This window comes from Argiope bruennichi, chromosome 11 (assembly GCF_947563725.1).
Source record: "Argiope bruennichi chromosome 11, qqArgBrue1.1, whole genome shotgun sequence".
NCBI lineage: Eukaryota > Metazoa > Arthropoda > Arachnida > Araneae > Araneidae > Argiope > Argiope bruennichi.
The window spans coordinates 41,002,313-41,069,262 of NC_079161.1; the positions used below are offsets into that span (position 1 = coordinate 41,002,313).

Below are 66,950 nucleotides of genomic sequence, written 5' to 3' on the forward strand. Positions count from 1 at the left end.
AAAAAATTTATCAAGATTTAATAACACTAATAGAGATAAGTTGTATCAATATAAATTTAAATATAAATTATACAAACCTTAATAACAACTAAATTCGTAAAATTTAAAGTTATTATGTGGTTCCTATCCAAAATTATACCAACCATACAATTATTTACCAAAACTCCATACTAGATAGTCACAAATCAGGGTTATTGCATTTAACAAGAAATCATCAACTTACAAAAGTGAAACTTCAATTTTCATAAGTTCATCATAACCTTAAAAAAACCTATGTGTCAAATATCTAAGATGCTAATTTTCAATACAAAATTAATGCTATAGCGACTGCAAACTGTTAAATTACTTGTTTCCAATGATAATTCCAATTTATCAATAAAATGCCAGCATATTTAATGTTAAAATATTAGAGGAGGGATTATGACTATTTCAAAAGTCTTGATAAATAATGCACAATAAATATCCCAAATAATTTCGTATAATTCAGAATATTAAAAATGATGCCAACACAAACACAGATAATTTAAAAAATTCCACCAATGAGATAAAAAGAACATTTAATGTTTAACAAATAACACATTTTGCACTGCAAAAAAAAAAAAAAAAAAAAAGCAGTTAAATTATTTAAATCTAGCCAATCTTATGAAGAAAACCATACTGTCTCATTCTTCAAAACAATCTACTAGTATTTCAACAAAAGCAGAAAATATACTTTAAAAAAAAATCCAGTATGAAAACTAAAGTAAGACTAAAAATTATAGGCTAACAATAAAATAATGTTAACAAAATTCCTCAAAATGAGATGACTTTAATTATTATATTCAGTAAAAAATCTTACCCTAAATCTAGTTTTATTCTAATATTTAGTAATCAGCTCTGTTTTATTCATTTTGAAAAGGATTCACTGATATAAAAGCAAACAAATATTCAAACACTAATATTGAAATACTAAAAGCTTCAGTAAGTACAAACCAGATTCAGCTTTAAAATTTATTCTCCGACTAGTCACCTTTGGCAATTAATTTGGTTTATACAGGGGTGTTTGTGGGACCCCAAAAAATCCCCGGAAACTTTTACGGACTTACTACTGACATTTTGGAGTTTCGAGAAAGGGGGGGGGGAGAAATGAAAAATTACGATTATGAAGTATTGAATGACCTAATTATAAAAGTTCAATGAATTACTTTTTTTGCAAAATTAAGACCTTTGAACCCAGGTCACGTGATCGCACATCTGGTCGAACGAAGTCTCTCCCTTTTTTTTTCTGCCGCGCCTACTTGCCGAAAAGAATCCAGAAGAGAATGTCCGAGAACCGGGGGAATGAGTCATAACTCGCAATAAGGAAAGAACAAAAAAGAAGTTTCCCCCCCTTTTCACGCATTATCACTGCCTTTGGAGAAAGAAAGGAAAAGTTTTCACCACACACACTGACCTTGCGTTTTCTGCTTTCAAAGCAAACAAAATTACCCAGATCAAAATAAATAATTCATTATTATTCCTACTTCCTTTTGAACGACGATCCCCGGAATTTCCGGGTATCGAAGTTCAAAATCCCCGGAATTCCGGGGTTTCCCCGGAGCACAAACACCCCTGTTTATATGTAATATGCAACTAAAATGATATAAGCATCATAGTGTTACTGACATTAGAGCTGCGTTAGTTTGTTAACTTTGCATTTGTTCAGCCGATTGAGTCTATGAACCATTAAGTTTTGTAATATATTAACTTAAATATCACAATAATCTATCTTTCATAAAATTATAACTTTTTTTATATATAAACTATAATATAATAATATATGATATAGATATAAACAGAATCTTTCTTCCACAAACTAAAACAGCAACAGTGATTTAGTGAATGAAAGAACAATAAAAAATTTTTAAATTTTAAATAAGTAAGTAAATCTAAAATTAAAAATTATATAAAAAATATATCAAAAACAATTACCAAAATTCAACAAAAAGCTACACAAACAGATATAAATCAAAAGATCATTTTTTAAAGTAGTGCAAGAAATCAATTTTTGCAATATTTTTCAGAGGCATAGAATAAAAAATGCTGAAATCTTACTTCAACTTTAATTAATTAAATTCTGAGTAAAATTATAGAAAAATCATTCTAAAGTAAACATTCATACCATCAAAAGTATATCTGTACACTTGTTGATCAATCTAAAGAATACACTACAAACTGTATGATCATATTTTTATTATAATAAATTGACAAATATGGTATGCCTAAGTGAATAATTTAATTAATATTCGACCAGTTATCTACTATTTGTCAGAGAATAGTAAGCAAACAAAAATCTGTATTATTTTCTTTAGTTTTAAACAAATTTTGTACCACTAGGACAAATAAGCTTTCTTACAGAATGTCAACTAATATTCACTTTATTAATAGCAGAGATTACGATTACTTCTCATATTATTCACAATAATGGGCATTTTTATTCCTAGCACAGTATAAGAAATGGTTGAGGCATGCATGATTAACAATACCAAAACAAAACCATACCAATACCCAAAAACAAAAGCACGGTCACGTATACACAATTTAGATAATTTTTCTGCAGTATTTAATGATACGAGATTAACGCGGCATTTTTAACACAATAATTAATTGTATTATACATAAGCAGATTACTAGTAAGCATATAAATTGGAAATGTAACGGAAATGTTAAGTTCAGAATCGTAGGTTGGTTATGAAAGATTATTCAACAATTAAAATCTTTATATTAAAGTTATTTTATTCATTATTGATCTTAGTCTAAGAGACGTATAATATTTCACTTTAAATTAACTGATCAACAATAATTACTGCATGTTTTATTTACACAACAATAATTACTGCACGTTTTATTTACACAAACAGTAAAAATATACAAAAAAAAAAAAAAAAAACCATATCAGTGAGTATTTTAAAGATTTCTGGGAATCAAGCAATGAGTATTATATTATGTGACTTCAGATCATTTTTATTTAAACTTCGATGCATACCATCTTTATTTAGACGATTATTCCTAATACTGTAAACTAAAGAAGAAATCGGTACAAGCCGGACGCGATATTCACAGCTTCCAATATTCTTTTATTATAATGATAAAGGGTATTTAGAATATATTTACAGTTATTGTTAAAGAAATGACTTAAAGAAAATTGTACTTACAGACATCACGATGTTTAAATCCTAGAGCAATTCAAAAGACAAGTAAGAACAAATTTCGTTTTTGAAGTAGAACTCAAAATTCAGGAAATTACTAATGCCAATCCGAAAATAACATGAAGTCGTGTTTTAAGAATAGGGGCTTAGTAATAGCACAGAGAGGCAATAGCATTAATAAAAACATGAAAAAAGAATTCATTTTATCTTTGTAAATAGTCTTAAATAAAGAATGTAGAATATTTTTTTGTCAATTTTTAGTAATTTTCTTTCATTTGAAAAATGACTATGATACAAGAATTTATCAAATGTTCGGCATCGGACTTTAATGACTCGATAAAAAAAAAAAAAAGTGCATGCAGAAATTAATATTTGTTCATTCCGAAAAAAATCCATTCTTATTCCATTATGATGACCTAAACGCTTTAAATTCTTGCCACCTGTTTTAGTAAATATTAAATGGCAGCATAATCAGTAATAAATAAAGATGCATAATCCACGATTTTTGAATAACAAATAATTTTGCTATTGTTATTTTTAAATGTTCGTTCTAAATATCTGTTATTTCAATCTTATTATTAATTAAAAATTATTAATTAAAAATTATTAATTATTATTAAATATAAAATTTATTAATTGTCATTAATACTTAATTTACTGTTTTAAGTAACGTATGATTGTATTAATTTATCTATTTCAGCTTACTTTTTAATTTTAATTTTTTTCAAAACTATTAATTTAATTTATTTATTGGAGTAAACCATTTTCTGAAAAATTGAATTTAAAAAAGTCATTTCTTTAAAATGTTCATTTTAGTTCTATATTCTGCCAATAGACGGCGCCTGCAGAGTGAAAGGAATGTATGTCATTAGAGAGTCATGTCACAGGCTATTAGAAATGATCTTCATGGGATAACGCTATGTTAAATGCGAATATCGGAAAGTCAAGCGGAGCGGTTATCATAGCGGCGCGTTGACTTCACAATTAATCCTTACTCCAACAATCGAATTTTTCTAATGCCTTATTAACCAGATCTTGAATTTTACGCTTGCTAGTTGCTGCCACAAACAGATAAAAATCATCAGCGTATGCAATTATTTTAGTATCTTCTCCAAAATTAATTTGCTGTGCTTCATTAGCTACTAGAAGAAAATACAGAGGTCCAAAATTAGAACCCTGAGGATAGGGATGACGAATATTTTCAGAGCGGTTATTACGTAACTAATATCAAAAAGTCACAAATACAAGTGATCAACTTTTCAAAGAGGGGTGTGATTCAAATCCTTGATACGATCTTACTGATGATATTTCGATTACAGGCTTTGGATCACGATAGAAAATAACAATCGATACGATATCACTGAAATTTGCCGGAGCGGTGACTTTACTGGAAAGTAAGAATCGATACGATCTGTCCAATGGAAGCTCTCGAAAGAAATCTGTGATTGGATTGAAAAGTGAACGAACCGGTTATTGGAATTATCGTATCGTATCATTGAATTGCATATCACTGAAATTTATCGGAGCGGTGATTTCACCGGAAAGGGCGAGGCTTCACTGGAAAGTGCGAAGTCACCGTTCCACTTAACGGGAGTGACCAATATTCGTATTTGATGATGCGCTATTCCATACAGATCATTTTTAATCGCTCGTGACATGATTGACTTTGATTACATGTACTCTGTATACTGCTGGCGCCCTCTATTGGTAGAATTTAGGACTAAAGTAAACATTTTAAAGAAATGACATATATTTTTAACTCATCTTTTCCAAAAAATGGTTCACTCTAATAAATAAATAAAATAAATAGTTTTGAGAAAAAAAATAAAATTTAAGAAGTAAGCTGAAACAGATAAATTAATTCAATCACACGTTAATTAAATTAGTAAATTAAGTATTAATTACAATTAATAAATTTTATATTTAATATTAAGTAATAATTTTTAATTAATAATATGATTGAAATAACAGATATTTGGAACGCATATTTAAAAATAACAATAGCAATATTATTTGTTATTCAAATAATCGTGGATTATGCATCTCTACCTGAGTGCATGCAGTTGAATATTCTGTATTAAAAATTTGATCGCCGTAAATTAGAAAGACTTTTTTTTTACCGTTGAGAAAACTTGAAACCACATTGAAAAGGTTTTGGGGGCAATTCATATTTTTCAAATTGTGTAGCACTAATGGCCACCAAACTCGACTAAAAGCACTTTTCACATCTAAAGAAATTATATCTCTATATTTTGAGTTATTTCTTGCCTCCGCAATCCAATTTTTAATGTGAATAATTGCTTCAGTTGTCTTTCCTCAGGAATAAATCCATATTGATTTTGGTGAAGATAATTATTTTTTAATAAATAATAGAATATTCTCTGTGTAATCATTTTGTCAAATATTTTTCCAATAAAATCAAGAAGACAAATAGGCCGAAAAGCTGCTGGATCTGTATCTTTTTTATTTGACTTGTTAAACAACACAACTTGTGCTACTTTCCATTTTGCAGGGAAATATAAATGATGAATGCATCTATTAAAAAAGTCAACAAAAAATTTTGCTATTACACTTAAACGCTTCTTTAATATTTCCTGCTGAAATACCATCCGGGCCTGGAACTTTTTTGTTATCTAAACTGTTGATAGTATGTTCTATTTCGAAAATTGAAAATGAATAATTTAGAGAATTTAGAGGAATTCGACTATTTTTTCGAATATTTTCATGAAAAAGTGTAGAATTACCATCGTCCGAGGGAAAGTGAAATTCAAGTAAAGCATCTACCGCTTCCTTAGGAGATTTGACTAAGTTGAAAGGATTTACTGTCTGGATTTTTAGCCACATCAAAATGAATTCCAAATGGCTCACTTGATGTCACATTTTCACATAAATTAGACCAATCATTTTTTTTTTGTTCAATTTCAAATCATTTTATACTTTGCCTTTGCTTCTTTAACCAGCATTCGAAGATATTTCTTGTCTCTTATATCTGTGGCCTTAAACAATTTTCTTTTTGCTCTTCTCATATCACTTCTTAGAACCTCTAGTTTTCTAGACCACCAATTATGCTTTTTCTTTAGGAGTTTGTTTAACTTATTTAATTTAATGTTTTTTACTGGCAGATATTATAGTTTTTGTTATATTCTCAACATAAAAATCCAGGTTTTGTTTTTCCATATTTTCCATCTTTTGGAAATCTTTGGTAAGCAGAACTCTAAATTTTTGTAAATTTAAGTTTTCTATGTAAATTCTATCGTTTTTGAACATTTTTGGTCATTCCGAATAAAGTGAAAAACTTATACTATTATGGTCGCTGCAAGTTGGTTCTAAATAAATTTTCCGTTGAAAAATATTTTCTGATAATATAGGGTCACTAATGGTGATATCTATCCATGATCTTCCTAACGAACCATCAAAAGTTGGAGGAGAATTTTCATAATTTAAAACAACAAGTCCTTTTGAAAAGAGAAATTCAAGTAATATACGACCCCTATAATCTTCAAAATCACCGCCCCATGCTGTACTTTTTGCATTAAAATCTCCTGCAATCAATACTCTATCATGAGAGTGCTGTAAACAATTTTCCAATTCAATTAAAGTAGTTTCAATCTCTTCTGAAGGAGGACAGTAAACTGAGATAATCATTAAGGTAGATTTCCGAAAAGGAATGGGTATAGCAATGATATTATTGGAAAAGAAAACCTTTATTGCTTGAAGATATTTATTGTAGACTATGATACCTGATTTCAGATTGTCTCGGTCAGAGAAGAAAGTTTTAACATTGGAGGGAAGACCATTTGGTCTATTATTCTTTTGATAAATTTCTTGAATGCATGTAATACTAATTTCTTGATCTTCTGCTCTTTTATTAAGATTTTTAGTGGCAGCAGTTGCAAGATGTACGTTCAGTTGCACAATTTTAAGTTCAGAAAAAAGTGAAATACGCATATTGGATTCTTTTAACTAAGTACTCAATTTCTTTCTTTAAAGCTGGGTATTTATTATCATTTGCAATTTGTCTTACATCTCTATTAAAACCAAATTTACTATTTGCTTCAATTAATACAATTACTAGGTGAATTTTTGCAATAGTAATGTTTTTGTCACACTTGTCCACATTTTGGACAGATCTCCATATTGGAACAATTAGTACTTATATGTACTTATTTGTAACATTTGGTAGGTCTTAATAATTTTCTGAGAAATAGTCGAGACCACTCTAAATTATTTTTTTTCTTTTTCATCAAAAGCTTATATGTTAAAGGCTCTGCTTGAATGACCCAATGACATTTATTGTTGTTTTTGCTATTTAATGTAAAGAGCACCGAAATGTCTTCTTTTTTTATTTCATTTTGCTTGCATAATTTTTCTAAGAGCTGTTCTTCAGAAATTTAAATATTCACATCATAAATAATGCAGCGTGGTTTTTTCATAATGGGTTTCTTAATATCACCTTTAAGTAGACGATTTACCTGAATTCCTTGAAGTATTTTTTCTAAACTATTTGCTGAATCGCATTCGACTGCCACACACCTATTTCTTATTTTTTAAATATTTTTTACTCCCACATTAATTTTCTTGGGACAATATTTTTTAACAACGATGCTTTTGTTTCTTCTGAAGATATCTCTCTTTTTCTTTGGAGTAAATTAATGAAATAAATTTAGGAGGAATCTTTTTAAATATTATTTTAGGCTTGGCTGCTATTTTGGCATATGTATGTGTCTCCTTTCGGATGAAAAGTAGCCATATTTTTGGCATTATTACTATTGTTGTCTTGTAAGGTTTCAAATTTGCCATTTAATTTTGAAATTTTTTTCATTTGACAGAATATAACTTCTACTAATTTATCGAGCTGAGATTTGATTGTATCTTGTTCTGCCTTTTTAATGTTGGATTTAGTCTGAGTAATGATAGGTACAACCGTATCTAAGCATGTTAAAGCTATTTGTTCTTCATCGTTTTGGAGGCATTAATAACTCCAACTGTCTCTTCTATACCTAATATGTCAGATGATTGAGACATATCGGACTTTATATCCTTAAAAAAGGATTTTATACAGTTATATTTTAATGTATTTTTTAAAGAAAACATATAAACAGAACGAAAATCGCCAAGACTTTGTCACGAACGTGTGCGGAAATTCACTTTTTTTACATTAATATTGGTAAGTGAAAAGCATTAGCATCGGCATCTATGGGCGATCAAACAGTTGTGGCGGATTGATATGAGCGAGAATAGAACCTGGGACCTTGTGGTTCTCAGCCCAGTAACATGACCACAATACAAAAGCAATTGCTCGTGCAGCGTAACTGCTAACTGGCTTATAAGCTTTCACCACACAGTTACAATGGAGACCTAAAACTGACCGTTGGAAATAAAAGAAAAAAAATTAGTTTAAATTCAGATGAATTTTCAAATACAATCGTCTTTTACTTTTGACCTTCATTGACGGAACATTTTTTAACTCCAGGTAGAATTCTAAAAAAATAGTAAGAGAGGGAGATGTGCGATTTCTTGACTTCAAATTTTCAAATTTCTTGAGTTCCATTTAGTAGGTCACCGAAAACAGTTGATAAAATTTCAGAATATAACTTTGGAAAAACTCGTTCAATTTTCAAAAAAATTCCATAGAATTGAAAATGACTTTTTTCTCTTTAAGAAGATATATTATTTATAGACTTCCAAAGAATATTTGCATACTTCCGACAAATTTGAAAGAGAGCAGCGTAAAAGTATTGCTAACAGTAAACAGCAGCAGTGAGCATCTAAGCTTTTGTATAAATGATAGTTGAAATTCGAAAAATATTGCTTTAAATATCATTATTTTAAAATGTTCTCCGAACATAGTCGAATACCTTAAACAGCCAAACTAAGTATAAGTATTATTTGGGTTCACATCACATCATAAATGTTTTTGAGTGCATTTTTTTTTTTTTTTAGTAATTTGAATTAAAATATTCATTAATTAGAATTCAGTTTTGGTATTTTTGGATAATAACTTCTGAAAATCTCGTTTAAAACAGATTTACTTTATTTAAAATTTTTAAAAAAAATTCTTTTCAGTTAATGATAGTTCAATGCACGCTCTTTCCTTCAAGAATTTAAATTCAAAAACATACTAATTTATAATCTTATGCTTTAATATAACAGTTTATAAATTTTTAGCTTGTTTGTTACCATGACACTGCCAACTGCTACAGCACTTATCTGTTATAACATGGGAAATCACTTACTGACGTCTAAATGACATGTGTTGACTTTTTGGTGGAATAAGATGTTTCGCGACTATCCATTTTTTACAAATTATTTTGTTAGTCTACATTGTAAAGGAATTTATCAAAACATTAACAAATATAAAGACATTGGAAAATATGCTCCTTGAAAGAAACAGATTCTAGCCAATAATCATTGTTACCTGCTTGGCGAACATTTCAGATACTTTATACACGCAAATTTACACGCAATTTAATTGAAGATATGTTTTGTAAGGATATTAAGCAAGATAATATTTGGAAAATATTTTAAAACACTCTGACACCTTTTCATATTATTCTACATGTTAATAACTATCTATAAAAGTTTAAATTTAGGACCACAGAGGCAGCCATGCATGCTATATTATGTAAAATGGTCTGAATATGATAAGGTGAATTCAATATGTCGCTGTCAAATCTTTGAAAATATTAGATGAAAATGTGTTTTTTAGTTAATATTATAATTCAAATAATTACAAAAAAAAAAAGAAGAAAAAAAAAAACCTAAATTTGAAACGATACAATTTTATGATATTATTTTTTCCAAAAAGTTTATGAGCTAGCTATTATGCCTTTGATTCAAAGCAAAATTCAATACAGAAATGTAGTCCCTATTTTTTTAAACTTTTGAACACAGTAATTATTTTAACAGTTTCTTTTAAAATTGAAATTCCTGTTTAACTTCATTATTTATTTTACCTTTTTAAAAATTTTGTTGTCTTTTTTAAATAAAAAAAATAACTGGCATTCGGAAGCAGAAAACTCTTGAGGGAAAAAAGAAAACTTTTGAAACAATTAAACAAACAAATAAAAAAAACTGGTTTTTTTTTTTTATAGACATTAATAGAAACTTATTCATCCTATCATTCCATGTAGATTGCAGCGTCACCAATGTTTGAAAACAAAGTTAACGAGGATTATGTGTTTCAAAAGAAACATTCTTTTCCCTCTTAATTCAAAAAGTGAAGGAAAATTTATGAGCTATTTCATAATGCTTTTCATTCAAAGCAAAATTCAATACACAAATGTAGTCCGTATTCATTTAAACTTTAGCTTCATAGTAACATAGTAATTATTTGAACAGAGTTTCTTTTAAAATTAAAACTCCTGTTTAACTTCGTTGTTTATTTTACCTTTACAAAATTTTTATTGTCTTTTTTTTTAAATAAAAAATAACTGGCATTAGGAAACAGAAAACTCTCGGAAAAAAAAAACTTTTGAAACAAACAAATTGTTTAACTTTTATAGACTTTAATAGAAACTTATTCATCATATAATTCCACGTAGATTGTAGCGCCACCAATGTTCGAAAACAGAAACAACGAGGATTGTGTGTATCAGAGAAAATATTCTTTCCCCCCTTAATTCAAAGAGTGAAAGAAAAATTATAGTTGAACAATCTTTATTTTCAATAATGTTGTTTTTTTATGTTCTGGTAACTTTGTTATTTTTATGCTTCTGTAAAAATCGTTTGCTCTCACTCTTCTGTTAAAATAAATTTAGCATTCTATATATTTTATGGTGTAGAAAATTGAATAAAAAATCATAAACTGAAGAAACTTACTTTCAATTGCTGTTTCATCACATGAATTTATTATTATTCACGTGGCAAATTTATTATTATTATTATTATTCATGCATTAGAAATTGGAAAAATTTTATTTAATTTTTTTTAAAAGTGGGGAATTATTTTTTTCTACTTTTGTATACTTATTATTATTTTTTATATTCTGGCAATTTATTTTTTTTCTTTATCTATTTTTTTAATAAAAAATCGTTTGCTTTACATTCATCAATTTTTTAAAAATCTCATATCAAAATAAATTTCCCCATTTTTACTATATCACGTGATAACAAGTTGCAAAAGAAATTTTAGAAAGAAAATGAACTATAACTATGTTGTTATCATAAATGATTTTAATTTTATTCGTATGGCGTTCATAATTTTGTTTCTATAGGAAAGTTATGATATTCGGTGAGTAATAATTATGATATTATGATGTGTCTAATAAAAATATGAAAATATTTACTTTAAATGATAGTTATAAATTTTTAAATATGTTTTACTGTTTCCTATTTGAAATCTGTTTCACAATTAAATCTTGTTAGTATGAAATATGTTTTTATATATATATATATATATATATATATATATATATATATATATATATATATATATATATATATATATATATATATATATATATATATATATATATATATATATTCTAAATTTGAGTTTACATGTAAAAATAGCCCCTTGAAAATTACATATAAATTGCAATCGAGGAATTCGAATTCCCTTTGTGCTTAGAAAAATATTGCTGCAACTTGAAAAAATGAATGTCGTTTTGTACATGTATCTCTACTAGACTGACATTTAAAACTAGAAATAGTTTGTTCTATTTTTGAAATGAATTTAATTTATTTTTTGGTTTTATTCACTAAAGTTTATCTCTCTCTCTCTTTTTTCTTTTCATCTTTATTTTTCCGTTTATTAATTTTATTCTTATTCTTTTTTTCTTATTTGAATTCTGATTACAAAATGAAAGCATTAAAATTAGAAAATGATTAAAGAATTACTGTTGAATAAAAGCATAAAATGAATTGCACAAAGAATAATTCCGCATACAGCACGTGATGATTTAGGAAAAATGATTCGAATTCTTCCTGAACCACTTTTTATAAACACATAATATCAAATTTCAGTTGCTTTTTATGCATTTTACTCTTTAATAATAAATAGTTGCCATTAATTAGGTGATAAAATAACGAAAACGAATTCAATCTTATATATGGAATGTATGCAAATATTTATGTAATAAATAAGTTGTATTTTACCATAAATGTAAAAATAAGAGCCTGACTCAGATAATAAAAATCGGATTTTAATCACACTGTGTGATATGTTTATATTAAAATTTTGTGAAACGTAACATTAAAATATTAATTTAGCAGACAAAGTTACTATTTTGTGGATAAAAATTTAAGAATGAAGTTCTCTAACCTTTTGGAAGGTAAAAAGTTCAAGCTTCCTTTTCCCCTCTAATTCCATTTCTTCAGATTGTTGATTAAATTCCTTAAGCATAACGAAAGGGAGAGGACTATAAAACAGTGAAACACTTTCTGCGGATCAGATTACTTTGATATAGAAGTGTTGATTGATTTTTAAAATAACTCTCGTGATTTTTAAGAATATATGCCAGAAATACCTTTTTGGCAATTGCGAATAAACACACAATTTAATTAACTAAAAACCGTAAATTTAATTAATAACACTTAAAGCGCTTTTACTACTTGGTGAAGTAATATGCTATATACATCTATGATCAACCAAATTCGAAGCTTGAATTGCAGCAAAATCAAATGGAAATGAGGACATTGACAATGTTCCATCAGACATTTATTTTTAAACTAGCAGTACCCGCACAGCGTTGCCCGTGGCATAACATCTAAGAGGAAAAATTATCTTCAGACTTAAGTCTAGCCTCCGCCCGATATGACATGAGAATGTCATGCGAGATCAAAAAGATATTTAAAAATCATCAAGAATAACTACAAAACCATTTTTTATAGCACATATTCAAAATATTTTGGACTAAGCTAAACGCATACGCAGTAAGTAAAAATACAATACAGCGGTATGTTGTTCTCCCGTCGGGGCAATTACTTGCTATCTACAGAACAGCATTTTTGAACCTTTGTATGCATGCGCTGCCTACTGGCTGAGTATAAACCCAGAATTAAGTTTCAAGCTAATTTTTCCTCTTGGATGCCTATGTCAAGGGCAACGCTGTGTGAGTACTGCTAGTTACAGATAACATGCATATAAATTCCTTTTTAACACAAAACATTAACATTTTTAAGCATAAAAATACATTTTCTGTCACAAAGTATAATTCCACCTTCCAAAGGATGCTCGTGCCAAATTTTCTACTTATAGATTGTAAGTTTGTATATTGTAAGTAAGTAAGTTTGTATAGATTGTAAGTAAGTTTGCTCTACAAATCTCATTAAGCATACTCAAAAGAAAAACATTCGCATTCATTATCAGTTCAGACCATTGGGACTGTTTTTCTGACAATACATGACATTTAGCATCATTGCGTTTTATTTTCCAGCAGTAAAGTGAAAAACATTTTAATTAAAACTGTTTGTGAATAGGCAAAATGTTTCTTATTACTGGAGTAATCTGTTTGAAAACTTATTTTTACTCACTCATATATAAAGTATAGAGACAGTATTGTAATCATAAAAAAAATTCGAACTAGAGATTTTTTTTTGTTGACAAATATGCACTTTTTAAACTTGCCAAGTTTGGAAAACGCATTTTTGGCATTATGTCTGTCTGTCTGTGACAAATAAAACCGCTTTGAGCTCAGACTCATGAAATTTGGAATTTGGTTTTTACAACAAATTTGTAGATTTCCATCAAGTTTTCAGCGAAATCCATTTAGAGGAAGTCCTTCTATCCAGTTGTCCGAATACAAATTAAAACGATGACTACACAACGAGGAGAGCTAAATAGTTAACATTTGGTACACATTTAACATCTAACATGTAGATAGATACCTGTCAAATTTGAAATGAAATCGGTCAAGAGGTGGACTTTTTATCGGTCTGTATTTTCATAAACATTTAAACATGTAAGTGATTCAGTTAACTCAATGACTTAAATACATGAAATTTAGTATTAGCTTTTGTGATTACAATTGTAGTTCTGTGTTCAATTTTGGTTTCAATCGGTCGAAAAAATATACCTAAAATAAAATTCAATTTTCTGGTATTATTAACCGCATGCCAACTATTAATCGCGAAATAAACCTCCAAGAATCGGATGATAAATTCAGTAAAAATACTAAATTAACACCAAAGATCAATATTTTGTAACTATTGTTCGTCCAGGCTATGCAGCCATTCGCAGCTTTATCCACGGTTCATAGTTTTAAACAAGGTGAAGGGGATGACCCCTTTATTAGAGAGTATACTAGAAAGTTTTGGTGACTACTCCAGCTAATTAACTATGTAGTTGTGTACACATAATTTTAGTAATAATGATCACCATGTCACAAAGAAAAACAACCCTCACATTGAGTGAAAATGTCGAATCTACTAGACATCATCTTGTTTTTTTCGGCTTAGGCAAATTTCTCACATGCTTTTTTATCCATTTCAAGTACTTATAAATATCAGTGTAGAGGTCTCCTCTCTCTGACGTGCAATCAGCCGGACCAACTGATGTCACTCCTATGCCATAGAATGCTCGCTTGTACTTCCTAATAATTGTTGATCCAGAATCCCCCTGGAATAAGAGGATGTAAATGAATTTGTATTTTGAAAGGAAATCCTTAATTCAAATCTTCACATGAATAATTTTATTCGAATTTGTATATCTGAAGTTTTTACAATTAGTGTAAAAAGGAATTTCAACTATGAATATTATAAACCAAACGAGGGAAATTTTGCATTTCTTTTCTGCAATGTCTATGAATTGGATTGCGTTAAATGTTTTAAGTGATCCAGCGTATTAAAAATTGTTTTACATATATAAATAATTTCCTAATTTTATTATTATTTTTTATGTATTTTTGTCTGTAAAGGAAGGACAGTTTGTATGTGATGGACGGAGGTAAACGAACAAATAGAAAATATGTTCTTCTCTCCCTCCCCCTCTGTATCTTCTACTTTCTACACTTTGCAATGATTAAATTCACTATTAAGGATATGGTCACAGAAGTATTTGGAGGTTTCTGTAATGAATATATGACATCAGAAAATACAAATTTTAAAAATCTATGAAAAGTCTTAATAACATGACTTCATGAAAAGCATTTTGTTCTCCTGGTTTTAGTAATTGTAATGCAATCTTTATCAAGAAAATAGCAGTTACAAAATTTCCATAATATTAAAAGTCTTAAAATTATTTGTTTTAATATTTGTATAGTATAAATAGTCTGAAAGAATTTAATAGCTAATAAATCAACTAAGTGAACAATTTTAATCTTTTTAAATTTGTTTATTATAACAGCCTGAAGATATTTTAACAATTAAATAAGATATTTTCAGAGTATGAACCGAATAACAACAATAACAATAGCAACAAAAAATAATTAGCAATGGTTTCTGGGAACCCTGGAGCAGGCCAAAATTGCTGTATTTCTAGCAAAAACTAAGTACTTGCTCATTATTATTTTCTTTTTCTATTATGTTTTGATTAATTTTAGTTTCTCCATGTACATATTTCATGAATTGTGGGAAAAAATTCTTTAAAATTCAAAATAGTATTGGTCTTTACTATATCAAGTTTATTATACCTTGAGTACTGTTTTGTTTCGAACTGATGAAGTAAGAGTTTTGCAATTAAAGCTTAAATAACAGAAACCTAGATAAGGATATGTTTGATCTGCAAGAAAATATTTCGCTATTGATGATAAAAATTACTGAAAGTATCGATATTAATTTAGTCTATTTAGTAGAAAAGATACATTTTTAAAATCACAATGGAATTGCATTAACATTTACACATTAACATTCAACAGTAAAACTTTTTTTTTTCCAAAAAGGAAATTTTTGTTGATAACGCAACTTAAATGTTTTAGATGATTTTAGTTCTTTATCTAGACGGCTGAATTAAATAAACTTTTTTTTACAAAAAATTTAGAAATTACAGACGACTTATTAATTGAAATTATTACGAAGATCTTTTTTATTCTGTAGTTGTTGTTACTTACGGCATTTTGTTTTAGACAAGCCCGCTGATGAAGTCAGCAATTTAAGCCGAGTTTGTGCAGTAGCTTCTGAAGGTAAAGGCCCTTGAGCACCCGAGGGCAGAAGGCTAACTTCTAGCTCATTTGAAGGTGACACTCACACGCTCGCTTGCTTGCACAATCCTTTTTTACAAGGGAGGGGGGCTCTTTCACACACCTCACAGATAGAACACAGGGTAAAGAACAATCACGTCCGAACTGGGACTCGGACTCGAACCCGAGACTCCCAGATCACTGGGAATACCTACTACCCCTAGGCCAGAACGTCGACTATTTATTCTTACTTTTTCATTAAATAGGAAAGAATTTTGACATTTTATTAAAAAGATTGTTTTTAGCGAGCTAATTAGATACTGATATTGTGTTTCATATTATTGCAATAATTATTTTCAATGAAGTTTTCAAATTTGGGTGGCCAATGAACTACAGTAGACTTCTATAATGTTGGTATGCCATTTTCTGTGAAAAAATATTGTAAGAGAACGTTCTTATCAGAAATTGTCATGCAAAAAGTGTCAATGTAATGAAGGAAGGCTCTTAGGATTTGTTTTGTTTTTGATTTCAAAAATGGAACAATATTTATCGCCTTTTTGCTATTTGTTGAAGTAATACATTATCCTTGATTATTGGTAACTGGTAATTATTTTAGAATTATTTAAACTCATAATTATTTAAATTAATTATGATATAGTTCCATATATTTATTTTTTTGTTTTTTTATTTTAAAAACTTTACATTTTTTAAAATTGATACCTACAATTTTTTACAATTTAAATTGCAGTTAAATTTAGATCTGCCAAGATTAATATTATGGTAGTAATCATGTAATGATTTAGTTTCTCAAGATGCTTTATTGGAATCAAACCTTTCCCTTCAAAAACAAAAATATTGTTAAAATCGCAAATGGAGAATATGCAGTTTATGTACATTTAAAAAGTGGCATCTTAATTATTTTTTAAAACTTTTTACACAATTAATTTTGACTTTAATAATATCATTGATGAGAATTAGAAAAGGAAGATTTTTTCCACAGTATTTATTTAATTTTTATTTTATGACTATTGTCTAATTATCCAACAAACACTTTATTATCTGTATTAATATTAACATTTTTTCTTTCTCGTATACATAGTATAGAGAAAGTACAGTAATCGTCAAAAAATTCGAACTCGAGATTTTGACTAATCTCCACTTTTCAGATTTCCTTGAGTTCGATAAACACATTTAAAAAAAATATCCATTCGTCTGTCTATATGTGACAAAGATAACTCAAAAATGCTTTGAGTTGGACAGAATGAAATTTGAGGTACTCAAAATTCTATAAAACGATTGCTTTCAGTGGGGAAATGTTACATCGAGGTAATAATTCATTGAATAGATTTATTTACAATCTCAAGCCAAAAATATATTTTCAAGTCATGTGTGCTTCAAGATGAGGTCATTGTGTATAAATGTAGCGTTTGAAAATTGACGAGTGATTAGAAAACACGCTGCGGAGCAATATTTCTGCTTCAAAGTTTACGCTGGCATTGGCCGTAAGGGGAGGGAGTGATTTGTACTGACCATACTTACTATTTTCATATAGAAAAGTAAGTAATTGAAAAAAGCATTTTCGAATATTCGTAGGAACAGATAATGGCCATAGTCTGCAATATTTAATTACTGAATGACAGTCCATTGTCGTGGTGAAATTTGTAATGGTCATACTTTGTGTTTCCGACCGCATACTCCTACGTAAATATGACTTTTTTTGTATGCTTTATTTTCTTGTAAATTATTATATAGTTGCTCATAATCATTCATAGATGTGCGTTTGAATTGTATATAGGTTTGCGTGATGCTTTTTGAAGTCTCACAATGTAACCCTGAAATCTTTCATCATCCCCCTCAGTTCCTCAGTTTGAGAGCTCTACTTTCTCGAACGGAGCATAGAATTTACCTTGCAAGATGCTTGTTTAGAGTCCGCACCTCTTGCACAGAGCAATTTTGGATTAGTAATGGTCCTTCTCGGAGAGCAATCTACCATCGCCACTTGCCTCACTTTACCTTCCATCAATTTCTCGGTACCTTAAATTTAAAAAAAGAAATGCATTGTTATAACATTACGCCTTTTGTACAATGAAAGCTGATTTTATCAATATCATTGGAAAAGTATACATCTAGGAACATTTTTTCTGCATGTAAACAGTCTGTGACAATATAATATCACAAAATGTCTTCAGAAGGAAAATCTTGTTGAGATCTTTGCAAATTATTATTCGCTATATTTACTGAGCCTTTCAAAATAGATATTATACATTAAAGCTAAACTTTCAAAATTTTTATATTTTTTGAATGCAGAATTTCTCATTTCGAGAGTATATTCTATAAATTTTTCAGTTTTAGTTTAATGTGTAGTTAAGTGTTAACGCGGCGTCTTAAAGTTGCACAAGGATTACTTTAGAAATGATTGCTTAAGGCCTTTTTTTTCTTTAAAAAAATCCTATCAGATTGTAATTATGCATTTTATAATAAAAATAGGATAGTCATTCCTCGCAAATAGTGTGAAAACCGGTACAACAAATTTCCTAGTCTGCTATGGCAATTTAATTCGTAAAAATGACATATTTCCTTATTGTCCTGAAAGATGCCTATTTCAATACTTTCCTATAGGCGAAGTCTCTAAGGAATTACTACAAAAATTAATCGGAAAAACAATGAGATTACGCCCCGCTACACAAATCAGTTTCTATAGTCAGGACTTGACTTTCCTGAGATCATACTTGGGGATTTGCGGTAGGTCGGAATCTAAACGAAGGCATCTTTCCCACATGGAGATATATTATCATCTGTTCACTCTTAGTCACCCATGTACAAGCATTTATCGACTTATGGCAGGAAAAGCCGGACTACCTCGGGTTCCCGAATACAACTACGAATATTTGCTTTCCCACGGTTGGAATTATGGCGCCTTATAGCTAGATTCGTCAGTCAAGGGAATTAGGCTTCAGTATGATAAATCCTTTTTGGACATAGAATGATATGAAGAGAAGAAGGACATTGATTTCAATCTATTAGCATTATGAAGGAGACTACTTCAGCCGTCTATTGGTTTTTGATTTTAAGGTATCATTTTCTGAAAAGAAGAACTCATTTCTACATAGTTGATGTACATACTATCATTGATAACCTTTTACAGGATGTAATCGTTTTTTTCGAGTATCAATTCCCAGGTCGCGTCAAACAAAATTTCCTAACTGTTCACCACAATATAAGATCACGCTAATATTATGCATTAGTTGAAAGAATGTTTATATGGTTCCAGTAGTTTAACAAGTCTTCAAATGGTCAAAATTCCATTTAATTTATGATAACTGTTTTGTGCAAAAGCATTTTTCAAGTGCATATCCACACATGTGAACGCATAGTACTTATAATAAAGATTGATTGAGAGGTTTGCATTTTTCCTTCAAACTGAAACCAAAAGTGATGATGGATATTTGTTTCGACTTTTAGTTTTCGGATGATGATTTATTTGTAGAATCATCTCTGTCTCACCCCCCCCCCCTGTTTTTATATGAATTACTGTATAATATTTCTCCAAATACTTTTACAGTTCCCGTGCGGTATTTCGATTATAATTTCATTATAATTTCCAGGTAATTAAATAGGTTCCTTATTTGTTAGAAGATATAACTGCATTGGTATAATTAATTAATATTTCCATTGATGGATCATATCTCTTATAGGAGTACTGGTATATAAAAAGAGATGGTTATTTTATGACTAATAACAATATCCATGCTATTAAAGCGGCGATACAATAAGTCAGTCAATTGCAAACCTCGATTAGTTTCGGGTTACTTATTTTTGTTACTCTTTATTTCTACAATTGTCATCTTTTATGATATCTTTGAATATCTAATAAGTATTGACGTTGGGCGTCAACAGAGCAAAAATTAATTTGTGTCTACTATCTGTAAGCTAGCATTCATTTTCAATATTACTTTTCTAACCCTTCCGCCCCCGAAAAAGGATTAAATTTTTTAATTTATCATAATATATAATATATCATAATATTTTATATGATATATATATCATATAAATCATATGAAATATATGATAATATTTTATATGATATTATATCATAATATTTAAAATATTATGATAAATAAATATAATATATTTATTTATCATAATATTTTAAATATTTTTATTTTATCATTTTATCATTTTTTTTATCATATAAGTATTTTCATTAACATTATTTAGAGAAGAGTAAAAGACACTTTTAATCTGCACAGGTAGTTCATTAATTGATGCAAATTTATTAATTGTAATTAATCATGAATATTAATTTCAATTCTAAAATATCATAAAATATATGTAATACCTTTTAGAGGATATAGATAACATTTAAAGTAATGAGCATAATGAAGAATTGCATCCAAATTTTTACCTATGATACCTTAATATCCTAATAAGATATTAAGGTATCCTAATAGGTTCGGAGACGAATTTTTAAAAATGATACATAAATATTTTTTATTGTATCATATAGCCGAAACAAACTTCAAGGGTCACTATTAGAAGAAAAAAATATACTCATTGCCTTTAGTTTTTAAAAAAAACTGCTTATTTAATGAAAATTTAGAAAAAAAATTTCAATGTTAGGAAAAACAGAATAAGTTAAAAAAAAACAAAAACATTGGAGATATTTAATTTTTATTTCATCTTCTAGTAGTGACCTCTAACTATATATAATATTACAGAACGCAAGATAAAAATTATTTTAATAAATAAAAATTTTATGAGCATTTGAATTTGTCGTTAATGATTTTTAATATAAATAAATAATTTATAATATTACAGTAAATACTCAGAGTGTTCACTGTGAAAGATGGAATGAATACACGATAAAACATCGATTGTTAGATACAGTCGAACACACCGATAATTTCTTCGCTAAGAGCAGTAAAACGGGAGTATAATTAACTGCATAAAATGTAATTGAAATCTTTGGAAATGAGAAGGGTATAAGGCTTAGCCAGCTATTCTTCACCAAATGCATATATCTATGATCTTTCTGCTGGTATATGATTGCATGCCTTACGTGTACTGATTATCACCAGATAAAATCAAAACATACTAATACGTTGAACCTACTTTCATCAAGATGACGTCGTGGTTTAAGCTGCTTGCCCATGCCAGCGGATTCACCCGCGACATCATCTTGATGAAAGCAAGATCACCACACAACCAAGCTCATTGATGAACACTGTCGTAAATTGACTTATTATGATGTTTTTGTTCATGGGTTAATCTTGAGCAATTTTTGCTATCTTCTTGCTCCCCTAGAAACTTGTTATTTAGATACACTTTATAAATGAAAATTATAGATCGGTGTTTATGTAATAAATAACAAAAAGAATTTCATTGAACACAAACGAATTGAACGCAAAAAAGATATGATAATAAAAATTTACTTACTTAATGATTTTGGAGAGTTAAAGCCAAACCCTGCAATTATTAGACGCTGTCCCTCTTTTCTCATGTTCCTACTGGGCAGACACAAAGGTTTCGGCAGAAGGTTACACTTTATTTCTTTTTTCAGCTCAATGAGTGCGATATCATTGATGGCCGTTTTGGCTGAGTAGCGTTCATGGGGTATAAGGTGCCGAACTTCCACAAATTGCAAACCTTTCATATCTTGTAGGCCAATTAAAAGAGCATCTGCCGATATATAACAATTTTTGGGCATTCTTGTGGTTTGACATTCTTCATTGTGTACTGTAGTGGGACTGCAATAATAAACAGATAAGCGTGAGGAACCGCGTTTTCAATAGCTGTCATTTACATATACAGAGTACATATACAAAATAAAAAAAAACACTTCTCAGTAACATTTAAGGGTATCAGATGCGTTTCGATAAGTGTTCCCTTTCAACCCATTTATTCGAATGTAAAATCTGTTCCACATGGAAAAGCGATCAACGCCAATTTTTTTACTTTCTCGTATACGTAGCATAGAGAAAGTATAGTAATCATAAAAACGATACGATAATCGATATAGTAATCTCGAACAATTGTCGAGATATTGACGAATTTCCATGTTTTAGAGATCCCTGAGTTCGAAAAATGCATTTTTCATGTCCGGCCATCTGTCTGCTTGTGACAAAGATAATTTAGAAAGGTTGAAGCTAAAAGGTTGCTTTAAGCTAAAAGGTTGAAATTTGGCGTTGCAAATTTCTATCAAATTTTCAGTACGATTTGTTCCGTGAAAGTTCGTTATAATGTTCGAATATAAATTAACACGATAACTACAAAATGAAGAGAGCTAGACAGATAAGATTCAGGGCATAAATTTAACATCTATAGTATAGACATTTATCAAATTTTGAACCAATTTCAACAACGGGTTGATTGCTGTAGGTCTGTACTTTCAGAAACATGTATGCTGGTGTCCTGGCATAGGGGTAGCGCGTATTCCCCGTGACCTGGGCGTTCCGGGTTCGAGTCCCGGTTTGGACATGGTTGTTCTTCCATTGTTCGATGTATGAATGTGCCCTCCTGTAAAAAGGGGTTGTGCAAGCGAATGATGATACATGAGTAGCTAAGTCTTACTCTTGGCTCTAGTTGGCGCTACTATAAAAACAAGAGGCACTCCCCCTCAGACTTAAATCGACTGTCTTCGAACAGCGGGCTTGTCCGTGGCAAGTGCCATAAGAAACAACAACAGAAACATGTATGTGCAATAGTTCAAAAACGCAATGATTTTAAATGTATCATGTTTGGTATGGGATTTTGTGAGTACAAGTGTAGTTTTATGTGAAATTTTAATTTCATTCGGTTGAGAAAAAGATGTATAAATCACAAATTCGATTTTCGCATATTATTAACTGAATGCCAGGGATTAATTTCAGAAAACTCGCCAAGGATGCCACGACAGATTCAGTAAAAATGCTCACTTCGCGCCAAAAGTTAAAATTCCGTAAATATTGTATGCCAATGCCATTCAAGAGGTTCTCTGGCACGACAAGTTTATTAAATAGAAAGTTTTGGGGAGATCTTTCTCGCATGTTTTTCATCATCAAATCATAACGATGCATTCTACTACTTCAATGCACCATTTCCATTTTCACTTTTCATTAGAAAGTCTACTTGTTAGGCTTTAAGGAAATACAGAGCCTAATTGGGGAAAAAATTTCAGTGACACCTGCTTCCCAATGAGCTGGCAACAATTCTGTAAAATTATAAGACTATAATACAGATTAATGTAATTTAGATAACCACATACTAAATTTCAGCCATGTCCAACGATGTGATTTAGAGACTTTAACGCGTAATTATTTAACAAAATGTATTAAGTGCACAAGTGAAATACATAGGAGTTATCCTCAAGAAATAACAGCCATAATTATATCGTTATTTTAGGAAATGTATTTTTCTAATTCGGCTGAAAGTCAAATGGCTCGGTATTAATTAAGATTAAAATTCAAAGAGGCAACAATATAATTAACATAAAACGTGGAGAAAGCGCTTCAAGTTTAATAGAAATTGAATTTCCAATCATGATTCATATGTTTTTACTTATCATATCTGAAAAGAAAAACGCTTTCATATTTCTTGATTTTAATATCGTATCTAGTGATACATTTTATTCACTTGCATTTACAAAACTTTAAAGATCTTCTTTTTTTCTGTGAGTTGTTATTATGTGTTTGGATAGGATAAACAAATTCGCCTTTTGTACACCTAAAATTAACTGCTATTTTATTTTCAGAACATATGCAATACTAATTCGACAAAAATGTTGTAAAAAACTGCTTCATTTTTTAAAAAAAATGAATTGCCTTTAGTCTTTATCATCTAAAAGGAAATATTTCTTCAAAACATATGATTACTATGATTATTATATTCAGAATTGTATTAACCTTATGGGACTCTTCTGTAAGCAAATCTCGTGCCATTATACTATGCCTAATTTCGACAATTAGACATTTCTTTAAAAATTAATTTCTGCATAAGGAATGAATTTTAAAGTAACTAATTAAAATGACGAATTGAAATAACAGAAAATCTAATGCAGTCAAATTAACAATTAGCATTAACAACATTGATAAAAGGTAAGAAAGGTAATGAGAAAGAAAAAATCCATTAATTTTAAATACTACATTTCCCCCTCCATATAGATCTCCTCCCGAGTCATAAAAACACATTTTTTTCTTTCTTGTATACGAGGAAGTATTACAATTGTCGAAAAATTCGAATTCGAGATTTCAACGACTGAACACATAAACTCCCTGAACCCGAAAATAACATGTTTGCCCTTATGTTTATCTGTCTGTTACACGCTCACCCAAAAATGCTTTGGGCTAGACGTCAGAAATTTGCGATATGGTATTGCGACCAAATTTGTACATTCTTATCAAATTTGAACCAAATTGATTTACAAAAGTCTGGCTGCTTGAGTTCAAGCGAACTCAATAACTACAAAACCCAAGACGCTTGGTAGATAACATTTGATGCACAGGTTTAGCATCTAAAATATACTATATACTGATCAAAGTTGCAATCATTTTCGTCCAACGGTTGATTGCATGTCAGTCTGTGTATGTGCTCTGATTTCGCATGCTTGTAAACACAATAACTCATAAACGCGAAACTTAAGTCAACGAAATGCTGTATGTTTTCTATGTTCCATCATTTTTTAAATTTAGTATTACTGATTTGTGTTTCCCGATCCTCATTCAATGAAATCCACTCTGACATTAATTCCAATACATACTGGAGATATTCGATTTAATTACCAATTATTGCAAGGTGACAAGCAAATATCTGCTGCAAATTTAAACGCTGATAGAAAGCACAGTGATGCATATTTGAGTAAGAGAATGCATGGAAATATAAGTGTTCATGTGAACGTAGCATAATGCCAAAATTGGCGATCTTAAAATTAGAGCAACCCTTTTACGCGCCTTACCGCGACGAGTCTGTCGGAGATTCATTAGACCATTAACCCGCATCGGCTCAACAGCCACCGCAGAAGCAATAAAAGGCTTAAATTGTTAGGCTTAAAGAAGTCATCGCAATGTTAGACTGCAGTAGCCATGTATTAATGATTTCATGTGAACTCTAATTCCTGCACTTATATATAAAACTGTTCATCTCAAAAATATTGTAAATATTTGTAAATAAAGAAGTTAAGATCAAGTATAGTCCACTGCTCACTTCTAATCACTAGTATGTGTAAAAAAATTTATGCCGAGTTTGTGAAAAATATTAACGTTACCATTACGAATTTCGAATCACATGCAGTGACAAGTTAACATATAAGTGACATGCAAGACCACCATGATGTGTGCCTTTTTTTTGTAAACTAAGTAGACTTTATTGACAAAGTATAGCCTATAGTCTAACTATGCACTTGGATAGCATTAAAAGTATTTTCTACTAGACATGTGATTTCCTGCTATCTGCATAATCAGGCACCTGATAGTAAAATTTAAAGTTACTATGCATACACCTGCATTCCCTCCTACACTACCTCAAACCATCATTTATGATTTCTCTTTCAGTAGGAAAATCCACTTATTTCTACCCCTTATATCAGTATTTGAATATCTTTCTTTTGATGAGTAAAAAAAATAAATATATCATAGCCATATCACTTACTTTTCAAGACAATGTGCAGCAGTAAGTATATATTTGGATGCTATTATTGTACCAGTGCAGAAATTTTTGGGTATCTTTTGCAAACTAAAGGCAACCTGCAAAATTATATTTAAGAATAGGAAAACAAAAATAAATAAAACCATATACATTGTGTCTGCTTTACTATGTATAAATTTGTACAAAACTATGAAAGGGATAGAAAGTGTAAAGTAAAATCGCAATCACGGAAATATAAATGGATAGGGCATTTTCATGTTATACATTGTATTAAAAATCAATACTATCAAAATATTTGCTATAAATGCTTTATTCAACTTGATGGGTATCATTTAAATGGCCCATAACTCCAAACACCTGAATGGATGGAGTTATTGAACATTTATAGAGGAATTTAATCCTGAAGCTTAAATGAAGAACTTGTGATCTATCTTTTTGAATAGACTTGTGAAATGTGTATTCAATATGATGGACTTGCACTTATTTCAATCATTGTTCATCGATATTGACAACGAAACAACAATAGTGACAACTAAGTGATCATTCCGGCAAGATCGTCCTATCTTTTTTATTTGAATTTTTCTCTCAATTTCCTTGAAACTGTTGGAGTACGAATCTGTTTATGATAATAATAAGAGGTTGGTTCATACGTCGATTTAGTTGCCGCTTCAAAGATGTTATGATTCCATATACCATCATCGACTCGACATTACTTATTTTATTATTATTATTTTGAAAATTATTTCCTGTCTCGAATCCAGAGAGTTAAGATATGAATATTTTGGAAATTTTACTACCTTTTAAAATTGTAAAATTAAAAATTATTGAACTCAGTTCTGTAATAATAATGCACGAACAAAGTAATTCCACTGAATCTATCCCTCCCACATATTTTTTTATTATTATTTTAATGGCGTTTTACGCGCTTGTTCAAATTTTTTAAAATTTTAATCTTTTCTTCAAACCACAAATTTCAAGTTGCTAATACACATTATGATGTGAAGATACTTATGACCTTTTTGTCATGCACCGGAACTCTGAAACATCACGACGTTGCCTAACCATCATTACAAAGAGTCAGACTAATAAACAACCTTTTGCGTAGTCAATGCATTTTGTAAATCTATCATTTTTAAAATCCATACAATGTGTGCTCCTTTCTGGTATCTTTTGCAAGCTAGCCTGAGAAGAATAATGCTTTTGATTCGACATTCGCATATGCTTTCGACTTTATTTAGAATACTCTATTCTTTTCTAATTCTGAACTCATGATAGCAAATATCTTTGGGTAATATTTTGATGATATTTTCTTATCACAAAAACGTGAATATTTCGAGTATAATTAAAGTAGAAAATATTTTAAAACATATCATTACTATATAAAGAAATAGAAACACAATCTCTCCAGAAATTAAAAGCTTGTGAAATACATTTTTATTTAGAAAAGAATAGCTCCTCAAAACTCCTTTAAAAATATTTATGAACTAAATTTTTTTTATAAATCTAAAAATAAATTGGGGAAGCAATTATTCCGATAAAAATATTCATATTTTTTTACTAAAGGAAGTTTCTAAGAATACATGCCAGCAGAACTAAGGAAATCATGCAGTATCTTGCTTAGTCAAAATAAAAGGTACCTCGAAGCGTATCAGAATAATGAATTTCAATTGATTTTGGAATTATTGTGAATAATTATATTGGCATTTAACTCTATTAATACTGAAAGGCCCCAAACGCCTGTCCAACGAAGCGAGCAAGCGCCTGAATATCACTCCTTCCTCCTCCTGTTTCATCCCTCCTTCATTAAGTCTGTTTAATTGAATATCCGAGTATCGTATTTTGTTTGTTAGAACATTTCATCCATATGGACTGGGATGAAAATAGGTTTAATGAAACTTCTCAAAGATATCATCGCGCATATTTGCTTAAAACTCATCAACTTAGTGGGATCTTCTAGTGCTTATAAATCCTTTAAAACGCAGGCTGTCATTGCGGTTTTCTGAGGGGTTGTGGAATTTTTCTCAGACGTTCCAATATTCAGAGATAATTCGAATAAGATTTGGAAGAATGATAGGAATCACTTCTGGATGATGGTTTAGTCACTTCGAATCCATGACTAAACCATCTTCAGATAATACAGTTTCTGGGATGCGAATCAGTACTCTGTTTATGTCTTCAGCAAAATTTGATAACTAGAATTAGTGAAATTTTCTTTGCTACAGGCTAAGATATATTCTAAAAGATTTGTTTTAAGATTGTTCGTTTAAGGATGGTTATTAATTTTTGAAAAATTTTCAACATAAGAATTTGCATATAAATTTTGAAAATCTGAGCGCAGATTTATAATGGTATAGAAAAATTTAGCTAATTCGATTAATTTTTTTGAATGCATTGAAGAAAAATAATACTTACTATCCACGGGTATTTTCCTATTGGGACATGAGTTCCGTTCATTATTTTTGGCGATGGTACTTGTATTCCACAAACTGAAAATCATATCATAATATTATTACTCTATTTAATATTTTTTTACAAACATAATTGAGTACCAAAAACACCGAATTAAAGAAATGAACTATTTCAGCATTTATATATATATAGTTTATGAATGGTATCTGCTTGAACAATTACATCGAAAGAATAATGATTCCTGATTCCTAATATTCCTGATTTTTCCGTATCGAATCGTTAGCTATTTTTAATCACTATTTAAGTGCAATAATTAATACTCTTTTAATTAAAAGTATTTCTTCGTTTGCCGAATAGAGTTGAAAATTTGAGTTTCGAATTCTATGCTTTCTTGCGGCAAAAAGGGATAGATTGCATTTACATTTATATTTAATATGCTTACCATTTCTTATGCATAGACTATATTATCATTAATATAACCTTTGCCATGAAACTAATTGCTATTATTTTACATGTGCGTAAACAAGACAGAACAATCTCCTCTTCTAAGTAAATATACAAAGTAGTCATAAATAAACTTTCGATTGTTAGAAAAACCTTTTACTGTCCAAATATATACAAAATTAGTATTTGATATGTCAATAAAAAAAATTAATTCCAGTTTTTGCCACCATCTGCAATATAATATTGTTCGAGCAACTGGCCAAGTCAATTAACAGAAAGAATTACAGATATTACAATTTAAAATACATTTTATTTATTTTTGTATTACTTACACATTTGGTTTTAAAATGAATTTATAGAATTTGTACGGTTTATATTTAGAATATCTAAATTCGCATGTGCAATTACAAGCAGAACTGGAATTATTCAAGATGCATATGTTGATGCTATTATACAAATATTTCCAGGAATGCAACTTTTAACAGATGAACAGATTATCATCCACTTTTCAGATTTTTCTCCCTATGATATTTCGTGGTGGATTAATCTGAAAAATGTGATTTACAAAGAGAATGTTGAATAAATTAGCCAGATGATTGCATATGTTTGCAAGTCACATAGATGAACTGATGTGTAATCACACAGGGTATCCAAAATATATGTAGGTCCATTTAAAAGATAAAGATACCCACTAAATGTCCAAAATAAAATTTGTACAAGAACTCATGTTGGCTAAAATTAGAGCTTTTCCTTCATAAAACGAAATTAAATGTGTTTACATTTAGCTGAGAAACTTTGACCGATCGTTCTTCAAACATGATATGTTATTTTATGGCATGTTTGTCCAAAAAGTATAAAATTCAATTCTCCATAAGTGTTGCTTCTTGGGTACTCTTTTAATCCTATAATGACTTTATGAAACGAAAGATTTTGTACCACTTATGGTATTCTTATAATAAATATTTTTAGTAACAACAATTTTTGCTAAAAAAAATGAAAAAAACAATTACCATGAAGAATGTTTTTGAATATTCAAAAAATTTTCAAAGGGCATCATCAAATGTTTACCAAGCAGTTTATTATTTAATTTTTTAAAACTTTTCCTCCTGATTTTTTTAAAAGTGAAATTTTATACTTACTTTCACATTTAGCTATTTTTCTGGATATACTCCCATGCTATAACAGAAAAAGAAACATTCTTCGTTATATTTAGAAGAAATGCTTTTTAGAAGAAAAATAGTGAGACAAATATACTTAAAATGGTTTTCAATCTAAAAAAATAAGTTACAAGCAGCCACTTTTTTTTTTAAATATTTTATATGAAAATTCAAAACCTTTAGATACAGCTTCAGCGGTCGACTGCTTTCCAACATCTTCTATGCTCAAAATAAATCTCAAAAGCACTACTTTACCGCATTCAGGATGGAGGGGTGGGGAGGGAATCTTGATCATGCTGTCTAGTTTTAATCATTGTGCCAATTTCTTCAATTTCTGAATTTTCTTAAATATAAAAAAGTGCTGTTTAATTCTTATCATTGTGCCAATTTTGACAATTTTTTTGCATTCTCGTAAATATACGAAATATACAAAAAGAATTTAGTTTAGTTTAGTTATATTAACGTCCCGTTATAAAGCAACACTAAGGCCATTTTGGGACGGACCCCTCCCCCTCTCCACACCACACCAGCGGTAGGACGTTTGTTATGATGGATTAAACGTGCAATAGATCCCCTTATACGACGGTTCTTTGGTAGAATCGGGTCTCGAACCTGAAACCCTACGGCTCACACGACGAGACCTTACCGCTAGGCCACCGCGGCCATATACAAAGCGAAAGTATTGTAATTATAAAAAAAAAAATCGATCTCGTCAATTATAGCCTTCAATCAAAATTCGTAAATTTCTGTCAAATATCGAACAAAATCCATTCGGAGGCTGTTCGAATGCAACTTAACGTTATAACTATAAAAAAAACCTTATATGAATCAAATGTAGTACATAGATTTAGTATCTAAAATCCAGATCAGTATCAAATTTTGAACTAAGTCTGTTAAATGTTTGAACGTCTTTTCAAACCCTTTCAGTTTCTTTTCTGAATTTTTAAGCATGTCAATGCGATAACTCAGAAACGAAGTGATTTAATAAATGAAATTTAGTGTGTGACAATAGGTGAGAAAAAATTGCGAAAGAAAGGCATTCAAAAATCATATTCGGGGTTTTGTTGCTAGTGCATTAATCGCATCCCAGCGATTAAGCGTCAAAAATCACCAAAAATGGGTTGCTTATAGAATTTTTCTTAACTATAGCAACTTTTGACGACCAGGCTGTTCACACAGATTATTCGTTTTTTGGCTGTTAAATATTAATGTGCAATGTACATTTATTTTTAATTTCATCGCGCTGTTTAATAAAACTGAAAAATGAGAAGCATGAATGTGTCGAAACAAATATAATGCATGCAAATTTATATACTTCAAAATACATGGGAAAGTGAAAGTCCTACTTTGAAATCAGTGTCTAGAGAAAAAATTTTTAAAAAATCTTAGTTTTAACTTTAGCAAAAACAAGCGATTGTATGTTTCGGTGGGCGAATTAAAAGGTTATAATATTAAAAAGTAAATACTGCAAATCATGTATTGTATTAAAAATAATTAAAATCTAAGAAAACGCTGTATAGAAATGAAATTGATATAATTAAAAAAGATATTTTTTTGAGTTTTAAGATAATGTAAAAACCATTTTTGTGAGATTAAAGTTTTAGTAGATATAATTATCGATCTTCATAAGTAAGTCATATCAAATCCCCATCTAGCAGTGGTTAAGCCTACTTTTACGCTCGATTAAACTTTGTCAGTTGTCGATTTGTTTATATTTTTTGTATCTTATTTCTTCTGAATGAAAGTTTCTACTGAGTCGGATCCAAAGTATTTCTAGTAATATTTTGCAGCTTCCTTAATTAATGAAGCATTTATAATTTATGTAAAAAATATATAAAGATATATGTGTATATTCATACATATAGACATACGCATATAAACATATATTTAAGATCTAAGTATGTATATATGTATATATATAAAATGTATAAACATAAAGACGCACTGAGAAACAAAATAAGTAGAGGTTATATTTAACACACAATATATCACTACAACGGTTATACAGTTCACAATACAATAAAAAAAAGAGTGTATTTTGTGAGAAGAATGAGTACATGGAATTTCATGTAAAGTTCCCCAAATTCACTTTCTTCACTAAACCCCGTTACTGCCACGTAGTATACTGGATTACTGATAATTAAATATATTTGGGGCTATTATAAACATTCTAGGATGTTCAACTCTATTATTTGTTAATTACAGATAAGTTATTATTTAATTTACCACATTCTGAAAATATAGTTTCGAAAGCTTCCAAAAGTGAAACTCAGTACGCAATTTTATTTTCTTATTCTGTTACATAACTACCTATGGATAGTTAGATACTTTTATACTGTATAAGGATACAAATGTGTAAGGTAACAAGCTGTAAAAAGGAATCATATATCTTATGTTTTGTGAAAAGGATAAAGTATCCTGTTTCTTTGTAAAATTTCTAATTTTATAAAACTAATTTGAAAACGGTAGTTATCTTGAATATTTACTTTTCTGTCATAAAAAAACAAATTACATTAACAACAATACATTAATTATAACAATCATCGAAAAGTAATACTTACTGAAATAACGAAAGTATAACTAAATATACAAATAAATATAGAAGTGAACCGATAAAAATCCATGTTGTCGGTAAAATTAGAAGTTAAAAATCACAGATGAAAAAGGCGCATTTCAAAAACAAATAAAACTTTGAGGACAATAAGGAATTAACAATCCTAATATAGAAGAGTTTGTCATAAAAGCATTTTTAAATCGGCAAATAATAATTACAGACTATTGTCGGTAATTTTTTTTTATTATTTCTTCATTCTTTATGTTCAATCTATAAATAAATATGTGCTTTAGAAATTAAAAAAAATTTTGTTAATAGGCAATTTAAAGTGAGAGCAGATAAAACTTGTTTTTTTATTATGTAACTCTGAACAAACATTTAAATAATGCTTTTTAATGCCTTTTATTTCATAATGCGTATAGTTGGTAGATTTAATGATTTTTCATTCATTATAATAATAATCATAAGACGGTATAGACATTTTTGTCATAAAGATATCCGTGTTTAATTTTTCAATTTCGTATCTTTGATGTCATATTGTTTTTCCGACGTGTTCAAATTAAATTAAATATCAGAATTATGGTGACAAACAGAAGTTAGTAGTGAGTGCACTAAAATATATATAGCATTGAAGTAAACCAGAAGGATTATTCTATCTTACCTTTCTCGTTTCCTAACGCAATGTGATGTATTTTTTATTATTTATTACCAAAGAGAAGGGAACCGAATCTTTTCTTGGGTCCAATATCCAATTCGACTCTCTTCCCTATATTAGGAAATTTGATGTATATTTACTACTTTTATGTTAAGATTTCAAACATAATGCCATTTATATAGCTTGATATCTTTTGGGGACAGATAGATAGAAGAATAACCTTCGATAGAATTCTAATATGGGCAGAATTCTAAACTCTAATATGACGATAACATTGAATATATAGCACAGAAATATAGTTCAGAAGTATAGTTCTATCTTCAACTTTCTTGTTTCTTAACGCGTATTCATTTCACATGTTAGACTTTAATAATCGAATATTTATTGGCATTTTGGGGGGAAGTTTAAATCATTTCAAGTCCCCTAGCACAATAACACATTCTTACATTTCCTGGCCAAATGTTTGACCCGTTTATGACTAGATACGCGCATCACGGACTGTGGGAACACATGCTTGGAAAAAGAGTTTCCAATGTTGTGTGACTACTCTATACATCACCATTTCATATGCATTAACTTCACTTGCCTGAAAATATACTTGGGGACAAGTGATCAGTCGGAATTTGACCAGTGACACTGTTCCCATAATGTAGATGTTGCTACGTCTGTTATCAACCTTTCATTTGTTGGCCTTCCATATTTGAGAATTTATAGACATTTCGCAAGAAAGGTCGTGCCATATCAGATATATTGAAGCAAAAAAGAATTTTTGTGTTCCCACAGCAGGAAGTATGGCTCCTTTATGACTTATCTATGAGAACAATGCTTCACGAGAATACGTTGCAACAATAAGTACAAAAAACACGAGGGTCGTTCGATAATCTTATTTTTCGATACAACGTCCTTGGAGATTGTATCGAAAGTCAATGATTGCTCAGCCCAACTTTCAAAATATGATGCGTTGTGGCAATCACAGATTTTTTTAGAAAGAAATTTTCTTCTCAGCGATCCACTTTTTCAGTTTTGGGAAAAAAATAATAATCCGGAAAAACGAAATCTAGATATAGGAGGAGTTTGAGTTTGTTTGTGTTTTATGGCACAAAAACCATGGGATATAGGAGGAATGAACTTGAAATCATAAATCGTGTAGTTTTCACAACTTCATTAGGTTGAGCGTGCATTATTGTAGTCAAGAAAAAATCTTCTTTTCTTCGTTAGATGTGATCGTTTTTTTATTATTTAATTGCCCATTTGTCTTTTATTGGTACGCTTGAATATTTCAGTCTCATAAAATTCTTGGAAATTAAAAAAAAGATTCACCTGGGACGTCGTTGACAGAAGCTTTATATTTCCTTGACAATATGTCTTTAACCCAGAGTGATCAATCGCAAAAGCTTTTATTCGTGAACTTTCCTTATGTGTAATATGCGCAGTGCCAATTTAATTTTGAAAGCCATTAATAATTTTGCAAGAGAAAAATATTTTAAAGGACAGACCAGAATAAGAAAAGATGCAAATATTTTTATAAACTGGTTGTGGCCTTGCATAAATTGACACAGTTAATAAACTGACACAGTTGCAGAATTCCGTTATTCCTGAATTACAGCAACGAAATATCATTAGGGACATTGTATGGATGCAAGATGGGGCTCCTCTACACGTCGCCCAATGTGTTCGACCAGTGCTGCAACAACACTTTGCTGATAGAGTCATCTCTAGTAACTTTGCAGTTTCGTGGTCACCGCGATCCCCCGATTCACTCCTATGGATTTCTGGTTCTGGGGTTAACTGAAATCTAAGGTGTACACGCCTGGTCCACGAGATGTGTCAGAATTGCAAGATACCATAACACGTGAAGTTATGCAGATTTCTCCTTTCATGTTATGTTCGGCATTGTTGTCCACAATCTCCCGAATGCAATGCGTTGTCGCCTTCGAAGATGAACACGTTGAAAACCTGTAATTATAACTTTCCATTCCAATAAAAACTTTTTTTCTCTTTCCTCTCTGTGTTGTCATTAGTCCTTTATAATGCTCTTCTTTGCATATGCTTTATGGCGGCAATTTTCGTCACACGCTAATCGTTCCAACGCCATTTGTGGTTCTTCAATACGCTGATCAATTTGCGCAAGGAAAAAGTGGGTGTTGCCATTCGAAAATTTCGAAATTCTCTCACTGTAACCGTAACCGTGAGCTCTGCGTTGTTTAGAATCATCACAATCTCCAGCGCATACCTTCAAACAACCGTGTCTGAAATTTTAGTTCGATTGGTTGAGCGGATAGGCCGCTAGGGTTTCATATATAGGGGAAGTTTTTTTTTTGACCCTCCTGTACATAAATGCTGACTTGAGCCACTTTTCGATGCCTGCATATAAGTTCGCAAAGAGAAAAAAATCATGTCGGATGTTCGTGTTTTAGGGGTCGTACACAAATTAAAAAAGAAAGTAATGATTGAATAAATAAATAATAATTTTGCTATTTATTGGTTCAAAAGTATTAAAAATTTGTAGAAATAATAACTTAAAGGAAAGATTATTTAAAGGAAAGATTACTCAAAGGAAAAATTACATAAATTTTTACAAGTTCATTGACTGTGCTATTTTTAAGTTATATTCTGTAATTCATGATATAAAATTTTAAAGTCATTTTTTACTAAGCGTAGATTTTAAAATTTGTATTTAAAACTAAATATATCAAGCATATTTCATTTCCTTATGATGCAATCCTACGTCACATCATCTGCATTGAAGTTGTAAACATTTGCATTTTAATTTGTGATGCAAACTCTTCACCAACTTTGTTTTAACATATATTTGAGAGTTTCCATAATAAAATTCTAAAATTTTGTATATGACCTTATTAGAGGATGAGGCACATTTTACTCATTGGCAATTTTTTTGTACAGGGTCCGTATAAAAATTTAAATTTTGTTTTTTTTAAAGTTTAATCTCCTGAAAATTTTAATCTATACCATAACATTTTGCACCGTTTTTTTACGCAACTTTGTAATTTACAGTATATGTCTGTGATCAATATTTAAGGAATAAAAGCCATGGTCAAGGTTTTTGAGACATCCTGTATATCAAATTTTATTCAAAAAATTCTTGAGTTATATTTGTCACTGACAGAACAAAGAGACATTTTTCAAAAATGTGTTTTTCGAATTTAGGGAGTTCTAGAATGTGCAGGTTCGTCAAAATCTCGAGTTCGAATTTTTTTCCATGTTGACTATACTTTCTCTATACTACATATATGAAAAAGAAAGAGTCACGAATGAGATTATATTGGATGGTAGATTGAATGAAAATGATAATATTTAGGAAAAAGATTTCCATTTCTGCTATATACTTTGTGTGTTTAAAAGAAAGCACTGATGCGTATGCATGCAAAAAATGTCGTCAAAGAATTATACTTTCTGTGACAATACAAATAAAAACGATGAAAATGGCATTTTTGTGCATATTTTGTTTCAAAGCTAATAAACTATTTGAATAATAGCGATACCATGATCATTAGTTTTGTACTTTGTGTAAATAGCACTTGCCATTCAATAAAATGCCAAAATAATATTTATAATGTCTAGAGAAAGTGTATAATAATTCTCACATTTCTTATTTAGCATAAAAACGCCTGGCATTCTATAAAGGGCTTAGATATTCTATAAAATGTCGGGCTTTCATATATTGCCGATGACACACACACACACACACATGAAACTTATTGGGAATTTTATTTATTCATTTGGCTAGGATTAGTGTAAAATGATTAAAAGACCAAAAGAAAATGAAGGAAAAGAGAGAAGAAAATATTAAAAGAGAAACAAACAAATATAGTCTAGGTTTCATTAAAATGTCTCCTTTAGGAAAAGAAAACTATTTCTTAAGCATTATTTTTTGGGGTGTTTTGTACGGTATATGATTCAAATTGAAACTGATAACATTTTTATCATTCATTTATTTTAATACATAGTAGCATCTAAAGACAAAAAAGTAATTTTGAGCCCATTTTTATAAGTATTATACAGACGATATCCCTTACAAAAAACTGAAGCCTTTTCTTGATACAGATTAAACATTCTTTTGTTCATAACAGCACCTGTAAAAATAAAAGATAATGCTATCAATCATGTTCTTAATCTTTTGTAATAACAAAAAGCACAGAAGAAAAATGTCAAGAGTAATTAATTATATTCTATAAATAGTACAATCAGTACATATTTATAGAGTTTTACAAGCAATGCATAGTTATAAAATAGTATAAATAATTGCATTCTTTAAAAACATGTCATTTTTAGTGACCTTTAAATAGTGTATAGTAATCTTTGCCGATCCCATGAGACGCATTATATCAATATATAGATGTTTCAAATCAATTTTGAGAGGTCTAAAGAAGCTGAACCATATTGATAGTAAATTTAAAATAATTTTTATAAGAATTATTATAAATTCTATAATTAACCTTTCTTAAACATATTTAAATAATAGCGAACAATATATAAAACATTCGAGATTTCAGAATAAAAATACAGAATAAATTTAACATTATTAAATGTACTTCCCTGTATATACTTTAAGAGGAGTTTATATATATGCCGGGTTTACACTCGGGCAGTTATACGACAGCCACTCGGCAGCGCATGCTCAGAAAGGGACTGATTTATGTTTGCCACAATTTCATAAGATAGATTGAGGCATTTCATGCTTGGCTATAAATTACCTTTTTGGCGTTCCTGGATTTTTTTTTCAATGCGTATGGTATTAAAATGACGGATGAAGAAAAACGGTGAAAGTTTTTCAAAAGAAAGAAAAATGGTGAAGTAAAAAAAAGGTCAGCATACCTAAATGATAAAATGAAAAAAATAAAACACACACACACACACACACACACACACACACACACACACACACACACACACACACACACACACACACACACACACACACACACACACACACACACACACACACACACACACACACACACACACACACACACACACAACCTTGCATCCGAAGGAACAAAGAGCAAAAAAGGTTGGAATTAATCTATGATATGTGCTCAATTTATTCACGCTAAAAAAAAAACCCACCAAATTCTACAAATGTATGCGCAGTAAGAAAAAAATACAATACAGCGGCATGTTGTTTTTCCGTCGGGACAATACTTGCCATCGATGCAGCCTTTCTACGATACACTGCCTACAGCCATTTTATAACTGGCCGAGTATAAGCCCGGAAATATTTATTATTAGAAAAAGATATCAGTTTCCGTTTTCAGAACCAGACAAGTACATTTTTTTCAAGATCTTTACACATAATCTGAAAAGTGAAATTCGTCTGCAAAAATTCAGATTTTAATGAAGTCTATGAACTTTATAAAAAAAATTATGGTCTTCAGTTTCTAAGAGACACAATTATTCAAAATCTATAGATGCAAAAACATTTTATAAAATGTAAGATTTTAACATATTTTTTTTTCAAAAAGAAATTTCAATATAGTGATATGGAATCCTTACATTTGTAGTTTTTTGTGTAATTGTATTCACTAAATAAAACATTAGGAAATCGAAAGCTTTCAAGTTTGTTATGCACATAATTATTTGAATAATTTTTGTCAAAACGTCACATTTGAAACAAATGGACACGACAGGTCATTTCAAAAATGGGCCAGTGTGATCCTAAAATATTTTTAAAATGTAAAAATAAAGAGAATTAAAATAAGCATAAAAATGTAGTAAAAAGTATAATTACTTAATTATGCTTATTTCATATTAGATGACTTTTGTAAGGTATGAAAATATATCTTTTAAAGTATCTAAGGCGGGTAGTATCATACATAATTAGAAAAGCTAAAAATTTATTGTTTTTAAAGTTGTCGAATTAGGAGTCACAGTGAAAGATATCTAATCCTCAAAACATAGCTTCATTTTTTAAATACTTCATTGTTTTCAAAAATTTCCATGAGATAAATTATACATCATGGTAATTTCCAAATATGTAAAGGAAGTGTAGGAGATTGCCAAATATCAATCATAATGAGTCACAAGGTCAGTGTGACTGGCCATATGCGAAGGTCGTCGGTGGCTTCATGACTTTCTTTTGACACATTCTTCCCTAGTAATATTATGTTCCTTTACCGTTATGAAATTTGTGTAGTAGACTCACTAGAAAAACTCTATGGATCATTGGACAATATTTCCATCTTAATACGCAGAAATGAAATGAATGCTTTGTTTCCGACTTACTTAATACGCAGATGCAATACATCACCACTTCAGTCTTTTCCAATCTGCGGAAGGTCTTTCACATGGCTTTTGATCCAGTCCAAATAACGGAAGACTTTCGCATAGACAACAGGCATGCCAGGTTTGCATTTAGCTTCCGTATGCCGAGATGAGACACCAAGACTGTAAACTTTAGTGCTAAATTGACCAAAAATAGAAGTTCCTGAATCACCCTAAAAGTAAATATTTAAAATCTTATAGCTTTAAACGAACATTCGTGTATCTCGGAAACAGTTCTAACGGTTTGAATCAAATTTTATATTTAAATAAGGTGTGGTTTTTTAAGTTTATCTATATAGGTGTCTTTCTTGGAAAAACGCGATTTTATGCAAAAAATAGCACAATATTTTTATAACTAACTATTAGAATAACTATATGCAGCTTCCGCTTCGAAGAATGGACAGTGCAATATAGTGATTAGAACAATATGAATGACGCGTGTGTTGTGGGTCCTTGGTTTAAATCATGCTTTTTGCCATTTTTTGGATTTATATTTAATATTTTTGTTTTTAAGTTTATCTATATTGGTATCTTTCCTGAAAAAATAAACGATTTTACACACACAAACTCAAACATATTTTATAACTTTTTTTATATTAGAGCCTTTATTATTTTATATTAGCCCTTATTATTTTATATTATAACTTATTTTATATTAGAGCCTTTTTCTATCTGCTCTCATGCTGACAATGTCATATAACGCCGTCTCGAAATCATGGTAAAACTGAGTGTAATTTCAAAATTATAAGTAAAGATAGAAAAACTGTAAAATGAATTCTGTAATATAGCAAATTGTTTCGAATAACATGTTAAACGAAGTGCATTCATGATTTTTTTTTATTTAAATGACCAATTTATATATAGGTAAGATTGAAAAATATTCGTATGTAATCAGTATGTGATTCGTATCTAAATATTTTCTCCTCCCCCCAAAAAAAATACAATTTTACACACACAAAAAAAAAATGTCAAATGAAGCTCGGTTTTTCAGATATGTTAAAACTAAAGGCGAAAGATCTTCCCTCACGTCAAACAGATATTAATAGTGAGGTTTCGAAGACTGAGACGGGATGCCTAATTTGTAGATTTCATTGCCAAAATAGAGTAAAAATGGAAGATCCTAAATCGGCCTGTTATAAAGAGAACTGCGATATTCTCGACAATGAAAATTGCCGAAACTTCAGTTGTAAATAAAGAAAATTCTTTTTTTTTTCAAATAAAATTCATTACCTGATATAAAATTAGGAACATATAGAGCTAATGATTTATATTAAGCATAAAAACGGCAGAACATATTTGCTTCTTAATTTGGTTTAGTTATATTAACGTCCCGTTTGAATCAACACTAGGGCTATTTTGGGAAGGACCTCGTCATTTTGAACCACGGTCAGATGACGACACCCCTGAGCTGGCACCCCCCTCTCCACACCACACCACACCAGAGCTTCTTAAAGTATTTGTTTTTTTTAGTGACAAATCGAATGTGTTGTGATGCGGTCCCTTTCAAGTTCTTATCATAAACAGGTATGCACCAAAAAAAATAATAATAATTCTGAGTAAAATTCTTATTTTGAAGCGACAAACACTAAAAAATGAAAGAAGTGTGGTCAGCAGTGCCCAGTAATGCAGAAAATGAATATAAAATTATAATAGTGAAGTATTTAAAAAAAGCTTGATTACGCATAGTCAATTATATATCTGATAATTAAAATTCATAATTTAGGTAGCTTATTCAAATATGGTAAAACGCTGACATCTCTAATAGATAGTCAGAATTCAATAAAAAGCCAGCGTCCTGGCATAGGGGTAGTGCATCTTCTCCATGACCTGGGTTCGAGTCCCGGTTTGGGCATGTTTGTTCTTCATCTGTGTCCTATCTGTGAGGTGTGTGAATGTGCCCCCTGTGAAAAGGGGTTGTGCAAGCGAATGTGTGAGTTTCATCTTCATATGAGCTAGAAGTCAGCCTTCGGGTGCACAGGTTTCTTTACCCTCAGAAGCTACTGCACCCCCTTTCCGTGGTAACGCGGACACGACATCATCAATTCAATAAAAAATTTTATATGCTTTAATAAGCTTTTCAATGGTTGCATCAGCATTCTGATGAATCATTTTCCATTCAGGATCACAGAATGACATCAATAAAATTGTTTATTTTATCATACGAATTGGAAATTGAATATCATATGAATTAGAAATTGAATATCATATGAATTAGAAATTGAATATCATATGAATTAGAAATTGAATATCATATGAATTGAATAGAAATGAAAACCAAGTAATTTTACTATACCATCATTATTATTTTTAATTACATTTCGCTTTCAAAAGAGGTTTAATATTGTTGTATCTCTAAATACCTATCTGTAAATGTTCATTTCGTGTGTTCAGATATACAACAGAAATATTTAATCGACTATATCTTAAATTTTTAGAAATCGAAATAATTAGAATTAAAAATGGAGGCAATGTCAAAATCTGATATATTTTCATTAATATCGTAACATCTATTCAAAATTTGGGTCTGTATACATTTTGAAGAAATTTCATTTTGTTATACTATATACGTATATAATATTTGTCATATTATATACGTATATTAGCCGACTTTGGTGATCAGCTTAATAAGCCAGAATGTCGACTTTCTTGGATGTTAAGCTTTAGAATATATTTATTTAAATTTTACCGTGTTATTTGATAAGATTGAAAATATAAACATAATGAAAGTCCTTCTGAATTATTATTAAAAAAAAAGCAGTTTTTTAATCATAATTGAAACACTGACTAAAGTACGAGATTAAATGATTTTATAGAACAGAGTAATTAATTGAATTTCATTAAAATAATAATAATAAAACGTTGTTGCAGATTGAATATCAAATTAAAGTTAAACAATGTTTAAGATCAGAGAAAAAAAATTGCCTGAAATGAAATTTGTATTATTTTTGTGAAATAATATTATCGGAAAATATTGGTGAAAATCGCCAAAAATTTGATAAATTTAAATTAATTTATAAATTTTAAAATGTCCATGGTGCTTTTTTTTTCTTGTCTTCAAGACAATGTGTACCAATTTTGAAAATTTTGAAATCGAATAAAAATTGTATATTTATATATGAAGATATTCGCGCTCTCGCGCGCGTGTGTGTGTACAGGGTGTCTTTGAATTCATGGATTAAACTTTAAGAGAAAGAAAATTGCTTATAAAGAAAAAATTTTCGTATAATATTTTTACAGTAGACGATGTGTTAGTGATGTGCTTTCAATAAAAATGAATTTTTAGAAAGAAAAATATTGAATAATTGTTGAGGTTTATTTAGCTTGAATTGTCAATTCGTCTGCAAAACCATCTTATTGAGTTTGAATGGCATTAAGCGAATTGCTTTCTTATGTACGGGGCTGCGAAACGTAATGGAACAAAGGCCTTATGGTTGTACCATGAATGCTTCTCCAAGAGGACAACACAGGATCACACAATTTTACTTCGTTTACATCGCCAGGTTTGCAAAAACAATTTATTTCATATTTAAAAAAAAAAAAAAAAACGAATAAACGCTTGGTCCTCAGCATTTCTTGTTTTTTTTCCTATAATTCCACTTCCTCCACTTCCGTTCCCATACTGTTATACAATAAAAAAAAAGCTGCTATAAATGTATTTTAACTACCTTTGATGTTTGGTCCATGAATTGACACCCCCTGTATATATATATATATATATATATATATATATATATATATGTATGTATAGGTTCATTATTTAAGAAAAAAGGAATACTGTCTTTTTGAAATTTAAAAAGTATTTGCAGATTAAAAATGAACCACAATTTTATCAGAAATATATTTAAGAAAATTATCCCTGAGAAAATATTTAAAAGTGATTTTAAATTTTAACATTTTACCATTTAATGATATAAATTTCATTGCATCACAATATTTCCTTTAAATTATTATTATTATTATTTAAAAAATAAGCTAATAAAAATTACTTTGAATTGCATTTTAAATTTCTATTTTAATTCATACCTTTAAATAAAGTTCTTTATGTTCAAACCCGTGCTTGAACAATGCTCCAAAACTGGAATGATTCAGTCTATCAAACGGAGACAAAACTGGTAAAGCTATTGCAAACGAATAAAAAACTGTTTTATTTGCAGCAGTTGCTTTAAGCTACGAGGAATCAAAATCATTTAATATTTTGTGCTTTTCCCACAGAAACATCCAAGGAAGTCATTGCGAAAGATTTACACCATCTTGAAATTAGAATTTTTACCTTTTCAGCGACACGTTTTTCATTTCGTGCAATTGTTCTTTCAATTGCAGTAAACTCTTTAAAAATTTAATGTAGGGATGATTTTGAAATAAGAAAATTTATAAAGACTTCTTTATTGCACAGCATTGAGATTTGAACTATTCTACCGCTTTTATTAAAATTTCTGCTTAATTTCAATATATACATATATATATTATTCGACGACTTATTGAATTACGACGAATAAAGTGCATGCCGAATTACGACGAATAAAGTGAATTACCTTGCATGCCGACTGGTTGGTCTCTGTCCCAATGGCGCAGATGATGTCCTTAGGATCGTTGGTGATGGCCTTATACATCTCTTTGCAAACTTTAATTGGAATCTGTTTCACTACGCCCTCTCTCAGCACTCCCCTTGGACCAGCTGGAAGAAAAAGAACATTTAGAAAAATTCCGGGCCTCTAAATTTGACAAAATAATTAAAAACTTCTGATTTTAGGCATCGTAGAAAATATAGCAGATTGTAGAAAATGCAGCAGAAATCTTGACGCGAGAACTATTGCAGTAGGTAGTCTTCCTATACGTATCTATCTACCTATAACGATGAAATGACTGGGGCCGCTAATGACGCATGGAATTTTGACACAGCACACACTAATGCAACATTCATGTATCGCTTTTAATAGTTAGTGAGAGAGAGTAGCTAATCAATGCAAGAGTTCAGCTTCAATAAAATGTTATGGCAAATTTGATATAAAAAATTATGATATAACTCTGCCGTTATGATCCTGGCATTCTAAATGAAGTCAAATGAATTTGACGAGGGCTTAAATTGAGGAATCTTTTCACCAGCAATTTCGAGTGACAATATATTATATATGTAATGACATTTTAAAATCTAATTTAAACTTAATTAATTTCCTAATTTTTAGCTTAATTTAGCCCATATAAAATTCATTCTAAAATGTTCTTTTATTTCCTAATCCGATTCCACCTTTATTATTTAGGCCGTGGTGGCCTGGCGGTAAGGTCTCGACTTGTGAGCTGTAGGGTTTCAGGTTCGAGACTCCATTCCATCGAAGAGCCGACGTGTAAGGGGGTCACTTGCACGATAAATCCGTCAGGACCAAACGTCCTCCCTGTGGTGTGGAGTACCAGTGGTGTGGTACCAGTTCAGGTGTCGTCCTCGTCATCTGAGCGACGTTCAAAATTACGAGGTCCGTCCCAAAATAGCCCTAGTCTTGATTTAAACGGTACGTTAATATAGCTAACTAACTAACCTTTATTGTTTAATTAATTCAACGTGAGTTCTAAAATTTCTGAAGTCGACAAGTTCCCACACTTTCAGTAAAGAGATAAAAAAAACTGTACAGCCAAGCACATGTTTAAGAAGATTCCTATAATTCCCTTATCTAATTCGACACGTGTGAAGAAATACATATCAAATTCTCACAGTATATAATTAGGGGGATAATTATTCCAATAACGTTTCCTTATCTCGTTCTTCTTTGATTTACTCGTCATTTTTGCTTGTACATAAATCATGCCTCCCGGGATGGTGTTTTCACCGTCTTCAGCAACGATTTAAAAAAAATTATGCTTATGCTTATATATATGTGTGTGTGTGTGTGCGTGTGTGTGTGTGTGTTTGTGTGTGTGTGTGTCCGTCCATAATTTACTTACTTGGCCAGTGTTATTCTTTCAAATTGACAATATTTAAATACCCACGAAAAGGGAAATACAAATTATCATATTCAATTGATTTTCAAATCTTGATAAAAGCGAACAGACATTTTCAAATATTTGTAAGTGAGTATTCAAATATTTGTGTTACAAGAAACTTACGTGGTCCTGCCACAGAGCTTTTACCAAAGCCAGCTATTATCAGAGTACCATTCATATTATTAAGATCTGTTTTTGGCAAGCATATGGGCGATGCGAGCTTATCGCACTTTAACGGAGCCGCAAGCCTGATCAGTCCAATGTCATGGAGGTACTTCGCTTTCCCGGGCAATGAGTAAGGGATAACCTCTGCTACTTTAACTTCTCTGTGCCTCCACCGTTGTTTCTCGGGCAACAGACCTACGGTTATTTCTTCTGGTTTGAAGAAACAAACTTCTGGTAAGGGCCCATCCTTCTGACATTCAGGATTCCGCTTTCTTTCATAGCTGAAGATAAAGGAAGCATATTTTATTGAATCATTGAAAAAATACGCTTGGTTACAGAATTTATAACTCTTTTAATAGTGAAACAAAACAGCGACAACAAAAGCAAGAAAAAAAATAAATAAATTGAAATCTCCTTCGCAAATTTCAAGTTATCATGTGAGAACATTATTTTTTTTTGAAGTCACGTGGTATCAATCCGAAAGAAAAACAATATTCTCTTATGACTCAATTAGAGTGCAACATAGTGTAATATATATATTGTTAGTAGAATGCAATATAGTATAATTTATATAGTAATTAGAGTGTAATATATATATATATAGTCTAATATCATATAATATAGTTTAATTTAAATAGTGTTTACTTTAATGTAATATATATTAGAGTGTAATATAGTGTAAAATATTTAGAGTTTCTTGTAGTGAAATATATATTATTATGTAAATAAGAATATTAATATTATCAGCCGACAACTCTGATTAATCATAATCACGCCAAATGAGAAGATTATTTCTAATTAGAGGGTAATATAGTGTAATTAGAGAGTAATATATATAGTCTATTCTGCTGTAATATATATTAGAGTGTAATATAATGTAATATATATAGAGCCTCTTATGATGTAATATATATTAGAGTGTACTATAGTATAATATATATTAAAATGTAAATAAAAATAATAATATAATCACGCTAATGAACTATATATTATCATTCCAAATGAGAGTATTAATTTAAATTTTACTTGCACAATAAATAAATAGAATAGCACACAAAATGGCGTAAAAAGAACAGATCTTAAAGGTGGAAGGAGGAGTTAATACATTAATTTGCGATACCTCGATCAAACGGAAGCAAAGTGGAAAATGCGATGATTGTTCACGTTTTGTAAATGCCACTAGGAATGAATCGCATGAAATAAAAAGTGGAGAAATAGCTTCCGTGGGAGCTGCTGTCAATGTTTTTACCAATAGATAAGAAACAGTAAAATATTGTGTGTGTGTGTGTGTGTGTGTGTGTGTGTGTGTGTGTGTGTGTGTGTGTGTGTGTGTGTGTGTGTGTGTGTGTGTGTGTGCGTGTGTGTGTGTGTGTTTTCGATTTCTCTTTGAAATGGATAGCAGTGGTGGATAGGTAACTATTGATGGCATACTCTTAGGAACTATAAAATATAATTTGGAATAACAGTTGGTGAAATCGGTATCGTAATTACGAATGAGAAATTCTATTGATTTTTTTCTCTAAGAAAACATAAAGTAAAGGAATGTTTTAAAAATTTCTTTTGAGAATGAATTCCGAATAATAGGAAGAATTAACAATTTTAAATAGGAAAATGAATTAAGCATAGAAGTTTTGTATTGTTTACTTATTTTTCAAAATGGGAAATATACATCATGTTAAAATGATCGGAAGTTAAAGGTTGAAAATCACTTTTAACATTTTTATATCTAATGGGCATATAAGTCCCAGAGATCATATTTAATTTTCTATTAAGTAAATAAATCCTAGTAAAAGTTACCATAAAGCAAATCATTTTTTTTTTTTTTTTTTTTTTTTTGCGTGGGGTTTAAAATTTTCGAGTCGAAAGCTTTAAACAATTGCAACTGTCCAAAAATATTTAATACAAAAGTTGTTCGTCTTAATGAGGTACTCATTGTTCAAAAGAAATAACTATCTTCGGGAAATGAGGCACTTAATGTCCAACACAAATAAAAATCTTCGAGAAATGAGGCAATCATTGTTCAATAAAAATAACAATTTTCGAAAAAGTAACAATTTTCTCGAAGTCATGTCATGAAGGCCATTACAACAGGTAAATTTCCTATAAGGAATATATGTAATAAATCTTAATATTTACAATTATTTAGTATTAATCATTGTGTACAAAAAGAATAATATATATTTTTATTTCATTATCAGTTTATGATAATGAAAGGACAATAGAAATTTAATATCAGTAAAATTTTTACTTATGAATATTATTGAATAATATAAATTCAGAATACAATAAACTCTTCATTTATAAAACTCAAATTGGAAAATGCTTTCATGGCAGCATACATAAATTTGATTTTTATTCATAAGATGTAAAATTTTAGAATTTTGAAAAACCCAAGTTCCAATAAAAAAAAGTATTTAGGCGCAGGAAAATAATCAAAAGATATATTGGTAAAAAAAAAATTACTGTATACCTTTATAAAAAAATGCACCCAAAATAAAAATTTGGTGGCTAAACAATTTTCTGTAACTGTGCTTTATTTAAATTAAATAAATTTTCGTACACAAATAATTCAATATTCACTTACTGCGTTAGACAATGAAATGCTGTCAACACAAAAGTTGCTGAAATGATGGCGCCACCACAGAAGTAACCCTGTATAGGCCGAATTATGGCAACCTATACAAATAAATCGGTCATTTAAGACAAGAAATTAAAAACTACATGCACATTATCATACAGAAGAAGAATTTATAAAAAGACTATAAATTATTCTAACCGAAAAATTATTATTTTCACTAGGTTGTCACCACGATTAATTGTTGTCACTTCTCTGTTTTTTGAGTCTTTACAAGGTACACTTCGAAAGATTAACTTTTCACAGAATTATACAGTAATTCACCATATTTTTTGAGAAAACCTTTCATGGAAAGTTATACTCACTATCATTTTTAATTTACTCGAAATATTTCAGAACTATTTTAGGACGTAATTCATAGAATCGGTAATTTACTCGAAATACTTTAGGACGTAATTCCTATAATTAATATTTTACTCGAAATATTTCAGTATGTAATTCATAAAACCAGTAATTTACTCGAAATATTTCAGGACTTAATTCATAGAATCGTTAATCAGTTGATTTAATTTGACCATTTTGCAAATTTCAGATTCAGAATTAAAAACTGTTCTTAAATTAGTGTTTCGTCATCCAAAAGCGAATACACAGATATCCATTGCAGAGGTAGAATACAACAATACTATTTTAAATGCAATAACCAAATTTCGGAAATTGCATGATGGGAATCTTTCTCCTGCATCTTCGTCTAATATTGCTTATTTCAAAATGTTGTTCGAAAGTTGGTTCTTTATTTCATAATTGTGCTCGGACCTCAAGGGCCTGGTGGTAAGATCTCGGCTTCGCGCCCAGTGAGTCTAGGTTTGAAATCGATTCCACCAAATAACCATGGATTTGCTTTGGGTCTGCTGCACGTTAATTCCATCGGTGAAAAACATCATCCCCTTGGTCTCTGGCGCGGAAATTTAGAGAGGGGTGCCAACTCAAATGTGGTCCTTGTCATCTGACTGCGTTTGAAAACTGCGATGTATGTACTAAAATAACCCTAATATTCCTTTAAAAGAGGACTTTAACATAACTAAAATAAACTTATAATTGTGTTCATTTGTAAATGAACGTACTTATTATGCCTTGATACTTTTACATACTATTTATAATATAAATGAACAATAATGCTTAATCAAATTGGATATAACTATCAGATTTTAAATTTACAATTTAATCCACAGAAAGAAATTACATGTGAAATTTTTTAGCTCCAGAGTTTCAAAATCTGCTTTGTAATCAAATTTTTAAGGTTTTTTTAGTTTGAAGTATACAAAGAGAAAAGATTGTTATCGTCCAAAAATTCGAACCCGAGATTTTGATGACTCTCCTCGTTTTAGACTTCTCTGAGTCAGGAAGTCAGAATTTGAGAATTTTATTCGTCTGAAGAAGTTAACACGAAACGCTTTGAGCAAGACAGAAGTCCGCAGACACCCGCATTTTGATATTTATGAAAAGGAAGAATTAGACTGATTATTAGAAATAGAACAATAAACTGTGAAGACTTACTATCCAAGGATATTTGTACATAGGTTGCACAACTGTACCGTCGATCACGAGGTCGTCTAATTGCCCAAACTCCAGGCGACTTCCTCCAATCATCATTCCACATTCTAAAGAAAAGATAATTGTTCTCAATATGCGGTAGGTCCTTAATAATCGTACATAAAACATTACATAGACACGCAGAAAATTACATATACATATTTGCGTGCTCGCGCGCGTGCATGTGCAAGAAAAAGTAATCATAAATACACTTATGTCCCTAAATTAAAGATAACGCAAGTTGAGGAAAAGAAAGAGTTAGAAATAAAACAAGTGTGACTTATTTGTAAAGCCTATTTATTAAACAAAAGATAAAGAGCAAAAAAGATGCTATATGTTTGATATCAGTAATAAAAATTGCAATTTTTTGCTCCCTGAAGAAAATTACTAAAAAAAAAAAAATTAGTTATAAAAACCAATATTACATGGTTGGTATGATGATTAATGCATAGTATGTCTCTCAGACGATGTAATACAGTCCATACAACGTCTAGGATTGTTGAATATCAAATTATCGATCTGATCCTGGGGAATATTACACCACTCATCATGAATGCTCTCCGAAGTTCTGATAGACATATAGGAAGTGATTGACGGGCTGCAACTCGTCGGCCAAGTATGTCCCACACATGCTCGACTGGATTCAAGTCCGGTGAGAATGCTGGCCTGTCTATACGGGTGATATCATCCGATCGAAGGCATTCGTTTACAATGATTGCACGGTGAGGACGGACGTTGCCATCCATAGACACGAATTCTGCGCCCATGGCTCCCCGAAACTAACGTACATGTTGTTCCAGAATAACGTCCCGATAAATTTGACCTGTCATGGTTCCAATTTGAACATGCAGGTCAGTTCTGGAACCCAGAATAATTCCTCACCAAACGAGCAATCCTGCACTGCCGAAATGGTGTCGTTCAATAATATTTCCTTGGTGGTAATGGGTACCTGGCGCTTTCCATATGAAAGTCCGGCGAGAATCAAATTGCAAGCTAACCTGGACTTGTCGTAAATCCCACTATTGCGATGTCCACAATGCATGCTCTCTACTCCAGGCTAACCGCAGGCGACAGTGAGTTGCAGTAAGTGCACCACATCTGACAGGCCTACGAGCATATAGACCAATTTGCCCTAAGCGTCTATACAAGGTCTGCCTTAAAACTATTGTACCAGTCGCTGAAGAGAGCTGACGAGACAGGTCTGACGCTGTGCTCCGTCTGTTTCTTTTGGCAGTAACTGCCAAATACGGGTCATCATTCGGCGTTTTAACTCGGGGCGACCTGTGCTGTAACGTCTACTCACATTACCATCATCGTGGAATCGTTGTCAAAGCCTGGTGATGACACTCTGGGCGATTCCAAGTTCCTCGGATACTTCCAGCTGGGCACATCCACATTTCAGACTGCCGATAATTCTACCACGTAAAATATCATCCAAATGCGTCCTTTGGGTCATAACTATGCGATTATTGCACTGAAAGTCTTGTAAAGCAAAATCTTTGCAAACAATTTTACGTCTTTGCCTGCATTCCTTATACATTACTCTCATACACTCTCGTCATTGGGGCGTACTATCGGTGTCATCTGGTGGCTTCCTGCAATTTGCATATGATTTTTGAAGATGTGCGTATTCATTTTACGAGTTGATATATGTATTTTAAGAGATCAATTTCCGCGTGACTCTGAATTATTCTTAATTTATGGACATGAGTGTATTAAGCTGAAGACAGAAACATCTATGAAAAAGATATATGATTTGCAAATGAGATACTAATAATTGGAAAGTGCTATGTAGCAAAATTAAAATAAACTGTTAAAAAAATGCAGCAATTTAAACAACAACATTTAGAAGTAAATTATTGAGATCGTTTATTTAAATGCCCTAAGACATCAAAAGTAAAAACGCCATAAATAATTTATCATAGGGGAAAGCGATGGATACAATTAAAACGTAAAATAGATTTAATACTACAATAGGGGGAAGGCATTGCCACATATTGTGTTTCAATTATCTTTAAATTTTATTGAAATGCTTATCTGAAAATGGAATTTATGACATTGCTAGGCTATTATTTTATTTAAATTTTGAAATGGTTAACAATAATTTTTGCATAGTTATATTTTTTGTAATTATGGTAGAATAATGTAAAATCATGTATATGTGTGTGTGTATTCGTAATATTTTTAAATCTAAATTAAGCCCTAATTAATTCCCAAAGTTTTATTTTGATTTAAATCATATTAACAGAATTCTAAAATGTTATCTTATTTCCTGATCCAATTCCACCTTTTTTATTCAATAAATGCGGCACGAGCCCTAAAATTCAGAAATCGACAAGTTCCAACACTGCGAGTGAAGGAATAAAAGGGATAAAAATTTGTCAAGCTAAGAGAATTCTTTTTAAAAGATACCTAGACTTTCCTATCCTAAATCGACACGTTCAGAAATCCCTTTCAGAATTTCAAGAATTTTCAGAAATTATGCTTACACACACACACACACACACACACACACACACACACACACACACACACACACACACACATATTCTTATTCTTGTATTTACGAGCCATATTTAAATGCTCTCTTTATTTGGGCTAGTGAATACGAAGAAAAATTTCTGAATACAAAGGATATAGATTTTTTTTCCAACTGAAATAAATATAAAAAAATCTCTGATTTAGACAGTTAATTTTTTTTGATGTAATTTCCCTTAAATCTTCAAAATGGTATGTTATTATGGAAGTCGATTTAGCATTTTTATATGAACTTATTGCACATTGTTTCTGATATAATTACGCCCTTTCTGTATTTTTTGTAATATAATAGCTTTTTTTCAGTTATCTAGAATATACAAATCTGTATATAAGAATCGAACTTTCATTTAAGCATGAGCTTATATATTAGGTACTTACTTAGACACTCTTCGTCATAATATGCGCCATTCCTTCGTCTTTTGTTATAACTTGGTCTCCTTCTGTTTTTAGCAGGTCTTCTTCTTTCACAATCATTCGGGATATTTACGTCTTCACCTTCATCATCATAACCTGGTCTTCTCCTCCTTCTGTGATACTTCGTTACGCTTGTATTTTCATAGTCATCCGCCCCTCTCGTCCTTTTGGATCTATGCGACATTTTTTTTCGGTGTTTAACGCCAATAAACGTTTCATTTGAGTAACGCTGGACACGCTCATCTCGTTGTAAATCACCAGCATGGATTTCACTGTCACCGTCACGGTATGCGTCAACATCACCTTTAGAGTCGATAGCTCTCAGTCTAAAAAGATATTCTTGCCCATCTCTTTGTTCATTCTGCGAATTAAAAGAAATTCGTTAAACAGATACGTCAAACGGGTTATCAGTGCTTAAAAGCACAATAGATTTCATAACGACGTTCCAAACTTCTGATGATATATGCATGCAAGCAATACCTAGCCAGAGGCCGTACGGGAAACTCGATGGGGCCGCCGAAGAGCAACCCCACCTACAACGAAGGAATAAACGACGCTTGCAAACAACAAAGAGCCATCTAGCAAGAATGCATATTGGTTCAGAAAAAAAACATTGCATATTAAATTGTGTAACATTAAGAATGCATTATCTATACTTATAATAAAGCTCAATGTGTGTGTGTGTGTGTGTGTGTGTGTGTGTGTGTGTGTGTGTGTGTTGGCGCTCTACAGGCCAGATTATTTGACATACAGCTACCAAATTTGGCACGTGTACACCTTGGAGGTTGGGAATGTGCACCTGGGGTTTCTTTTTTCGAATTTTTAATTAGAATTTTAATTATTAATTAAAAACTAACTTTCCCGCTAAAAAAATCTTCCATTTTCCCCACCGCCAACTTTTCCGCCAAAAAAATCTTCCATTATCCCCAGCGCCAAACGAGAAAGGCTTCAGTTTTTTTTTCTCCCAATAGTAATGAGGCTAGGGTTAAAATTTTTCGGCGGATTATTTCAATCGGTTCTGTTTATTTTCTTAATGTTTGATGCATTTAAAATTAAACATTGTTAATGAATCAATCTTTTAGATTCATTCTGAAGTACTTTTGAATTAAAATAAAACAGAATAAAGGAAATTAAAAATTTCTAATCCGCATAGCGTTACCCCAACTGGCGTAGAAAAAATCACGTATTTGCGTTACGTAACCGGCGAAGAAAATTCACGCATGCGCATTCTGTTCTGATTGTTGCCATGACAACGTTATCAATGGATGATTTAAATTATTTTTGGGTTAGTTGCATGCTTTTGTAAGTAAATTGTATTTATGTTAGTTATATATTTTTTGTATATGCTTATAGTTTTAAGTACATCGTTTTTTAAGTAGTTTTTTTAAAACCTGTTTTCAACCGTTTATTTTAAACGATTCGTTTTATTTTCTTAGTGTTTGATGCATTTAAATTTAAACATTGTTAATGAATCGATCTGCTCATAATGAATCTAAGAAAATTTTGTTGATCAACTCTTGAGATATTACATAAATTAAAAAAGATATTCTTTAGTGCCCATAAAGTTTAAACGCTGAGTGACTCTATTTTCAGTAATCAGATTATAAAAAAATGCTTTGTTTCAGTAAAAAATATTATTATATTAATTGAAGATAAATTCTTTCCACTTTAATTTAAAGCATAAATTCTACCGTTTTCAACCGTTTATTTTAAACGATTCGTTTTATTTTCTTAGTGTTTGATGCATTTAAATTTAAACATTGTTAATGAATCGATCTGCTCATAATGAAACTAAGAAAATTTTGTTGACCAACTCTTGAGATATTGCATAAATTTAAAAAGTTATTCTTTAGTGCCCATAAAGTTTAAACGCTGAGTGACTCTATTTTCAGTAATCAGATTATAAAAAAATGCTTTGTTTCAGTAAAAAATATTATTATATTAATTGAAGATAAATTCTTTCCACTTTAATTTAAAGCATAAATTCTACGGGTGCTAACAGAAAATGAGAGAGATACATATTACGTTATGACTGAAGGCCTTTATAATATTATGAATGAATTATATGATAATCAAAATTTGAAGTTTTAAAATATTTTGATAAAGAAGCTATTAAAGTAAAAATTGCATAAAATATTTAATTATTAAAATTTTAACGAACATTAAGATTGGCGAACCGGCTGGTCGCCAAAGGCGGCTAGTATACAATAAATTGTTCATTAACTTTTTGCAGTAGGAAAGAAATAAAGACAAGAACTTCGACAAAATAGAATATTTAATGACTGGAATTTTCAAGAGTTCTTCATCGTCAAGAGACATCCAATTAATTTCTTGGCCATATGAGTATTCATTCTCGCCATAGTGAACAGGCTTTGGTCACATGATTTATAGAACCTTCTTCCGTGCCAAAACTTGTGTCAAAGAAACGGCTTTGATAAGCATAAAATACACCATGTCCAGTATATGCTTGGTCATTTAGAATAAGGCTTACAAGTTTACTTAAAGTAAAAAGCTGAGCTATTAACAGTTCAGTTAGCAACATAAAATGAGAATATAAGAAATTAGGTGTCTAATACCGTGGTCCAGAAAAGATTAACAGGGCATTTCTACAAGTATGTTTATGAATGATCAGTATGACTTTGAAACACTGTGAGCTGGACGGATAAAATTTGTTTCATTGTTTCAAAACGAAATTTGTAGATTTGTTTTATCAATTTTAAGCGAAATCCATTCTCAAGAAATCTGTCAGCCCGAAAAGAAGACATATCCTATTATACAGATATTTGATTATCCATATTGGATAGGATTTCAACTAATCCGAATGATTAGAATTTTTGTGTACTAGTATAAAAGGCAATATTAAATTTAGAGACTAACAAATATCTCCGGTGGACGAACCAGTTACCAATAATCAGTAAAAGGTAAAAAAAAAAAAAAAAATTATAATTTTTAAATTTACAAAATAGATTAAAATATTGTATATGTTTATATATTCGATTTGTTATACGTAAAAATATATATTCTATTCTATATTTTACAGATATCATCAGATTATCATGTTTTCGCCTTAAATATTAAACTATTTTGAATTTTGGCTGTAAAATTTAAAAAAAAATGTTGTAAGCAAATATGAGGGGTTTAATATAACAAATGCATTAAAAAATTTGAAATTAAAAGTCTGCTTCCATTATAAATTAGAAATCCATTCAAAATTTGTTTAGGCAAAATTCTGCTAATATAAGGGTATATAACATGATAAAAATGTCAGGTTTATAACTAAAGATTTTTTATCCATGCGACGTCCGAAAACGCAGTTATTATAAATATCAGACGAAGAAATATTTATTCTTTCTGAAAATTTCGAGTACTTATTTAACCCTTTCTAGGGCCGTGGGAAGTGTGCTTCCCACCAAATTTATCAATCTTTGTATGAAATTATGTAAGTTGGCATAAGTTCTGACAAATTTTTTTAGTAGTAAGTCGGAAACTTAGAAGAATCAGTTCTTTATCTTACACAAAATAACATGTCTTGATTTGTTACTTAATTATTAAAATTATTAATTAACCAAATTAATTAATTAATCAAATTAAATTTATCTAATAAGCTAAATGAATCCCTTTTCTTATTCTAATTTCAAGCCTAAAAATATTTTAACATAATATGACTAGAAAAAAATGGTCTTTTAAAGGGTTAAGCAGCGATATTATTTTCTTCTTTTTACATAAATGTATTCGTAAATAATAAACTGTCAATTCTGTACATTATCATCCAATGTATATTTAAATAATAAATTGTTAATTCTGTACAGTTAATATCCACTGTACTCTTAAATAGTAAATTGTTAATTCTGTACAATTAACATCCATTGTATTCTTAAATAATATATGATATAGAAAACGGTTTTGAAGCATGGTCTTAATATAGTCAAAACTAGAATTTAAAAAAATATTGTACTCACATTACTTAAAGATGCGGCTATTAAAAGTGCAGACAAAACAGTGAATAACAGCATAGTTTTGGAAACGCAATTAGAAAAATATTGAAAGAAAATGTTTCCGAACTGAGCCAAATGAAAAAGTGGAAAAATATCAAGAAGAATTACATTTTTATTACTACTAATTAGAAACTTTCGGCAAACATCAATAAAATATACGATGTTTTTCGCTTCGTAGAGTTATTCTCAGAATAAAACGTGACATTTCAATCAGTTCCATAGAAACGATGAATTTGCATAAAGAGAATTTCTGAGAAACTTCCCTTTTCCTATTAATTTATAATGGATAAACTTTATCAAATCAAAGTTGCCATAACATTTTCTTGAAATTAGTTGGTTTTAGTGAGAAAAATATAAATAAAAAAATTAGCCATCTGTTTTGTTTTGTCTATATTGAAAATGCTGTTTTGTCTAGAATTTTAACAATTATTTGTTTAAAATTCACACGAAATCTACATTATTTCGGAGTTTTAATTTTATTTTAGCACTGAATGATTTTATTATTACTGTTCAATAAAACGTACAATCATCACTTGTTCATATTTTGAAACAAGTTTTGAATTCGAATATTTTAAAGCATTACGTTTTATAGAATAATTAATTCAAAATGACTACAAATGCGGAAAAAATCTTCTGCGTGAGTCAAAAGTTTCTCGTATACACTCTAATAAAGGTGTTATTTCAAACAACACCTTGCACAGTATTGGCGTACAATAGTTCAGAAATATTAACTTTTGGGATGAATTTAGCATTTTTACTGACTCTATCGTGTAATTCTTGACGAGTTTCTTTGGTGATTAATGCCTGGCATGTAATTAATAGTATCCGCAAATCGAATTTGGGTTTTAGACGTGTTTTTTCCAACCGATTGAAACAAAAAATTAGACACAAAGTCCTATATGAAATTTTATACATCCTTGGGTTTTTTAATTTATATCATTTACACGTTACTGAATGCACAGACCGACAGATGCTCAACCCCTTGTGGGATTTGTCTCAAAATTTGATAGGTTTCTACCCTATATATGATAAATCTGTGTATCAAATTTTATCTATCTATTATCTTTGTTTTACAGTCCTTCTGTTAACATATATTCAGATAGCCAGTTTGACAGATTTTTTTAACGGATTTTGCTCAATAATCTTCGATAAAAATCTACAAATTTGACATAAAGTCGTATACCAAATTGAACCAGCCTAGCTCAAAGCATTATTGAGTTATTTTTGTCACAGACAGATATTTTCTAAGAATGTATTTTTCGAACTCGAGACGCGGAGATTCTTAAAAATCTCGTGTTCGAATTTTTTGAGGAGGTACGATACTTCCTCTACATTTCGTAAGTAAGAAAGCAAAAAGTATGCGGTTATACCTAGAATTGCATAATCCATGCTTTTTTGAATAACAAATAATTTTGCTATTGTTATTTTTAAATATTTGTTCCAAATATCTTTTATTTCAATCATATTATTAATTAAAAATTATTACTTAATATTAAATATAAAATTTATTCATTGTAATTAATACTTAATTTACTAATTTAAGTAACGTGTGATTAAATTAATTTATCTATTTCAACTTACTTCTTAAATTTGATTTTTTTTCTCAAAAATATTTATTTAATTTCTTTATAGGAGTAAACCATTTCCTGAAAAATTTGAATTAAATATATATGCCATTTCTTTAAATTGTTTACTTTAGTTCTGTATTCTACCAATAATAACGGAATATATGCAAAGTCAAGTCGCAAGCAATTAAAAAAGATTTGTATGGAATAGTGCATCATCAAATGCGAATATTGGAAAGTCAAGTTTACTCTTATGAAGTGGAGCGGCGACTTCACACTTTCCAGTGAAGTCACCGCTCCGATAAATTTCAGTGATATGCAATTCAATGATAATTCCAAGAATAACCGGTCCGTTCACTTTTCAACCCATTCACAGATTTCTCCTTTTCTATTTTGTTCGAGAGCTTCCATTGGGCAGATCGCATCGATTGTTACTTTCCAGTGAAGTCACCGTTCCGGTAAATTTCAGTGATATCGTATTGATTGTTACTTAATATCGTGATCCAAAACCAGTAAGATCGTATCAAGGATTTGAATCACACCCCTCTTTGAAAAGTATTGATCACTGGTATTTGTGACTTTATGGTATTGGTTACGTAATAATTCGTAATAGCTCGTAAAATATTCGTCATCCCTAGTTTCAAATCCGTGATATTCCATTCCCGCAGTTGAGACTTCATTGCCTTTAAGTATGTTCACATGAAATCATAAATGAATATTTAATCACTAATCGTCGAGATAGAAACCTATTAAACCGATAAGAAAATTATATTAAAAAATCCTTCCCGCATGGTCTCTAGCTAGATCGAGGCATTGCTTGGAATATTAAAAAATCAAAAATTCTGAAAATAATTAAATAACAGTCATTGTGGACATACTGATAGATGACATTATATTTTTATACATTAAACAATACTTTTTCTATACCTTATTCAACTACTGTGCTTTGTTTGTTGTAATGCTAAGCAAATTTGTTTTTTTTATCAGTTTAATTTTAAGCCGAATTGAGGACATCACAATGGTAATTGAATTTTAACTTTGATATATCGGTTCTCTGTTAATAAATTAATAATGATCAAAATAACCTTTCCCATCTAAACAATGCAAGGACACTGAACTATGCTTTTTCATCCTTTCAGGGTCCTAAGATTTTAAACCCTATTATTCATATTCTCTACTTTATTTAATCAATTAATCATACAATAAAAAATTTTAGACAAAAGAAAATCTATAAAACATTAATAAAAAGATCTAAGATCTTAAAAATATCTCATGCTCATATAAAATTTAATTCTCTTGCTCGAGATACCAATATCTGTATATTTGCATAGAATATTACTTTTAATTTCATTGAAATAGGCTGACGTTCCATTATGAAATTATTGTAGGAAAAGTTACTTCATCAGAAGATATTCCTTGCTTTGTTTAATGTAGTTAAGTAGTGGAAAACTTAGTGTTACCCATGAAGTTCACTCGTAATCTTTTCGCCCATTTAGCTAGTAATATTAGTTTGTTCGGATATCTACTTCTGAATCATCGGATATTTTCATAAGCTATTTTGATATTTAAAATGAATAAGGAAGCTTTTAAATCAGATTTTAATATGGTTACTCATGTCTACGAAAGCGGAATCGGATCTAGTATATGATAGCCTGATGGACCTTAAAACAAACATCGTGAGTCAAACATTCTCGCTCTGGCGTGTGATGAAAATTTGAAGTGTGGAATTTCAACTCGGGTACTATACCCTTGTCATTTGACAAGCTTCAAAATTAAGCGGTCCATTTCGAAAGAGTATTAATATATCTCTTAACCCTTTCTAGGGCCATGTTAAGTATGTTTACCACCAAATACATACTATATCTTTGTATGAATATATATATATGTTGACATTAAGTTCCGACAAATTTTTCAATAAGTCAGAAAATTAGATGCTTCAGTTCATTATCTCATACGAAATGGCATGCCTTTATTTTCTAATTAGTTGTTATTAATTAAATACATTAATTAATAAATTAAATTAAATTTTTCTATCAAGTTAAATAAATCATTTTTTTAAGCCAATCTCAAAATTTTTTTAACATACAATGACTAGAAAAAAATGGCCTCTTAAAGGGTTAACTTAGTTTAGTTGAATCAATGCTCTCTCTTTAACCTGAGATAACTAAACATTTGTCTAACCCCTGTCAATCGAGATGTTCCTGTTACGCTTACTCGCAGTATTTTCGTGACTTGTAAAATTTCTTTCTTTTTAATTGAAAGATTATAATACTTTTCTTAAAGCTGTTTTAAATAAAGGAATTATTATATTTGTTTTCAGTTCTTAGTATACGAGTTGAATGATTAGTTACATAATAACACTGAATTAAGTTTAGTTATCTAGGGTTAAATGATGTGAAACCTCGTAACTCTGAATCCTAATCAGATGCTGAAGCCTGATTATTTAAATCTACAATGCCCTATTGAAATTTCTCTCGCACATGAGTGATGAGTTTCACTGGAAAGATATAACAAGTCTGTTTCGGTCTGTTTACTGGGTTGAACGTGGAAAAATCGTGTATCGTAAAGCCGACGCCACACAAAGCATTGAGTACTGTCCAATATTGGACTCTTGGTAGTTTGGAGCATGGTGTAAAGTGCCATTGACCTAAGAGCTTCCTATGACAAGTGTTAAACATTCGCGTTGGCAGAAGTTTCGATAGTTATCGGTCATTTTCACACGAGTTAAGTGAAATCTGAAACATTTGTTTATATTATTGCATGTCCGCGTGGTATGAGTAATTTTACTGCTGTTAAAGGGTCAGTTTATATTTTACTTTGTTCTTTAGAAATCTACTACTATACTTGTAATTTTTATTTCCTTGTGTATGAAGTATAGAAGAAGTACTGTAAGCGTCAAAAAAATTTGAACTCGAGCTTTTGTGGAATCTTTACTCCTACGTTTTAGACATTATATCTGTCTGTCGGCTTGAACATAATAGAAAAACGTTTTGAGCTAGAAGACTGAAATTCGATATAAAGAATTATCACCAAATATGTATATTTCTATTAACTTTTGAACGAAATGCATTCACAGGAAGTCGGCTTGTCTAATTGCTCGAAAAGAAATGAATTCGATAACTCTAAAATGCAAAAAGCCAAAGAGATAAGATTTGGTGCATAGGTTTCGCATCTAAAATATAGACTCTTAATCAAATCTAACGTCGTCTATCAGACTGTATTTTCGCATACATGTAAATGCCGTAATTGCTTTGAGATATTCAAAACTTCTTATTACTCCTTACTGTACTGACTATTATTTCTTTCTAAGTATTTTTTGCATTTTAATTTACTTAATGCTTGCAGATTAAAAATTAAAAATTCAGTAATTCGATGCACATGCTAAAAACGTCATTGTATGCGAAGGCAACAACAACATCGAAAGCAGAGTGCTCGAACGTGAAGTTGACTTCAGTTTCTAATATCTTTTCTATATATTCACTATTTACATTAAACTATTCACTATTTACATTGAATTTATCATCCATAATTCTGTCCAGTCCAAAGCATCATCAAAATTTTTTAAAATAATTTTTGGAATTATTATTTAATGAAGAAAAAAATTACAACATTTGCTAATGCATTTTTCTTGCATATTTTTATGGCATAAAATTCTATTCTGAGCTTAAGTACATTTTAAAACAAAATGCAAGATTAACTATAAGAACTGTGCTTTAAATTTGATATTTTACATTAGCTTTATATAAAAAAATTTTAAATAAATGTTTAGAATTGTAGAAAAAAAGAATACAAATCAAAGTGGAGTATAATAATGATAGTATATATTTAAAAATACATAGGGTTGTATGAAGAATATCTCGCCCATTAGAATCCAAAACTATAGAATCACTAAAACAAACACCTTAAACGATGCGATTGAATATATCGATGAAGATTGATATATTCAACGATATAATGTATGCACGTGTATATTTAATGATATGGTGTATTGGTATATTCTATTTCGATATAAATATGCAACGATATGATGTATGTACATGTACATTCAATGATATGATGTATGTACGTGTATATTCAGCGATATGATGTATTGATATATTCTATTTCGATTCCTGTATTCAACGATATGATGTATTGATATATTCTATTTCGATTCCTGTATTCAACGATATGATGTATTGATATATTCTATTTCGATTCCTGTATTCAGCGATATCATGTATTGATATATTCTATTTCGATTCCTGTATTCAACGATATGATGTTTGTACGTGTATATTCAACGATATGATGTATTGATATTTCTATTTTGTTGCATGTATTCAACGATATGATGTATTGATATATTCTATTTCGATTCCTGTATTCAGCGATATCATGTATTGATATATTCTATTTCGATTCCTGTATTCAGCGATATCATGTATTGATATATTCTATTTCGATTCCTGTATTCAACGATATGATGTTTGTACGTGTATATTCAACGATATGATGTATTGATATTTCTATTTTGTTGCATGTATTCAACGATATTTTGTATTGTTACATTCTATTTCGATGTGCATACGTGTCACTGCGAAAGTATTAAAAAAGAAAAAAGAGCCATTCATTGTTACTGATAGAAGTTTATATCACCACTGTGGCAGCAAATAAACTGCAATTTTTTTTCCCGCCATCAAAAGGCCTGCTTTAACAGTTAATGATTGTTGTCTTTGACTGTTGTCTGGTGAAACCTTAGGAACTAATGAACTATTTGACTCAAGCACTGAAATAAACTTTTGTCTGAAAGTTCAATTATTATTGTTACTCTGGCGTATTTATAATTTTATTATGGCTTTGCGACTAAACTAAATTACTGTCATAAAGCTACAAAAAACTGAAGGATTTTTAAATTTTATTTTTCAGCGTATTCTTCATTTCGAATTTAATTACTTCGGCACTGGAAAAGTTACAAACTGTTTGGGAACTTTTTAAGAGTGATTTCGCCACTGCGAAGAGTTTGAACTGAAAATAATAAATTAAAAGGATTTGTGAGAGCAAGGACTAATGAGTATGAACTTAAAACATGATAGTCTTTAGAGCTTATTCTGAGTATTGGAAATTTTTAAATGATTAAGATTTATTAGCAAAACCTGTGTTTGCTGAAAATATTTTCCTCATTAAAGAAATGAAAGTGGAGTATCCAGATAAAAAGGTAAGTATATAAAATTTATTACAATAGAATTTTGCTAATAATTTTTAAGTGTGTAAAAAATAGTATGATGTTTTTGTACCTTGATATAAGATTACTTTGTTCCAAATAAATGTTGTTTGAGATAATTTGAAAATCAATTTACTGATTATAAAGAATGAAACAGCGTTTTTACATTCCTTTGTTAATATTTATACCATTAGATAGTTTTTGAAACCAACTTTTAATAATTAAAAAAATAATTCGAATTTATAAAATAATATTGATGACATTCTAAATATTTACTTTGAAAAATCTTGTGTGTTAAGCAGATTTTTGTTTAAGAAATTAAAACTTTCGAAAATCTTTTTTTTTTAATTTAAAGAAATAAAGTTATTTCGTAAGAAAGTATATGTAAATTTGTGTACTATGTAACCTCATAAATGAAGCCTTAATGGCATGTTACATTTTTTTTTCTATATTGCAATTTTATACAGAATTAGCACAACTTTTTTTTATTCTTGCCTCTTTCCGTATTTATTTTTTCTAATGAAAAATTTTATAAAACATGACATATGTCTTTACATACGACGTATATCCTTGCAAGATTTATTCTTCTGAATAATTATGAGGTTATGACTCCCCCCCCCCTTTTTTTTTTCTCGCAAGAGGGAGATTCGAAAATGATGGCTGAACTATGATAGTCAATATTGTTTTGATACAAAATGATTTGAGTAAAACACAATTAACCTTACTCTTTTTAGTATTCATTTTAATTGTTTTTCTGCTAAGTGTCCAATGTATATCAAATTTATTTTAAATATTAAATCTATTGTCGATTTGAAGTATCATGCTCAAACCACAGATATGTATAAAAATAATAATTTTTATGCATTGATTAATCTTTATGAGAAACACACTACATTAAAATTATTCACACTAATTACATTCTTTGTAAACTTCCCAACATTAACAATCTTTAAATTAATATTAATACTTTGGAATTACTTGTAAATTGAGTAATGCAAAATGATTTGCAAAGCAGACAATAGTATTTAAAGGTATCAAATTTGGTGCGTAGTTATTTCTTGTGTAGTAGATGCTTATTATTCGAAATCTTAGCATTTCACCTTAATAATTTTGTAATATATCTTACAAAAACCATTTATATACCTTTCTAAATCCTCCAAAATAACGTATCAATAATATTAAGCTTATTTTTGGGAAGTTTTTCTCAGTTTTTTTTGAGGGGGGGGATTAGTTTGAATTCAGTTTTGTTACAACTTTCTGTTATTTAACTTCGTGCAATAAATAGAATCGTGAATAAATAAAATAAACATCTTCATAAACCCCATGCAATCAAAAAAAAAAATCTTATTATCTTAATCTTAAATCTTAAGCTTATTTTTTTCTATTGCTTTTTTTTTATTTATTATAGAATTCTTTAATGTATATTTTTTAAAAGAATGGACTCTTTTTTTTTTAAGATAACGTTTTTAGATTATCATTATTACTATATATTGCGAGATGTAAAATTGATTACACATAGAATTTTTCGGTTAATGCAGTCAAACCAAAAACATTAACACCGTTGCGTATTGGAATCTATTTTACTTTTCATTTAAATTGCTTAATTACTTTATCAAAAAATTCCAAAAATAAAAATTATATAATATACAAAAAGGTTATGATTGCAATTGCGTGAATGCTATTCCAAGTGCAATTCTTTGATGAATAAAAATTCACTCTTCTTGCTTTTCATTTCTATATTTTTGCTCTCATATTTATGTCCAGCTTATTAATTATTACTCAAGCTCTCTAACACAAGGCAGTTACATCTTTCCATCAGTTTTTCATGCGATCAGATGGCAGCAAAATTAGTTTTCCGAATTTTAAGCATAAGATTCTCGTGTTAAAAATTTTTGCGCATTTGTTATCCGAACATATGTTTATTATTCAAGCAGATCTTGTGTGGAACTATTTCTTCTCTGATTTGTCTGCTTTATGAATAGAGTTTTCATCATTTTCTGAACTGTTTTGATTTCTAAATACAATTCTGCACCAGATAACTAGGTGATCGATATTTACATATCAAGAAAATACAATGAATCAAATCTTGGTAATTAGCAGTGCTCTATTCTTATAAATAAAACGGAACTATATTTACTAATACCGTTTTATTGTTATGAAGCAAACTGAATTATCAACGGAAGTCAACGTATATTGATTTCCTGCCAAAACCATGAAACTGCAACCAACAATAAAAGTTTTATTCTGGAAATAGAAGCCCTAGATACTTTCTTTACAAAGACATAATTCCTTTTAAATTGTCCAACAATTTCAATTGCTACACAAAAAGTTCATTGACTTTCCAATTAAGACTTGTTTATTGTATGAAAATTCTTTGCTTCTTTCAAACTTTTTGCGAGATTTTATAAAATTTCTGAGATTTAATTCTTTTATATACTGTTATTTTTATCATAACGAAATATTAGGATTTCGCTATTGTGGACAATTTCATTTATTGTTGTACAAAGATTTTGACGGGGGGGGGGGGTAATCAGTAGTATTAAATCCCTTAACACAGTTACGAAATAAACGGATTTGTCCATAACTATATACGTGATATATATATATATATATATTATAGTAACAACTACATAGTTTCATTCGCTGTTCTTTTCCGTTTACACAATACCAGCTTTAAACCATCAGAATCTCGTACCAATGCTTGGCTACTTTATTGGTATATTTTTCATGTCACTATGTTGTCACCAATCTGTGGCTGTAACTTAAGATTTTGAGTGGGTTAGAGAGAATATCTTATCTTGGTATTGCCTGGTTCTATGCTTGCTTGGAGTCAGTGCTAAATGCTAAAGTGCCAAAGTAAGCAACCTCATAATGTTATTTTTATGTATATATCATTGGATTCGTATTCAAGGTTACTAGAATTATATAAAATACTATTTATAATTATGTATTAATAAAATATGCGTTGGTGATAACATAATGCTTGGCTTCTTATACTTAATAACATGATATTTAAGCTGTGAATGTGTTTAGTATGATACAAATTAATCAGTACCAATGAAATTTTGAAATAAAATTTTGCTGGAATACTGGTGTTTAAAGTAATTGAATTAAATGTTGAAAAATTTTTAATTAGTTTATCAAAAAATGTTTCAGTTAATAAATTTCATTTAAAATTTTATTTTACTGTAAAAGTTTTTCCGTGTTAAATTTAACATGATTATTCATAAACTTTTGAAAATAATAGTTAAGAATTTGTATTTTATAGGATAACACGATATAAATATTCTGTTTGGAATTTACCGTCACCTATTTTGTCCCAATTAAGCGACTTCGCGTTTAAATATAATTCACATTTAATTTAAAGCAATTTTATTCACTAAAAGGTTTTTCGATAATTAGCAGTCTCATAACAATGATTTTTTAAAACGTTTTCTCTTCCAAGGAAGAAAAATCGTAATACTTTGAGCGTTTTAAACTAGTTTATCTCTATTTCTTCTGGCATTCTCATGAAGAATATGAAAACTACTTATATTTTTATTATTTTTCTGGATAGAATTGGGATGAAAAGTCTAAGGATTCATGAAAA

The 66,950-nt window shown here is 30.0% G+C and overlaps 3 protein-coding genes across 3 annotated transcripts in view; all 3 read right to left on the reverse strand.

Moving 5' to 3' along the window:
* Positions 1–3,262, reverse strand: part of LOC129957228 (small nuclear ribonucleoprotein F-like) — an 8,165-nt gene extending 4,903 nt beyond the window's left edge. Inside the window, exon 1 of the mRNA XM_056069463.1 lies at positions 3,174–3,262. Coding sequence (XP_055925438.1) covers positions 3,174–3,179 — 6 coding nt within the window. The 5' untranslated portion in view covers positions 3,180–3,262. The remainder of the gene's footprint in view (positions 1–3,173) is intronic.
* A 4,849-nt stretch (positions 3,263–8,111) lies between these two features.
* LOC129956527 (transmembrane protease serine 2-like) lies at positions 8,112–32,515 on the reverse strand. The gene is made up of 8 exons (XM_056068449.1): positions 32,414–32,515; positions 29,835–29,871; positions 28,255–28,328; positions 25,846–25,940; positions 21,661–21,971; positions 18,131–18,258; positions 14,580–14,726; positions 8,112–8,207 (listed from the first exon to the last, which is right to left on the reverse strand). Exons 1-8 carry the CDS (start codon positions 32,474–32,476, stop codon positions 8,112–8,114), a joined length of 951 nt encoding a protein of 316 aa, XP_055924424.1. The 5' UTR covers positions 32,477–32,515.
* A 4,533-nt stretch (positions 32,516–37,048) lies between these two features.
* Positions 37,049–56,651, reverse strand: LOC129957572 (phenoloxidase-activating factor 3-like). The gene is made up of 8 exons (XM_056069936.1): positions 56,558–56,651; positions 52,563–52,959; positions 49,611–49,714; positions 48,066–48,157; positions 45,440–45,762; positions 43,876–44,018; positions 39,305–39,516; positions 37,049–37,155 (listed from the first exon to the last, which is right to left on the reverse strand). The coding sequence occupies exons 1-7, from the start codon at positions 56,609–56,611 to the stop codon at positions 39,334–39,336; spliced, it is 1,296 nt and encodes a 431-aa protein (XP_055925911.1). The 5' UTR covers positions 56,612–56,651; the 3' UTR covers positions 37,049–37,155; positions 39,305–39,333.
* Positions 56,652–66,950: the final 10,299 nt, after the last annotated feature.

Coding starts and splice junctions, on each gene's coding strand:
- LOC129956527 (XM_056068449.1), bottom strand. CDS start 32,476: ATGGATTTTTATCGGTTCACTTCTATATTTATTTGTATATTTAGTTAT. Junction 29,872..32,413: donor GTTATACTTTCGTTATTTCA/GTAAGTATTACT, acceptor TTTCTGTTATAG/CATGGGAGTATATCCAGAAA. Junction 28,329..29,834: donor AAAAATAGCTAAATGTGAAA/GTAAGTATAAAA, acceptor TATGATTTTCAG/TTTGTGGAATACAAGTACCA.
- LOC129957572 (XM_056069936.1), bottom strand. CDS start 56,611: ATGCTGTTATTCACTGTTTTGTCTGCACTTTTAATAGCCGCATCTTTA. Junction 45,763..48,065: donor GCATTTCATTGTCTAACGCA/GTAAGTGAATAT, acceptor CTTTATCTTCAG/CTATGAAAGAAAGCGGAATC. Junction 39,517..43,875: donor CCAACCAGTCGGCATGCAAG/GTAATTCACTTT, acceptor ATTTACTTTTAG/GGTGATTCAGGAACTTCTAT.